The 72089-nt window shown below is 41.5% G+C and overlaps 1 pseudogene; it reads left to right on the forward strand.

Moving 5' to 3' along the window:
* The first annotated feature begins 11535 nt into the window (after positions 1-11535).
* Positions 11536-34616, forward strand: LOC128263710 (uncharacterized; annotated as a pseudogene).
* Positions 34617-72089: the final 37473 nt, after the last annotated feature.

Below are 72089 nucleotides of genomic sequence, written 5' to 3' on the forward strand. Positions count from 1 at the left end.
TTCAGGAACTGATATTGTCCACTTTAAGTTGCAAAGGACGTAAATTTTCGGCTTGAAAAATCCGTTCTTCAAGTCGATCGTGTGGAAAATCTTTGCATCTTGTAGACGGTCTAGTTGATCATCAATAAGAGGTAGGGGAAAATGGTCTTTAACGATTACCTTATTGATCCTTCGAAAATCAACGCAGAGTCGTGGAGAGCCGTCCTATTTTTTTACCATTACTACGGGGCTTGTGAACTCGGAGTCAGACTCTTCGATGATTCCATTTTGTAGCCATTCTTCTACTTGCTCTTCTACTAGGCGCGCCTCAGCAAACGGCAATCGTCTTGGTCTGGCAAAAATTGGCTTATCGTCCTTTAGAACTATGCGCATCTCGATTTTAGTTGATTTTGTGTGAAGCGGCTTGTAGTTGGTAACTATTTTGCGAACTTCGGCTTTCGCGAACGCACTGGCTTGCTCGTTAATATTAAGTTCACTATTGTTTTCAGCCATATCAATTTGCATTACGTTTACGAAATCGTTTTTTTGTTCGTCGTCACTGGGCATTTTACGCACTTGCAAACCGTCACGATTGAAAATAATCTCAGCATGTAAGCAAAGTTCCTCACCAACAATCAATTTGAAGACCATGCAACCGATTGGAACCACATAAAAATCTAAAAGGAACGATTCCTTGTCAATTTGAATGGTCTCTTTGAAATGTCCAATAGGATTTATTTTGCTTGCTTCGCGCTCACTCCCGAAACCAATTAGCGATACACTACAGTTTTGCGCTTCGGACGTCGAATTTCGTCATACAAGTCTTCGCGGACAAGACTGAACTTGCTACCGGTGTCGAAGAGAGCCACGCACTTTTTGTTAGCAATAGTAATTTCCTTGCTCGTAAAACTGCTCTTCGACTGCACTCTATGCGTGTTCACTTTACTGTTATCAGCTTTTGCATTTTGGTCACAATTGCGTGAAATATGTCCGTACTGGTTACACTTAAAGCATTTTGTACCTCGTTCTTTGTTTTTGCAATTATTCGAAACGTGTCCTTTTTCACCACAATTATAACAGGTAACCACTTTTTTAAAGTTCTTGTTCACTGTTGCTCCTTTCTTGCTGTGAAACATTTCCTCACTACGCTTGGGTTTCTCACGGTCGTACACTTTTTCTCTTTCGTTTTTTATGACGTAACTTTTTAACTTCTCTTTGAACTCACTCAAATTTCTGGCATCGTATAGAAGTGTTTTGTCAATTGGATGATCGTCTATGCCATCGATTACGTACTGTATTAAAACTGAATCACTGATTTCACCACGAATGACCATCTCCTTCATTCGGTATAGGTAAGCGAAACTACACTCTTCTTTATCGCGTTTACTTTTGCTTAGCTGTTCGTGTATTTGCTTGCTGCTTACTACAGTTTAAAACTCATTTAAGAGAGAAATTTAGGAGCTTTCCAAGTGCTTAGTCCTCTCTCATTACAAATGGTTTTGCAGTTCCTTTCAAAGATTTTTTCGCGAATATTAACTTTTGCACCTGATTCCAGCACATGATCTCGGCCTGTTCTTCAAACTCAGTTAACCACGATTCAATAGATATTGAGTTAGTACCGTCAAAAAAACGAATTGAGTCTTCTAAATCGCGGAAGCTAAAGGCGAAACGCGGCATTGCCAGGTCTTTGCAAAAAGTTTTCGGTTCTTGATTCGCACTATTCGCAGAAATTCGCGCATTTTGCATTCTGTTTTCTTCCTCAGTCATGTCGATTCTTGTACTTCTTCCGCTCTCAAACACATCGACATCTTCGTTTTCGTCGTCTGATGAGTCGATTTGGTTGTGTGCGAGAAGCCTATTTTGCAACAGATTGCGAAATATGTGAAGTCCTACGTCATCAAAGTTGTACGTTATGTTTAAAACATTGCAGATCGATGCTAGGTCCCGTTCGCTTAGATGTTGCTGTATATAGCTAACTTTCGCCTGATAATTTTCCGAGGTCCCATCAAAATCGAATCCGGAAAAGTCTCGAAGTCTTTGGCGGTTGTTTCGATCTCCCGCTCTGTTAGCTCCATCAGAATTTCTAAGGCAGTTGTAGGACAGGTCCTCATTGCCCCTGTCATGCATACGCAGGCAAGTCTTTGCAACTTGCCTAGCTGGTTTTGCATGCTGGTGAGCTCGTTTACCCCATGCAAGTGCTCCGTAAGTGAGGATTGGTCTCACAATCATTAAGTATAGCCATCGTATTATCTGAGGCCTGCTTCCCCAGGATTTCCCAGCAATTTTCCGACAGAAATAGAGTGCTCTGTAACACCTTTCCAATGTCTTTTGGAAATGGGAAGCGAAGTTCAGGGTGATTCCTAGATATCCAGGGTGATTCCTAGATATTTAACCTCTCTGCTAGTTTCTAAAGGAGTTCCTAACAGTGAGATTTGTCTCATTCTTTGTAGTTTGTACTTCCTTGTGAAGGGAACGATGACTGTCTTACCAGGATTAAAGTTGAGTCCAACCTCCCTGCACCAGTCTAGCGTTGTCTTTAGTCCGAGTTGGACAATGTCGCAGAGTGTCGCTTCAAATTTGCCCCTGGCGATTATCACGATTTCATCGGCGTATCCCTGACATTGGATTCCTTTTTCAGCAAGTTTGCAGACGCCATAGCAAAGGGGAGAGTACTCCTCCTTGCGGGCAGCCTCTGCTGGTTGCAATTGTCACGCTATCCGAGCCCAGTGTACATGTTGCTTGCCTGGATTCAAGTAGGTTGCCAATCCATTTGCTCGTTGTAACATCTTTGTTCCTTTTGTCGTTGTTGTGTTGTCGAAGGCTCCCTCTATGTCTTGAAGGGCACAGATAACTATTTCTTTGCTGTCAATTGCCCCTTCTAAAATGCGACATAGTTGATAAAGTTCAGTGTCTGTTGAACGGCCTGCTCTGTATGCATGCAGTGTGTTTTGCAGCGGACAGTTTCTGAGAGCTGTTCTTCTGATACTGTAGTCAGTTTTTCCAACGTTTTAAGACAAAACGAAGTTAAGCTGATAGGTCTGAAGGACTTTGGGCTGGTGATATCTTTGTTCCCGATCTTGGGGATGAAGACCACCCTAGCGCTGCATCATGCACTTGGGATGTATCCAAGGGCTAGGCTGCTCACCATTAGGCGGGTTAGGAGTAGTTCCTGCCCCTGCTGTAAGAAAGATAGAGAGATCATGTCTAATCCCGGTGATTAAAATGGTTGGAAAGTTCTAATAGCCCATTTGAGTTTCCCGGGCGTAACTATTAACTTGGCTGCTGCCCAGTCACTAGCTACTGTCCTAGGGGTTCTATGTTGATCACGCAATATATTTCCCGTAATGGGAGTACTTCCGGGGAAATGCGTGTCAAATAGCAATTCTAATTTCTCCCGATCCGTGGAGGTGAAGGTCTATTCCCTTTCCTCAGGGATAAACTACTATCCGTTGCACTTTTAGCTATTGCCTTGTGCAGTCTCGCACCCTCGTTGACGTTACTTATTGCCTCACAGAAGTTCCTATAGTTTTCCCGTTTGGCTTTCCTGATCTCTTTGTTGTAGAGCGTCAGGCTTTGCCTGTACAGTTCCCAGTTTCTATCAGTTTTTGGTTTGTTGAAGAGCTTCCGAGTGGCTACTCGTAGTCGTTCAAGACTAGCATTCCACCATGTTGCGTCTGTTTCCCGCTTCTGTCTGCCTGGAGGACAACTGTCTTCAAAGGCATTCTCTTTTTCGTGACCTAGGTTGTCTACCGCTCTATCTAATTCCAAGGGATGTCTAGGGTATCCTGACGGTTCGTTGGAAAGAGTTGACCTGAATTTGTCCCAGTTTGTTTTCCTGGGGTTTCTTTTAGGGTTACATCTTTTTGTATTGAAGGCTACCTCAAACAAAATTGTCCTGTGGTCGGACATGGATTCTTCTGGTGACACACGCCAGTTCCTAATGTGGGGTTTAAATGAATTGGTTGCCAGAGTTATGTCTAGCATCTCTTCCCGTACCCTAGTAACAAATGTCCGACCGGACCGCTCCACGCTGACGTGAGCATCTCGTCCATGACCGATTCCTGGAGCCCGGATGTTCCTCTGAGGTCAGGCTGGTCGCCGGGAAACCCTCCGGGATTATTGCCACCCTGATAAGCGTGGCTTTCTTGGCAGCCTCCGCGTATGTCGGACGGGGTCCGATGACCGGTGGTGCCGAGCTGGAGGGTCGTCCTCCGGCGGTTGTCGGCTGCTGGTTTTGGCGGGGCTGGGAAGGTATCTTCCTAGCCTGCACCTTTGCCCTTTCTGCCGCTGCTGCTGCTGATGTGCTAGGCCCCTCTTGCCAAGGGACCCGTGAGGACGTCTCACTAGCCCCTGTGCCGTGCCTAGACCTCTTCGGGGTATCTGATGGTGGTGTGCGGCTGGTGTTCAGCCGTTTGCCAGCCGGTGCTGCCCCCAATGCCGGCTGCTCCCTCGGCTCCTTTGCCTTCTTCAAGGCCTCCTCCGGTGTCATGCCCTGCATAAGGTACCACTTTATTTTCGACCCTGGCAGGTCACGCCTGTTGGGGTCGTCCAGTCCTCCGGGCTGTCCTAGGGCTGGAAGAGCGTCCTGCTTCTTCAGCTGTGAGATAGATTTAGGCCTATCAGACGCGAGAGGTGGGAGTGCTGGCAGGGTAGCTCCTGCTGGCACACCACGCTCTCTGGCTGGGAATGCCTGCGGCGCAGGTCTTCTCGCCTGAGCTGCTGGTGGAGTCCTAGGCGGGTGCGCTGCCGCCTGGGGTATGTCGCCGTCGAGGGATCTGTCCTCAAAGTGTCTTGCTACACCGGTTGCAGGGATATCCTGCGGGATTTTTATATTTTTATATTTCTTGTTTTCTTCATCATGGGGTCCCACGAGTTGCGGAGAAATATACAGTCCGCCCGGGCAGAGATCCGCCGTACCCGGGTAAGGCGTAGTTAGGACAGACGGTCGCCACTTGCCTGAACCCTCCGTTTGCGACTGGGCTATTTGTTAACTCGGGCCCCCAGCCAGGCTGACTATCGGCACGGGTCGAATGACATCTTAGTCCGGCACCGAGGTGAGATGTGGGGGGATAGGGTGGAGGTAGGTAATTGTGAGGGAGGGGGTGTGTAAGGCTACGGTGTTAAGACGGCCAAACAAGCGTCTTGTCGGCATACCTCCATCGGTATACCCGCTGTTTGTCTGGGGTTGCTTATTTGCTTGCGCTTATTCACAAATTACCTTCCCAGATGGCCGTTCGCTATCCGCAACCTGCGACCCGCCTCAGCTAAGCCTCCATTCGAACCATCCCTTTAGTTCTTGAGGACTTATGTTAACTTCCGCAAAAAACTCACGGCAACTTTTCGCCAAGCATTTGGCTGACGGACTCAGATCCGCAAGAACAGAAATTATTTCTTTTAAATCACCTTGCGATAACTTAAAGTGCAAATTAAATTTTTACCTTATTCTTTGATGTTTTCAGAACATAATTACATAACAGATTTGGTAAATAAAAACATATTTGACTTAAAAAAAATTTTTTTTTTGTTGGCACCTCAGAATCGCTTTGATTCTAACCTACTGAAGTTTTGCAAATCCGCCGCCCCTGTTCTAGTTTCCGATAAAACAAAGCAAGAGTTGTCATGGTAGGAAAAAAAAAATTTGTTTCTTCTTAGCAAGCGCTTTTCTGTTTGTTTTTATATGGCTAGAAGTGTAAATTATCTTAGAATAGTTTAAAAGCTTTTTGTTCTTATTAACCCTTAATGTATTGTTCTTACTGTGCAATGCGTGTTGTGTTGGCACCTTTTTCATCGTCTTTGGCAACTTTGGTCCCGAACACTACTTGTACAAACACTGGTGCCAAACAGCTGACTCACGCACAAAATGTAACATACAAAAAATACCCGGTTGCCAGAAAACGAAGGACTGCCGCAAGCTGGGTAACATGGGCAATCCAGGGATGCCCTAAGTGGGACCAATTTTTTCAATAGAAAAATAAATAGATCTTTGTCAATCCGGTCAGATTGCAAAAATCTGCAAAATAATAGTTACTTACTGGCGATCTGGCAAGTGAAAAAAAGTGAAAAATTATTAATGGCTACATATTCGGGAAATATACTGTCCTCTTTAAGTGTGTCTTCTATGTACCCAGCTTTATATATGCGGATGTACGCGAAATATTTACAATATAAGTCTTGCATTTTTATAACTTTTTTTGGGAATAAGGATGGCAACTGCCCTATTTGTTTTCAAAGTGTCCTTGAGTTATCGTCTCTTCGTGAAAATTCTCTTCCCACCATATCGCCCTGATTTTATTCCTACAAAAACGATTCACTAGACGCTCAGCTTGTGGCAGTGAAAGTATAATTTTTGATAGCTTAACAACGGATCGTTTGCGAGCATTTTATGATATCTTTGGTGAGCCATTGTTAAAATCATTAACAAGTCGATAATAATATTGCAAGCGACACACTATTAAAGTTATGGCCGGACTTGGCCAGGGGAGGATAATCTCCTTGCTCTTACCTTATAATTTGGCAAACCGATCCTATCATGTTGAAGTCGCCGGGTTTGTTTCTAACTTCTATGAAGCAACCTCTGGTCTTCCTCAAGGCAGTTCTCTTGGTCCTTTGCTTTTTATTATTTTCATTAATGATATTTGTTTCTGCATTCAATCTGCCAAGTATCTTCTTTATGAAGATGACCTTAAAATTTACATGACAGTGAATTCCTTAAATGACAGTTATTTGCTACGATCGGACTTGAACAAAATCAGTTTATGGTGTATTCAGAACAATTTGCCTCTCAAACTAAATAAATGTTATATTGTTCGCTTAGTACATGTATCTTAAATATTCTTTCTACATATGTTATTAATAACTGAGATTATGGATCTTGGGGTCCTCTTCGACAGTACATTTTTGTTTATTAACCATATAAAACATATTCTGCCAAAGGCATATGCAATGTTCGGATTTGTCAAAAGAAACGCTATACATTTTAAGGATCCATACTCACGACTGACAGTGTTCTCAGCATTTGTGCGTTCAAGAGTGGAATATGCTTCCTTTATTTGTTCATATCAATAGAATTGAGAGGCTGCAGAAAAAATACCTAAAATTTGCACTTCAGCATTTAAACTTTTCGGAACCTTTGCCAGCTTAATCTAGCCAATGTTGCCTATTGCATACCTGCAGTCTAGTAGATCGGCCTTCGATAGCCAAGCCAATGATATGGTGTATAATAACTCAGGCACGTATGAGCTATAATCAATAGAGTAAGAAAGCAGCCTTGTAGATACTTGCTTATGCAGATAGTGATCTGAGAACAGTTTGAGCAACTGAAGAGATGACCCCAAGAGCTCCGAAACGTCAGATATCCGAAGAACATCGTCAACGCCCGGCAACAATGAGAATGATACGAGAATGCGCCTTAAGAGGTCGATGTCATCAAATCCAGCATGCGAAGAAAAGTTTCAGGTCGGGAGAGCGGCGAAAACTGAAGAAAGACCAACTACAAAGAGAACACGCATCATATCCAGCGAAACTGTTGTTGCATCGGAGCAAAGCGCAACGAAGAGCGCGTTCAGCATGATTGTCAAAGCCGAACCAGATATTTGTCGCGAAGTGCACAAAACGGACAACAAATGCGTATCCAAATGTTGTTGTTGGTACGTTTGAAGAGCGCGATCTGAGCATCGAGAAGTTTGGTAATCATCGCACAAAGCGGGCGGAGAAAAATGCAGATGTTCTTGTTGGTCCAGCTGGAGAACATCGGAACGAGAGGAAAACGTCTCTCTGAGAAATGCACTGCAAGCCGAAGTCATAGCAGACAGCTGTTGTTGTTGCAAGGGAAGAGTAGGCAGATGAAGATTTGACTGTAAAAATTGTCCCGTAACAAAATCAGCGCCAATTACTGGGGGTTTTTTGAAGCTGCCTTAGGTGTTGATGTACGCTGAGGTCCTCCAATAAGTGGGTTATCCACAACAGTTACTTCAACTGGTCTGTCCCTATGAATAAAACGGCCTACCTTGACCAATTTAGGCCAAAATTCGCCACTTAAAACAGTGGAAAAATGCTGCCCAGAAACCCCCAACTTAAAGTTTATGAATTTAAGCGACAAAATGTCCACATCCTTTTTTTACCAGGCTGTTGCAAGATATGGTATTAACTTGGATATGCAGCTTATCGGACACATATTTGCACAACGCCTCCGGCATCGTAGTAACATGAAATTTTCCAATGTGAAGATAATTTCTGCTTGGCAGAGCTTGAAATGCATCACAGCTAGGGGACAGTCCAACTTGGCGTTTCTTTTTGGTTTTATGAATTTTCTTTTTCATCCTACGCACCGGAACAGAGCTCACATCAGGAAACTCTAAGTTAGAAATTTCGGAACTAGTTGTATGGAATGGGAAACGCTGCAATTGGAGCTGCAGTGGTAATGGCCGTCTGGTTCCGCGGCATAGTATCGACATGATTAGACAAGTTCGGCAGGGCATTAAGAAATCTGGTATTTAAATCCATATATTGTCTTTCCAGTTCAATAACTCTATTGTTGATTTCGTCAACTTTGGAGTGAGAGTCATTATGGACAACACAGCCATCACACTGCCAGAGTAGGTTTGGCAGGTTCGTTAGCAATTTAATTGCATCCGGCTGCAATTCGACACAAGCAATGTGAAAAGCGCGGCGGCAAAGAGAAGAACACCGAATCGCATCGAAACAGAGAGACTGCGCGGCGGTTACTTCAAAATTGCATTCGGAACAGATTGACATAGCTAAGAAGAAAGTACGTCCGATCGCAATGAGACCTGACTGAAGACTGATTATTTTACCAATATATGTCACGTATGGCACCCAAATATTGTACCACCCTTATGGTCTCCAAGTTCTGAGCCAGCAAAGTACTACGCTATGGGCCGTGCTTTTATGCTATTGGTGGCCAGCGATCGTATGACTTTAGCAGTTTTGAGTTTGGTCAGCAAAGATGCCACGAGCATCCGGCCATACGTGTTACTTTTTTTTAACTTAATTTTGGTTCACGTTTGTATTCCAATAAATAAAGAGCCAAAGCTCTTCAACTGAAACTCCGGCGATCGCCGTTATCGACTTATTCATTTTATACCCCGACTGAGTCTCAAGGCCAGCGGGTGAAAGAGGGCAGTTACCCTCTCAACCAAATCAACGTATTTCTACAGTTGATGTCAGAGGCCTACCGACTCCATCTCTAACAATTGCGGCTAGGACCATTAGCGGCAACCACGATCTACCGACCCCACGTCACGGAAGAATAGCCAGCCGACCCACAAATCACATAATATATTTGTATTTGTATTTATTATAAAATTTCATCCTAACGCTACAAGTTTGGAACTTATAAATTAATGAGCTAGTCACTAAGAGTTTGCAAATATTGATTTGTTACATTAAACTTAAAACTAATTTTCATAAAAACTAACTTAAGTCGACTTCTATTTTTACTTTAATTTACGTAATAGCGTTTTTAAGGTGTGTGAATAATTTTATCTTGAATTGCGTGGCACTGCTTATATCTTTAAGATGGTTTGGGAGCTGATTCCATGATCGTATATCATTAATTAAAAATTGTCTTTCGGATGTCAATGATCTAGGTCTTATGCAAGTAAGATTATTTGCTCTTCTAGAGGATGTAAATTGAAGTTTTTCAAAAAGATACGAAGGTTCTTTTTGCAAAATAATTTTTTGCAGAAAAATTAAGTTTCGCATCTTTATCCATTCATTTAGTTTGAAAAAACTTCTACTCCATAAAATAGCGCTGGGACAATGCAGGTTTTAGCTATTAGTAAACGTATATGGGTGGGCAGGCAATTTTTAGTTACGGCTAATGCCCTTATTATGCCTTATGTTTTCCCTACAGACTTTGTAATATGATCATTCCAGGTAAGAGTTCTGTTTCATGTAAAACCTAAGTTTACAGCTGTATTAACGTACTCAAGTGGCGTGCTATTCATACTCAGTGGCTGCAAATTGTTAAAAATTATCTTTCTTTTACTTATGACAAGACATTTTGATTTTGATGGGTTGATCCCAAGTCCATTGTTGCCGACCCACTCATTTACACGTTCAAGTTCTCTGTTACAAACATCTATACATTCATTTATTCTGTTTAAAGGACGACTTACATACATTTGGACATCATCAGCATACAAGTGTACATTACATTCAGATAACGCATTGGGAAGGTCATTAACATATAAGGTAAACAATAAGGGACCAAGCACAGACCCTTGGGGTACACCACGATTAACATTTTCATATAATGACGAAACGCTAGACAGTACAACAGATTGAAGACGATTTCGTAGGTACGAAAATACAACTTTGACAGAAGTTTTAGAAAACATAAACATATTACGTAGTTTTGCACAAAGGACATTATGGTTTACTGTATCGAAGGCCTTACTATAGTCCAGTAAAACTAAGAGTGTAACATTGTTTTCGTCTATTTGTTCCCTTATGTCGTCTGCAATTTTTAAAATAGCTGAGGTACAGCTTCTGTTTTTCCTAAAACCAGACTGATTATTAGTAAGCATTGCATTGTCGGACATAAATTTATTAATTTGATCAGCCATGAGATTCTCAAATACCTTTGATAGGTATGGTAAAATGGAGATGGGTCTGTACTCATTATTTGATTTACGAATCGGAATAATTTTTGCCGCTTTCCAACAGTCCGGATAAGTAGATTTTGTCAGTACAGTATTAAAGGTATAGGTTATGTATGGCAGGATTTTTGGCAGCAGAATTTTTAAGAATTTAGGGTTTAGGGTGAAGGTCTATTCCCTTTCCTCAGGGATAAGCTACTATCCGTTGCACTTTTAGCTATTGCCTTGTGCAGTCTCGCACCCTCGTTGACGTTACTTATTGCCTCACAGAAGTTCCTATAGTTTTCCCGTTTGGCTTTCCTGATCTCTTTGTTGTAGAGCGCCAGGCTTTGCCTGTACAGTTCCCAGTTTCTATCAGTTTTTGGTTTGTTGAAGAGCTTCCGAGTGGCTACTCGTAGTCGTTCAAGACTAGCATTCCACCATGTTGCGTCTGTTTCCCGCTTCTGTCTGCCTAGAGGACAACTGTCTTCAAAGGCATTCACTTTTTCGTGACCTAGGTTGTCTACCGCTCTATCTAATTCCAAGGGATGTCTAGGGTATCCTGACGGTTCGTTGGAAAGAGTTGACCTGAATTTGTCCCAGTTTGTTTTCCTGGGGTTTCTTTTAGGGTTACATCTTTTTGTATTGAAGGCTACCTCAAACAAAATTGTCCTGTGGTCGGACATGGATTCTTCTGGTGACACACGCCAGTTCCTAATGTGGGGTTTAAATGAATTGGTTGCCAGAGTTATGTCTAGCATCTCTTCCCGTACCCTAGTAACAAATGTCCGACCGGACCGCTCCACGCTGACGTGAGCATCTCGTCCATGACCGATTCCTGGAGCCCGGATGTTCCTCTGAGGTCAGGCTGGTCGCCGGGAAACCCTCCGGGAGTATTGCCACCCTGATAAGCGTGGCTTTCTTGGCAGCCTCCGCGTATGTCGGACGGGGTCCGATGACCGGTGGTGCCGAGCTGGAGGGTCGTCCTCCGGCGGTTGTCGGCTGCTGGTTTTGGCGGGGCTGGGAAGGTATCTTCCTAGCCTGCACCTTTGCCCTTTCTGCCGCTGCTGCTGCTGATGTGCTAGGCCCCTCTTGCCAAGGGACCCGTGAGGACGTCTCACTAGCCCCTGTGCCGTGCCTAGACCTCTTCGGGGTATCTGATGGTGGTGTCCGGCTGGTGTTCAGCCGTTTGTCAGCCGGTGCTGCCCCCAATGCCGGCTGCTCCCTCGGCTCCTTTGCCTTCTTCAAGGCCTCCTCCGGTGTCATGCCCTGCATAAGGTACCACTTTATTTTCGACCCTGGCAGGTCACGCCTGTTGGGGTCGTCCAGTCCTCCGGGCTGTCCTAGGGCTGGAAGAGCGTCCTGCTTCTTCAGCTGTCTGATAGATTTAGGCCTATCAGACGCGAGAGGTGGGAGTGCTGGCAGGGTAGCTCCTGCTGGCACACCACGCTCTCTGGCTGGGAATGCCTGCGGCGCAGGTCTTCTCGCCAGAGCTGCTGGTGGAGTCCTAGGCGGGTGCGCTGCCGCCTGGGGTATGTCGCCGTCGAGGGATCTGTCCTCAAAGTGTCTTGGTACACCGGTTGCAAGGATATCCTGCGGGATTTTTATATTTTTATATTTCTTGTTTTCTTCATCATGGGGTCCCACGAGTTGCGGAGAAATATACAGTCCGCCCGGGCAGAGATCCGCCGTACCCGGGTAAGGCGTAGTTAGGACAGACGGTCGCCACTTGCCTGAACCCTCCGTTTGCGACTGGGCTATTTGTTAACTCGGGCCCCCAGCCAGGCTGACTATCGGCACGGGTCGAATGACATCTTAGTCCGGCACCGAGGTGAGATGTGGGGGGATAGGGTGGAGGTAGGTAATTGTGAGGGAGGGGGTGTGTAAGGCTACGGTGTTAAGACGGCCAAACAAGCGTCTTGTCGGCATACCTCCATCGGTATACCCGCTGTTTGTCTGGGGTTGCTTATTTGCTTGCGCTTATTCACAACTTACCTTCCCAGATGAACGTTCGCTATCCGCAACCTGCGACCCGCCTCAGCTAAGCCTCCCTTCGAACCATCCCTTTAGTTCTTGAGGACTTCTGTTAACTTCCGCAAAAAACTCACGGCAACTTTTCGCCAAGCATTTGGCTGACGGATTCAGATCCGCAAGAACAGAAATTATTTCTTTTAAATCACCTTGCGATAACTTAAAGTGCAAATTAAATTTTTACCTTATTCTTTGATGTTTTCAGAACATAATTACATAACAGATTTGGTAAATAATAACATATTTGACTTTAAAAAATTTTTTTTTTGTTGGCACCTCAGAATCGCTTCGATTCTCACCTACTGAAGTTTTGCAAATCCGCCGCCCCTGTTCTAGTTTCCGAACGAATTTGATAAAACAAAGGAAAAAAAAATTTGTTTCTTCATAGCAAGCGCTTTTCTGTTTGTTTTTATATGGCTAGAAGTGTAAATTATCTTAGAATAGTTTAAAAGCTTTTTGTTCTTATTAACCCTTAATGTAATGTTCTTACTGTGCAATGCGTGTTGTGTTGGCACCTTTTTCATCGTCTTTGGCAACTTTGGTCCCGAACACTACTTGTACAAACACTGGTGCCAAACAGCTGATTCACGCACAAAATGAATCAAAAAATACCCGGTTGCCAGAAAACGAAGGACTGCCGCAAGCTGGGTAACATGGGCAATCCAGGGATGCCCTAAGTGGGACCAATTTTTTCAATAGAAAAATAAATAGATCTTTGTCAATCCGGTCAGATTGCAAAAATCTGCAAAATAATAGTTACTTACTGGCGATCTGGCAAGTGAAAAAAAGTGAAAAATTATTAATGGCTACATATTCAGGAAATATACTGTCCTCTTTAAGTGTGTCTTCTATGTACCCAGCTTTATATATGCGGATGTACGCGAAATATTTACAATATAAGTCTTGCATTTTTATAACTTATTTTTTGGGAATAAGGATGGCAACTGCCCTATTTGTTTTCAAAGTGTCCTTGAGTTATCGTCTCTTCGTGAAAATTCTCTTCCCACCATATCGCCCTGATTTTATTCCTACAAAAACGATTCACTAGACGCTCAGTTTGTGGCAGTGAAAGTATAATTTTTGATAGCTTAACAACGGATCGTTTGCGAGCATTTTATGATATCTTTGGTGAGCCATTGTTAAAATCATTAACAAGTCGATAATAATATTGCAAGCGACACACTATTAAAGTTATGGCCGGACTTGGCCAGGGGAGGATAATCTCCTTGCTCTTACCTTATAATTTGGCAAACCGATCCTATCATGTTGAAGTCGCCGGGTTTGTTTCTAACTTCTATGAAGCAACCTCTGGTCTTCCTCAAGGCAGTTCTCTTGGTCCTTTGCTTTTTATTATTTTCATTAATGATATTTGTTTCTGCATTCAATCTGCCAAGTATCTTCTTTATGAAGATGACCTTAAAATTTACATGACAGTGAATTCCTTAAATGACAGTTATTTGCTACGATCGGACTTGAACAAAATCAGTTTATGGTGTATTCAGAACAATTTGCCTCTCAAACTAAATAAATGTTATATTGTTCGCTTAGTACATGTATCTTAAATATTCTTTCTACATATGTTATTAATAACTGAGATTATGGATCTTGGGGTCCTCTTCGACAGTACATTTTTGTTTATTAACCATATAAAACATATTCTGCCAAAGGCATATGCAATGTTCGGATTTGTCAAAAGAAACGCTATACATTTTAAGGATCCATACTCAAATGTTCTCAGCATTTGTGCGTTCAAGAGTGGAATATGCTTCCTTTATTTGGAACCCTTCAGGTGTTGTTCATATCAATAGAATTGAGAGGCTGCAGAAAAAATACCTAAAATTTGCACTTCAGCATTTAAACTTTTCGGAACCTTTGCCAGCTTAATCTAGCCAATGTTGCCTATTGCATACCTGCAGTCTAGTAGATCGGCCTTCGATAGCCAAGCCAATGATATGGTGTATAATAACTCAGGCACGTATGAGCTATAATCAATAGAGTAAGAAAGCAGCCTTGTAGATACTTGCTTATGCAGATAGTGATCTGAGAACAGTTTGAGCAACTGAAGAGATGACCCCAAGAGCTCCGAAATGTCAGATATCCATCGGAGCAAAGCGCAACGAAGAGCGCGTTCAGCATGATTGTCAAAGCCGAACCAGATATTTGTCGCGAAGTGCACAAAACGGACAACAAATGCGTATCCAAATGTTGTTGTTGGTACGTTTGAAGAGCGCGATCTGAGCATCGAGAAGTTTGGTAATCATCGCACAAAGCGGTATTAACTTGGATATGCAGCTTATCGGACACATATTTGCACAACGCCTCCGGCATCGTGGTAACATGAAATTTTCCAATGTGAAGATAATTTCTGCTTGGCAGAGTTTGAAATGCATCACAGCTAGGGGACAGTCCAACTTGGCGTTTCTTTTTGGTTTTATGAATTTTCTTTTTCATCCTACGCACCGGAACAGAGCTCACATCAGGAAACTCTAAGTTAGAAATTTCGGAACTAGTTGAATGGAATGGGAAACGCTGCAATTGGAGCTGCAGTGGTAATGGCCGTCTGGTTCCGCGGCATAGTATCGACATGATTAGACAATTTCGGCAGGGCATTAAGAAATCTGGTATTTAAATCCATATATTGTCTTTCCAGTTCAATAACTCTATTGTTGATTTCGTCAACTTTGGAGTGAGAGTCATTATGGACAAAACAGCCATCACACTGCCAGAGTAGGTTTGGCAGGTTCGTTAGCAATTTAATTGCATCCGGCTGCAATTCGACACAAGCAATGTGAAAAGCGCGGCGGCAAAGAGAAGAACACCGAATCGCATCGAAACAGAGAGACTGCGCGGCGGTTACTTCAAAATTGCATTCGGAACAGATTGACATAGCTAAGAAGAAAGCACGTATGGCACCCAAATATTGTACCACCCTTATGGTCTCCAAGTTCTGAGCCAGCAAAGTACTACGCTATGGGCCGTGCCTTTATGCTATTGGTGGCCAGCGATCGTATGACTTTAGCAGTTTTGTGTTTGGTCAGCAAAGATGCCACGAGCATCCGGCCATATGTGTTACTTTTTTTTAACTTAATTTTGGTTCACGTTTGTATTCCAATAAATAAAGAGCCAAAGCTCTTCAACTGAAACTCCGGCGATCGCCGTTATCGACTTATTCATTTTATACCCCGACTGAGTCTTAAGGCCAGCGGGTGAAAGAGGGCAGTTACCCTCTCAACCAAATCAACGTATTTCTACAGTTGATGTCAGAGGCCCACCGACTCCATCTCTAACAATTGCGGCTAGGACCATTAGCGGCAACCACGATCTACCGACCCCACGTCACGGAAGAATAGCCAGCCGACCCACAAATCACATAATATATTTGTATTTGTATTTATTATAAAATTTCATCCTAACGCTACAAGTTTGGAACTTATAAATTAATGAGCTAGTCACTAAGAGTTTGCAAATATTGATTTGTTACATTAAACTTAAAACTAATTTTCATAAAAACTAACTTAAGTCGACTTCTATTTTTACTTTAATTTACGTAATAGCGTTTTTAAGGTGTGTGAATAATTTTATCTTGAATTGCGTGGCACTGCTTATATCTTTAAGATGGTTTGGGAGCTGATTCCATGATCGTATATCATTAATTAAAAATTGTCTTTCGGATGTCAATGATCTAGGTCTTATGCAAGTAAGATTATTTGCTCTTCTAGAGGATGTAAATTGAAGTTTTTCAAAAAGATACGAAGGTTCTTTTTGCAAAATAATTTTTTGCAGAAAAATTAAGTTTCGCATCTTTATCCATTCATTTAGTTTGAAAAAACTTCTACTCCATAAAATAGCGCTGGGAAAATGCAGGTTTTAGCTATTAGTAAACGTATATGGGTGGGCAGGCAATTTTTAGTTACGGCTAATGCCCTTATTATGCCTTATGTTTTCCCTACAGACTTTGTAATATGATCATTCCAGGTAAGAGTTCTGTTTCATGTAAAACCTAAGTTTACAGCTGTATTAACGTACTCAAGTGGCGTGCTATTCATACTCAGTGGCTGCAAATTGTTAAAAATTATCTTTCTTTTACTTATGACAAGACATTTTGATTTTGATGGGTTGATCCCAAGCCCATTGTTGCCGACCCACTCATTTACACGTTCAAGTTCTCTGTTACAAACATCTATACATTCATTTATTCTGTTTAAAGGACGACTTACATACATTTGGACATCATCAGCATACAAGTGTACATTACATTCAGATAACGCATTGGGAAGGTCATTAACATATAAGGTAAACAATAAGGCACCAAGCACAGACCCTTGGGGTACACCACGATTAACATTTTCATATAAAGACGAAACGCTAGACAGTACAACAGATTGACGACGATTTCGTAGGTACGAAAACACAACTTTGACAGAAGTTTTAGAAAACATAAACATATTACGTAGTTTTGCACAAAGGACATTATGGTTTACTGTATCGAAGGCCTTACTATAGTCCAGTAAAACTAAGAGTGTAACATTGTTTTCGTCTATTTGTTCCCTTATGTCGTCTGCAATTTTTAAAATAGCTGAGGTAAAGCTTCTGTTTTTCCTAAAACCAGACTGATTATTAGTAAGCATTGCATTGTCGGACATAAATTTATTAATTTGATCAGCCATGAGATTCACAAATACCTTTGATAGGTATGGTAAAATGGAGATGGGTCTGTACTCATTATTTGATTAACGAATCGGAATAATTTTTGCCGCTTTCCAACAGTCCGGATAAGTAGATTTTGTCAGTACAGTATTAAAGGTATAGGTTATGTATGGCAGGATTTTTGGCAGCAGAATTTTTAAGAATTTAGGGTTTATGTTGTCAGACCCAGTGGCGTCACTCTTAATTTTTAGTATACTTTGAAGGACATCACACTGATTAACACACAAAAACCTAAATCTAATACCACAGACAGTTTCAGGTACAAATCGTGGGTTCAGATAGTTATATAAGTCGGAACGAGCCGGATCGGACGACTATAGCATATAGCTCCCATAGGAACAATCGGAAAAATAAATGAAAAAAAATTATAACTTTGCTGTTTTTAATTTTTGTTTAGTTCTTCGACATATAGTAATGGTAAAATATTTCCGATTTACGGTTTAAATTTCATCAAAATCGGACGACTATAGCATATAGCTCCCATAGGAACAATCGGAAAAATAAATGAAAAAAAATTATAACTTTGCTGTTTTTTAATTTTTGTTTAGTTCTTCGAGATATAGTAATGGTTAATATTTCAGAATTACGGTTTCAATTTCATCAAAATCGGACGACTATAGCATATAGCTCCCATAGGAACAATCGGAAAAATAAATGAAAAAAATTATAACTTTTCTGTTTTTTTAATTTTTTGTTTAGTTCTTCGACATATAGCAATGTTTAATTATTTCAGAATTATGGTATAAATTTTATCAAAATCGGACGTCTATAGCATATAGCTCCCATAGAAATAATAAAATCAGTGATTTCAGGTACTGTGCAGCTTAAGAACTTTTTATTAAGTTCATTTACATTCATGTCTTGTACAAGTCTTGGTTGAACTTTGCATATTCCCAGGTTTTTAATTATTTTCCATGTCTGAGCAGTGGAAGATGCGTTGTTGAATTTATGGGAATAGAAATATGTCTTTGAGGTGTCAGTAAGTTTGGTCACTTTTTTCTCAATGACTTGAACACTGCGTAAGCTTGAGGTGTCCTGTACCTTCTCCACTTATTGTACGCCCCGTCACGCTGCAATATTGCGTCTTTGATGTTTCTTTGGAACAATGGTTTTTCAGAAACACGAATAACTTTGCTATGAACAGGTACAAGACAGTTATATAAATAACAAATATTTTTTGTAAAAGGTTAACTTGTTCGTCAACTTCGGAAAGGGAATATATGTCAGTCCAATTGCACAAATTAAAGGTTGAGTCCAAATGGTCATAGTTGATATTTCTAAAGTCCCTAAAAACTATTGGATGGTCAAGGTATTGTAGGTCAAGTGCGTAAGTCAATTATATGAGGTCGTGTTTTTTTAAAACGATGGGACAATAAGTTGGTCATATGTATATACTTTGTCTGTATTAGACACAAAAAATAAGTCTAAAAGCGAGTTGCGACTTTTGGTAAAATGGGTAGGGGACACAAAGTTAACCAACTTCATCCCCAGCGATTTCATGTCCTCTGCAAGGTGGGATTCCCTTAAAATATCGATATTAAAATCGCCTGTTATAATGACGTCTGAATAATTAATTGACACGTCAGGAATGATGTTTAAAAATTGTTCATAGTCAATCCGGCAGTTAGGACGGTATATACACCCAATTAGTAGCTTATCTTTGGCATCTTATTTCTATAAATAAGTATTCAATTGCACTACATATAAACGTGGAACATAACTTTTTACTAACATATATTGCAACCCCACCCCCATGACTATCACGATCAGAGCGATGCAAATTATAGCCATCACATTTAACTAAAACATCACATAAATTAGGAACAAACCAAGTTTCAGAAACACATATAACATCTACGCTCGAATTGATAAAGAGGTATCTAAATTCTTCAATTTTTCGTGTGAGGCTTTGCGCATTTATATGACACACATTAAGACCAGCTCTCTTCTTTCCGAGAATCCTTAACATCGCATGACTATTCGATCGATTTGGATTTATGTTATTGTTGTTGCTGTCACCCATTTTAAATTATTTAATTGAAATATTAGCTGCGCTCGCAGTCTATAAATATTTATGACATAAAGACACACCACACCAAGAAACAAAATAAAATTAAAATTAATGCGACTGGTACTAATCCTATATAAATATAATAAAATTACTAATAATTTCACAACAATGGAATATAAATATAAGCGCCTCTTAGGTGCGAAATGAATTATCATTTAATGTCCCAGAACTAGCAGCTTTCAGCGCAGCTCCCTCTCTCTCCTTTACGAAGATATCTCCACGGCGAGAGAAAACAGCTGTTAGGCGCTTCAGACTCTTGAGATGCATCGCCAGCTTGAAAATTTCATATTTTGTTTTGGTCAGCTGTTCGTTTATATATATAAACGCTGGCGAGTCTAGGCCGATGAGCTTTAAGCTCAGTTGCGTTTTGTTTTCTTTTCGGTATGCCCCAATCGCACGCAGCAGTGTCGCCTTATCATGCACGTGTTCCATTTTAATAACTATAATTGGATCCACTACTGTTTTCGCGGTCGCATTCGAAAAATCGTACGTACTTTAGGCGGCGGGGTCAGTTTGAGAGAGATGCACAGTGCGTGAAAAAGTGCTTTCACATTTTCCCCCTGGACTTGTGGGACCCCATGCCAACGCAAGTCACAGGCGACTTCAGACGCCGCCTGTGCGTTGCAGGAGGCCACCCACTTTGCCTCCAACTCGTCAACGCGCTGATCCTGGCAGTTTTTTGACAGTTTCGCCTCCAGCTCCTGGACCCGCTACCTCAGCATCCCCATCTCTCTCACCTCGCTCTCCAATTGAGTGACTCTCAGTGAAAGTTTGTTCCAGTCAGCTGCTATTAACTTAAATTTTTCTTCCAGAGTGCCGGTTATACGTGCCTCGCCATCACGGATCTCCCCTGCAAGACTTTCCTTTAGCTCGGAAAATCGGAGGTCGATCGTGTGAAGCAGTTGAACATCAGAGTCACGGGCTCCCTTCAGATCGGAGTGAGTTTCCTTCCTAAGTCGCTTTGCTTGAGTTGAGTGTTTTGATGTGTTGAGTGTTTTGTCTCTGTGCTCTGTTTTGCTATGCACTGTTTCTTTATTGGTTTGTTGTTGCACTCAAAATTGTGGATTTATTAAGAAGCGATTTACTGCTTAAAGCCGATTTATTCCGGGCAACAAGAACTTTAATGTGTTATACTCTTATTTATGCAGCTGCCGTAAGCAGTTTTTAATTTTTTTAAGCCGAGTTTAATGTGTTTTTCGGTGTTTAAAGCGGAGCTACACAAAAGTGCGTCTATTTCTCTCTCACAGCTATCGATATTCGCCGATATCTGCTACTAAGCGTTGCTATATGCGGATCTTTTATAATTTGAAATTTTGGTATCAGCAGGTTTGACGGAGTTATAAGTAGTGTCTTAAGGGAATCTACCAGGTTTGATGGGGTGTGGTCGTTAGTTGGTATAGTGTTGCGCACATATCCAGGATGTGGGTGTTTGCATAAATAATCGGACACATCTGAATAGAAATTTACTGATTTCGGTAGGCATTAATCGGGGCTTCGAAATGGTGAATTAAATGGCTATGAATTGTTGCTATGAAATCTGTCTCGGAGGCTGTGTCAGAGCCCAAGTGATTTACATATGTTGTGACACGTGAAAGAGCATCGGGCACTATATACGCCTTCCCAGGTTTGTAAATTAGTTCACAATTCTTCGATATGGCACTTCCAGCGTTTAAATTTGGCGTTAAAATTTTCACTGTCCAGTGCAAATGTTAATGACTGGTGATCGGTGTAAATCGTAATAGAACCAGCACCATACAAATACGATCGAAGGTTGTCTAATGTCACTTTTCTATGACACCCTCTATTACTCTACCCAAAAATTCAACATGTGTTAAAGAAAATTAGTTTTTTTTTTTAAAGTTGACCTGGAGTTTGGCTTTTTCCAGGTTGTCAAATACAGTGGCTGTCATAGTCCTCACTGAAGACCATTATATCGTTGATATACACGTATCATATTTTGCCAATGTGTTCCCTTAATACATCATCGATCATTCTCTGAATTTCTGCTGGTGCGTTTTTTAAACCAAGCAGAAGACTAAGAAACTAATACATGCCGTTTAAAATTTAAAATGCAGTTTTCGGGGTATCTGATTCTAACATGTAAAGTTGGTGGAATCCCGATTTCAAGTCGAGGGTCGTAAAATATTTGGCTTTTCCTAGGCTTGCCAATATGGAGTTGATGTCCGGTATCGGACAAAAGTCTGCGATTGTGACGGCGTTTAAGCGCTTAATATCGATGACCATGCGGTATTGTTTCTCTCCGTTCGGTTTAGGTTTTTTTGGAACTGTCCAAACCGGTTAGTTATAGTGACTTTTTGATGGTTTGATGATTCCATCCCGCAAGAGTTCTTCATTTTGTCTATCAACTTCCTCCCTCATGTTGGTAGGGTAGGGATAGCTTTTTGTGTATACAAGGTCTGAGTTGCTTGTGCGAATCTCAGCCCTATCGCTCGAGTCCACGGCCTCTCCGAGCAAAAGTGGCTCAAAGATCCTAGAATATTCGTAAATAAGTGCACTTAACGCTTCCTTAGCAAGCTTAGATGTTTCTAGCATTGGATGTAAATTTAATGATTTTTTTTGCCAGGTAGCGTATTTTAATACTGGGTGTTATTGTCAACAGGTCGTTTTTCCTTTTGATCCGGGCTTTAAGGCTTTCAGCGTGTTGTCTCCTAAAATGCCGTTGAAAGACTTTAGTCCCGGAAGTACAAAAAAGGTGAGAACAGTGTTGTTCCCCATTGGTTTAGAAAATTATTACCCCCAGCGGATTGGACAAAACATGGCGTGGATAATGTTTTTGAGCCGGCGGAATTTGTGGGGCTAATCAAATTATTCTTAGCGCCAGTGTCTATTAGAAAATGTCATTTAGCCCCATTTTTGGTCCCATACTCTGTGTATGGTACGCTAGAGAGGCATCGGTTGACCTTCTCCGCTGATGGGTCTTACTTTTTCCAAATGAGAATCTGAATCTACCCCCTAAAATGAGTCGTCCTCCAGTTTTTCTACCTCTTTTCCATTATCATTATGTTTGTGGTAGGGGTCATCGCGTGATTCTTGGTAATATTCGGTCGGGGCTAAAGCCCTTATAAATGCATTCAGTGCCTTGTGTCTTTGACCAGCAAGGAAAGCATTTGTAATTTCCGTACGTGATGAGCGCCAAATCTGCGTTACCCTAATTTTCTGTCTAATTAAGATAAAGACGGAAATATATAAAGGCTTCGTAGTCATTCACAATGGACTGTGCCTTATTTATCCAAGAAACGTAACTCTTTTACGCAATCTGATACGGCCGACGATTAGCTTAGCTCGCACCCAGTGCGTGGGTGCGGTAATGGTAATTGCCACTGTGTTACTTTTTCATATTCGGACTCAAGGGTACCTACTCTCTTTCCCACCTTTTTAACCTCATCCATCATTTCTACCAACTGGGTAGTCAGGACCGTTTTAAAACTTTCTTCACCTCTTCCATATTTATATTTTCGGACTTAGTTAATTTAGGCGAAAGTAAAATTTTTTCTTAAATTTAAATTAATTTAAATTTAATCGGGTTGTGTGTTTTGATGTACTACAAAAGTTTGTGTTGGGCCCTTTTATCGTTTTATGGCGTTCTTATCGCAGCACTTTGGGTCCGCGAATACGACACACCGCAAAGTGCGTGGACATATCGCTGCGGCAGGTTCACTGACTTTTTTTTATTTATTACAACTTTTTACGCCCGTGGGGAATGCCAGATCTGAAAGGCAGCATCCCCACCGGGGCGGGTATTTGTATTTCGCACATTTCTTATTTCGTACACAACGCCACATTTTATTTAATTTTCTTTTTCAATTCCTTCATGGAAAATAATTTTTCGTTTTTTAGATTCACCTTTTTAGTAATTTTATGTATTTGCTATTTTTAGCATTTACTTCTCTTTTTTTTCTTGTTGGGGTATCCCAAAATTTCCGGGTCCCACTTTCGCGAGCTTGAATCAATTGATTATGGTTCAAGAATACAAGAATGCGTCCGATTCGGGTGATGGTGCCAAGTGAATTGCCTATTAAATAGAAGTCGGAGTGGCCTTGTCATCAGCGTATTGCAGCGTTAATACCAAAGCCGACGGCAGAGGTTTTGGTTTCTCCGCCCAAAGTGTTGCTGCGCTCCAGATGCACGCGCTGCACTTCTGCCTGGGCCCTGCGAGGAGTAGAGGTAGCGGCGGCTATAGCTGCGGCAGATAACGGGCGGGCAGCTCTTTTCCGCTGATACGTTGCTGCCGTTGCAATTCTGCCGCTGTCGTTCCCTCGCTGCCGCTGTTGTTCTGACGTCGCTGACGTTCCGACTCTGTCGCTGCATCCCTGCTTCGCTGTTGCTGTCGCTGGCGCTGTCGGTCCTCTGGCTCAGCGGCCACTTCAGTGCAAGTTGTCGTGGTGCGGCCACTTGAATTTAAGGTTGTCGCTGTGTGGCCGTCGGTGCGTTGTTAAGAGGTTAAAGGGAAGAAACGCCGTCGAGTGTTGTGGAAGACGAGACGGGGGTGAAGGGAAGAGAGCGCTTGGCCGGTGTTAACTTTAATATTAAATATAATTAAAAAGTAATATTTTTTGACGACTTGATTTTGTTTGTTCATTTGACGGCCTCGGAGGACACCTTCTCTATGCATCTCATAAAACTCTCTGTAATTATAAATAAATTTAAAGGAAAACAACATATTTACGGACCAAGTAGACCCAACCCGTTTTGAACATAAGACGTTTGGATTTGTAGACGTTTTAGCAGGTTGCGCTAAAGCCGTATAAGGATTAAAATATTTAAAACAAAGTGGCTTTTATTAGCTAATAATTTAAAGTCAGCTTGATCATAAATTAAATTAAAAAACATATCATTAAAAAAAGCACAAAAAGGTTAAATAAACTCTTATTTCTTCTACGCTGGGATTTGAACTCAGCATTCTTTAGCTTCCCAATGTGTATTGTTTAAAGACATTTACACTGTGGGCTATCAAGAGCGTTGCTTAAAATCTCGCATAATTATCGCAAACGAGCTTAAAAGTGAGTAAAAGCACATAAAGGTGAAATATTATGGATTGCTATTAGTTCACTAAACGCTCTTTTGTAAGTCTGTTTGAGAACATTAAGCGAGCCTTCCGTCTACGCTCGTTGATTTATATCATTTTACGATATATATTTACTATCGTATTTCTGTCCACTGGGTGTTACAAATTGTACAAATTAAAAAATGAATTTTAAAAGAACACTTACAACAAAAAAAAGGTTTTGCAATTATAAACACAGAATATGGCGGTTTCAACTTAAAAAGTTTCGCGAAAAACGCGACTGAACTGCGACGAGTAGTCAGGTTAAATTTCCTAAAACGTATAAATTTTAAACCCTATTTCTCCGAAGCTATTAATTTTACCAAAAACGACCAAAAAGTAAGCGAAATTCGGAATTTATTTGTGGGCCATGAAAGAACATAGAAAAAATCGGTTTTAGGACTTTCACACAGACTGTCGCCGCGATCGGACGTGTTGTCGGACCGTGCTTAGTTTGTGCAAGCTTTCAAAAAGTGATAATTGGAAAAGTGCAAATCGAAAATAATCAAATTCCGCAAAGACCCTCGGGCACAAATAGGTAGATTGGTTTCTAACCAACCTACTACAACGCGAAAAGACGCTTCTTGCGATGTAATCGCAAACACACATATTAATTAATTAATTAATTAATATACGCAGACTATAATTAAAGTGAAGACAATGAGTCAAAACGATATCCGCATGCAACGTCAGCGCGAGCAAGACGAGAGACGGCTCTCATCGATCAGAAATAATGCATATTTCTCGTTTACTGCAACCGAAAATTATGCAAACCCAGACAATACGCGGTCAATCACCCCCAGTTCGACTGACCTCTTGAACGTAACGAGCGAGAGAGCGCGCTCTTGTTCTCCCGCGCTACCATCGATGTCTCTAAAGCCAAAAAGTGCCGAGTGTACTCCAATGCATGTATGCAATGCATGTATGACCTACGCTTATCAGCAATAAGTAGCACAGCAGTGTCTTTAACCACTGCAACGGTAACAACAACAACAACAACAACAGCAGCAACGGTATCGACCAACCGTTTATTATCATCACCAGCAACTTCGCCATCGATAAACAAACCCGTAGCCAACACAAAAACGGCGTTCGCTGCGCTGCCCGAAAAATACACAATAAGCAACGAAAATAAAAGGCCGGCTGTGCAGACTGGTATGGATCGCTACATCCAAATCAAAAGAAAGCTGAGCCCCCTAAATTCTAAGCGAAAAATAACCCGTGCCAATTACAATTCAGCTGAGACTGAAACGCCCATTAATACAAACAGATTTAAAATTTTGGAAGACGCTACTGACGAAGAGGTAGACGAAGCTACCGAAGCTGAGAAGGAGAAACCGAAGCCCCCCCCAATATACATCCGGGAGAAAAGCTGCAATGCACTTGTTAACAAAATAATTGAGCTTATTGGAAAAGATAACTTCCATATAATTCCCCTTGTGAAGGGCAGCATACACGAAACAAAAGTTCAAACGAAGAACGAAGACAATTACCGAGTGTTGTCTAAATATCTTAATGACAAGAAAAAGAACTTCTACACGTACCAACTTAAAAGCAGCAAGGGTCTGCAAGTTGTACTTAAAGGAATTGAATCCGATGTAACACCTGAAGAAGTAAAAAATGCACTACAAGACAAAGGTTTTAACACTAAGACAGTCTTCAATATCTTGAACAGGGATAGGAAACCGCAACCACTCTTCAAGATAGAGCTCGAACCGGAAACTAAGCCCCTTAATAGAAACGAAGTGCACCCCATATACAAACTTCAGTTCCTTCTCCACCGTAGAATCACAGTAGAGCAACCACATAAGCGCAATGTGCCGGTGCAATGTACGAACTGCCAAGAATATGGCCATACAAAGTCATACTGCACACTACGCCCAGTGTGTGTAGTTTGTGGAGACCTTCATGACTCAGCACTCTGCCCAGCGAGCAAAAACGACTCCAATGTAAAAAAGTGCGGCAACTGTGGCGGCAATCATACAGCCAACTACAGAGGTTGCCCAATATACAAGGAGCTAAAAAGTCGCATCCATCAACGAGGAACCACTGCCCGCTCCTACAACGCACAGCTCACAGCATCAAAATCAAACCCTGAAGTCTTCCTTTCGACTGCACCCAGCTCCTCACTAGGACCCGTAACCATCAACAAAAATGTGACATTTGCAAGCGCTCTAAAATTAGGACTGGCTCCTCCTGTATCTAAAACTTCATTTCCACAAGCAGCATGTCTAGAACACAACATGACTCAACAACGTCAACCAACGGAGCAGACACAAAGCAACTTTGAAGCAATGATAGTTAGCCTGCAACAAAGCCTAATGGAGTTTATGTCGTTTATGCGCACAACTATGCAAGATTTAATGCGAAACCAAAATCTTCTGATTCAAATGCTGGTCTCACAACAACCAAAATAATGACGTCCCTACGAATTTCTACGTGGAATGCTAACGGCGTCTCACAGCACAAACTTGAGTTAACTCAATTTCTACTCAACAATCACATCGATGTAATGCTACTTTCAGAAACACACCTTACAAACAGATAATATTTTCAAATAAGGCTACTCATTCTATGGAACAAATCATCCGGACGGTAAAGCACATGGTGGGACTGGCATTCTAATCAGAAGTCGTATTAAGCACCACTATTATAACAAAACTGCTAAAAACTATCTACAGGCCACATCTATAAGCATACAACTGATTACCGGCAACCAACTAACTCTAGCCGCCGTATACTGCCCCCCTCGTTTCAATATAACCGAATATGAGTTTTTGCAGTTCTTCAACACATTAGGTGACCATTTTATAGCAGCAGGAGACTACAATGCCAAACACACACACTGGGGATCTCGCCTCGTGACTCCAAAAGGGAAGCAGCTTTACAATGCAATCATAAAATCCAACAACAAGCTTGACTATGTCTCTTCTGGTAGACCAACATACTGGCCGACAGACCCAAAGAAACTACCCGATCTTATTGACTTAGCGATAACCAAAAATATTCCCAAAAATCTTATAAGCGCCGAATGCCTTTCGGATCTTTCATCTGATCACTCGCCGGTCTCATTTCATCTTCTCCAACAACCAGGAACATTAGAACACCAGTTTAACCTGACCTCACAAAAAACCAACTGGTTCAAGTTTAGAAAATATATTAGCTCACATATTAAGCTATGTCCTCGCCTCAACGACGAAGCTGACATAGACAACTTTGTAACTACACTGGAGTCCGTACTCGTCACTGCGGCTCGAGTTTCCACACCCCAAACCTCAAATATTCAATGCAAGCAAAAGAAGACAAATCTATAAATCGAACAGCTTGTCCTAGAAAAGCGGCGCGTATGTCGGGAGTGGCAATTCTATAGATCGCCATATGCTAGGCAGAACTTGAAATACGCCTCACGGCAACTAACTAAAGCTCTAAAACAAGAAGAATCATATGCCCAGCGCCGTTATATAGAGCAACTGTCATCAACTTGCTCAAAACACTCACTATTGAGAGCCCACCCATTTCTTAGCTCACCGAAAGAAACCGTGATGCCTATTAGAAACCCGTCAGGCGGCTGGGCGCGCAGCGATAAAGATAGAGCCAGCACATTCGCCGACCACCTTATAAATGTCTTTCAACCAAATCCTGCCACCAATGCATTCACTCTGCCGACTTTTGCATATGACACCCAGCTTCACCATGAGCCAATCGAGTTTCGCCCATTGGAAATCGTTAGCATCATCAAAAACCATATGAACCCGAAACAATCTCCAGGCTGCGACCTCATTACCCCTAAAATGATCACGGAGCTTCCATATTGTGCCGTTCGCACCATTACACATATCTTCAATGCCATCGCTAAACATGGCCACCTTCCAAAACGATGGAAAAAGTCAATTATTATAATGATTTCGAAGCCAGGAAAAGACCCCACAATCCCCACATCGTACAGACCTATAAGCCTACTATCATGCTTATCTAAACTCTTTGAATAATGCATATTGACTCGGATAAACACATATCTACGAATCCAGAATGGAATTCCATCACACCAATTCGGATTTCGAGAAAAACACGGAACGATTGAGCAGGTAACCGAATAACATCAGAAATTCGAAACGCGTTCGAAAAACGTGAGTACTGCACCGCCATATTTCTGGACGTCTCTCAAGCGTTTGATAGAGTTTGGCTAGAAGGCCTAATGTACAAGATCAAGACAATGCTTCCCAGCAACACTCACAAACTTTTAGAGTCTTATCTACACGACAGAAAATTTGCTGTGAGATGTAACACTGCCATATCTGACGATTTTTCTATTTTGGCTGGGGGATAGCGTGCTCGGGCCAACATTATATGTCCTCTACACAGCAGACATCCCGACAAGCAGTCGACTGACAACATCTACTTTTGCTGATGATACAGCTATACTCAGCCGTTCAAAATGTCCAATACAAGCAACTGCGCAACTAGCTCTTCACTTGGCCGACGTTGAAAAATGGCTATCTGATTGGAGAATTAAAGTAAATGAACAAAAATGCAAGCACGTTACTTTCACCCTGAATAGGCAAAACTGCCCACCCCTCACATTAAATAACACCCTGCTTCCGCAATCAAACGAAGTAACGTATCTAGGAGTACATCTCGACAGAAGACTCACATGGCGCCGGCACATTGAAGCCAAAAGAACACACTTAAAGTTTAAAGCCAGTAGCCTACACTGGCTCATCAACGCTCGATCTTCCCTTAGCTTAGACTACAAAGTCCTGCTGTACAATTCAGTACTAAAGCCTATATGGACGTACGGCTCCCAGTTATGGGGGTATGCTAGCAATAGCAACATCGACATAATTCAGAGGGCTCAATCAAAAATCCTGAGAACGATCACCGGGGCACCGTGGTACGTTCGCAACGAAAACATACATCGTGACTTGAACATCCCACCAGTCAAAGCAGTTATCGCAGAACAAAAGGATAAGTACCTCACCAAGCTATCTTTGCACCCCAACCACCTTGCAAGAGGTCTAACAAGGTTGTGCAACCAATCCCGTCTTCGTCGCAATGACTTACCTACCCAGCGACCAACTTGAGGGACGCGCAACCAAAATTACAGTCCACTGTTAGTTAATGTTTAACTTTTAAGATTCGAAAACTTATTGTTAGTCTCAAAGCTAAGAGAAGATTCAATAAATAAAGCAAAGTTAATAAAAAAAAAAAAAAAAAAAAGGATACAAACAGCTTTTATATACGTCTTCATTAAAAAATGTTTGCAAGACGAAAAAACAAGATGAACCGTTTTTATACTCTTGCAGAGGGTACTATAATTTTAGGCAGTAGATTGCATCGCAGTGAAGGAGACATTTCCGACCCTATAAAGTATATATATTCTTGATCAGCATCACTAGGAAAGTCTTTTAGTTTTGAAGCTATCTACCTGTTGCAGGTAGTAGATAAGTCGGAACGATCCGGATCGGACAGCTTAAGCATATAGCTCCCAGCAATCGGCGTAAAAAGGGGACAAAAATATAACTTTACTGTTTTTAAATTTTATTGTCGCGAGATACTTTAATGGTTTGTTAATTCAGAATTACGATTAAAATTTTATTTAAATCTGACTATTTTATCAAATAGCTCTCATGAGAACAACCAGAATATTATAGAAAAATAAATGAAAATAAAAATGTAACTTCTCTATTTTAAACTTTTTTTTAATTTTTTATGTATTAGTAATGATATAATAATTCAGAATTACGCTTTTAAATTTATTCAAATCGGAAATCGATATTAGCTGCTATAGCAACGATTGACTTAGGAAGACATATTTTTTTTTTGCAATATCTGCAAGAATATAAAAACTTCGAATTGCCTAAGCTTGCTTCCTTTCTTGTTAAATGAGATTTTTCGCAGTATCAAAAAATCTGGGTTTGAGATAAACGCGTTTAAAGGGTAAAGGCGTTCCATAGGGTCCAGGACGCCGCTTTGAAAAATGGCCTGTTAAATTTTTTTTTAAATAAATAAAGAATTTCTAATAATTTTGAATTAGAACCACCCCTTAATTTAAAATTTAAGAAGTCATTTTACATTTTTTATTAGAGCTGTGATATAAAGCGATCTTGAAGTGAATTGTTGAAATCAATTAATTGGCCTTCAGAGACTGTAAAGCGAGTTAAGCAATAGACAGCGGCAAGATTGCTGTTGCCCAGTTGTAGCTTTGTCGCTTTAGCTTGCAAAAATTCTTGCAAGCCTTACTAAGATGCCGGTTCCGACGTGGGCTTTGCCATCTAGATGATCGGATCCGTAGAACGTGTATTTCAAAGTTATAATAGCTTGTAAGGTACATTTCCTCTAGCAACATAACGTCGATGTGATTTTCGTTCAGGAACTGAACAGTTGTAGTTTTATTTTTGTTTTATTTTTACTTAAGTTTAAGAATTTCGCTTAAAAACACACTGGCAGAGCGATCGAAAACACGTCTGCACGTGTTTTTGTTTATAAAAGAGTTTTCGATTTTAATTTTTAACTACTTTGTTTAGCGAATTGAATCCCATTCCTCATTTAGTTTGTAAAAAAAAAACCCCACTTTAGTTAAACATCTCCTGTTTCGCCGCTCGAAGACAATAAAAAAAGTCCCGAGCTGTGCTGTCAAACTGTAAACAAAATTATCCCACAAAAACATAACATTCCATAAAAAAGTATAAGTTTTAAGTTAAGACTCTTAAGTCAAGTAAACAAAGGTTTAACACCAAAAAAATTAAACAAAAAAATTATTTTTTTTAAACAGCAAACAACAACAGAATTAATTTGCAGACTCTAGTAATTCCTACGCAGTACAAGTTTATTTCAAAACGGAGCCACGCCCACTCTAACACCCTCAAATTAAAGTCACTTTGAGACATTTTAGACCTTAGTTGTTAGTCATATCTATCGGTAGACACAAAATTCCAAATCGAGCTATTATTTAAGAATATTTTTTGCAGTTATGTTCTGTTATGACGACACTGCATATTAGAAAAACGGAGTTCCTGCGTAACAAGCAGCGGAGAGCAACGGAGAGCACACATACTAATAAATGCTCGCACTTAATTTGTTTGAGCAATTTGCTCGGGGAAGCTTGTCAATGTGGATTTATACTGTTAATGTGTGCTCTGCCGCTGATACGCATAAGATAGGGTCGCTGTAGCGGGGGTGGGCTGCTACTCGCCCCTTGCTTGTAGTATTGTCAATGCAGTTCGGCAAATAACGCCAGACATAACCCACATTTTTTGGAGGAATATTTATTTTGAAAGAAACTTTCCCTTCTTTTTTTATTTTTGATTGTTCCAATGGAAGATATATGATATAGTCGTCCTATTTTAAAAAAATTAAAACCGTAATCCCGAATATCTAACCAATACTATTTCTTGAAGAAAACGGAAGGACAAAGAATCATGGCTAGATCAACTCTCCTAGTGATGCTGATCAAGAACATATAATATATACGTTATAGGTTCTGCAAGGGTATAAAAATAAGGGTAAAATTATTAACTATTAAGATCATAGTTAGTTTTACAAAACAAATTACGTTTTTTTAGTTATAAAAAAATGAAAATATGGCTATTATTTCTTTTTATATATTGAAAAATAAATTAATACATTAAAAATAACCTGCATGCTTAAAAATATTTTGAAATTTTGAGTTTAGTAATTTTATTATTGAATATACTTTTTTAATTTGTGTATAAAATAGTTGCAAGGGTATAACTTTTATTGTTTTTTCCGATTTCTTTGCAATAAAAAACCATAGTTGTAGTTTTTTTTTTTTTAAGCCGCTTACTTTAAATTACAAATAAATTTTTTTTCACAGTAAGTTTACTCAACAAAAAGGATGATAGAGAATATGACCTTGTTCCGCCTGATGGCGGTTGGGGCTGGCTTGTACTGTTAGGTTCGTGCTTGACAAACATTCTTATCCCTGGTACCATCAAAAGTTTTGGAGTACTATTTTCGGAGTTTACCGAAGCTTTCAACTCTTCGCCCATAAAGGCCTCCTGGATACCGGCGCTGTGCTATTTTCTTTATAGTTCGTTGGGTAAGTTTATTCAGCATTAGTCAAGTGCTCAGTAGCCCATCTTTATAGTTATGTAAGGCATATTTCAGGTCCCGTTTCCAGCATATTATCTGTGAAGTACTCGTATTGCACAGTCACCCTTCTTGGTGGGGCCTCTGCTTCGTTGGGAATGATACTCTTCTTCTGGGCATCATCAATTGAGTTCTTGTATGTCAGGTAAATATGGCGCCATAGATATGTGCTCCAAATTGTTTCATGTTTTTTTTTTCAGCTATGGCGTGTTGGTAGGAATTGGTGCTGGGCTCTCTTTTCCACCCACAGTCTAAATCGTAACGTCGTACTTTGCAAAGCTTCGCGGCTTGGCTAACGGCCTGTGCATCTCTGGCAGCGAGTTGGGCATCATAATTCTACCGCCCCTTCTACGCTGTCTACTTGAGACCTACGGCTATCACGGCTCCTGTCTTATCATAGGCGGCATTACCCTGAACGTATTTGTAGCTGCTCTTTTCTATGAGCCTGTTGAGCAGCACATGGTACGAGTGCGACGTACACGGCAGGCCTTAGAGGACATTCCCGAAGAGGAAGACATTGGCATTGTGATGAAGTTCGAAAATGTAGACGTGTCTACAACAAATATCGAGCAAGCGGATAAGCAGTTGTTACCTTACAACTCCCCTCTATCGCCACTGTACCTACCCGATGATGAAAAGCTACAGTTTGTACGGAGTGCTTCCGCAGCGGTTGTCCAAAGCTACTCAAAACCTGGAGACGAGTTTCAGCCTCGATCTCGAAAGATTAGTACACCGGTGAGGTTACCCCAACGCAATCAGACATTTACACCTGGACAATTAAATTCGCAGTCTTCTTTGTACGCTGTACCCGAGGACCACTCAAGCTCGAACAAGCTTACTTTAAGGAATTTGTCAAAGTCGCGGCTATCTAAACGCTCGCCCTCAACCAGCAGTTTTTTATACGTCAGCACACCATATCACGGCAGCACATTGTCCTTCCAGCCGAAGGAATACTCCTCGCACTTTTCCCTTCGGTCAGTCACAAGTAGTGGAACTGGCGTTGCAGGCGGTTCGACCGGGCCAGATGGATCACAGACTGATGTCGAAACCAGGGACAAAGCGCTAACCTCAGCACGGTCAAAGTTTTTCGATTTAAGCCTCTTAAAAGACCCGATGTACTTGGTCATATTAATGTCGAATTCGACGAATGCCATCAGTTACACAAACTTTATTATTTTGCTGCCCAGTTTTGGAGAAGCCAGGGGCTTTAACAAATCATTATCTGCGTATCTGCTTTCAATTGTCTCTGCCACTGATCTAATTGGACGTATTGGAGGGTCAGCACTTTCGGACATGGGATACATAGCTAAGACCTGGTACTTCGTTGGCGGCTTGTCAATATCAGGTCTTTTCCTTGCGCTTCTACCCTTTGCATGGTCTTACAGTTCGGTATGCTTCTGGTGCGCAGTTTTTGGCCTCGCTTCTGGAATCTACGTGGGAATTACTGCCGTTATCACGGCAGACATGCTAGGCACAGAACGATAACCTCATCCTATGGCATAAGTCTGTTCGTTAATGACTTGCTTCAGTTGGTTGGGCCTCCACTATGTAACTACTGGTTCGAGGCGGTCAATGATTATAATCCTCTCTTCCACGCTCTTGGCTTAACGCTGTTGGCCGGAGCCAGTCTTTGGAGCTTTATGCCTTGGATTAATCGACGCAAAGCCAAAACGGAAAAGAAACTAGAAGCACAAATTGATGAAGGGGCTGTCCAAAGCCACTTATTGGCGAAAAACTATCGTATCACACGACGTACAATATCAATTAGATTTTAGGCTATAAAATGCGTACAAAACACAGTTAGATAAGTGTGCATACGGTAAACGGCCAAAACTATGGGAGCGCAATACAATTTTAGAAACTGTTAATTTGTTTCTTTCATCTGCTTTTTTTGTTACTGTTTAATCGTAACTATTACATTGTATAGTACAACAATTATTGTTTACCAGACCTAGAATAGCCTAAGTCGCATACAACATTAAAATGAATGAGAGATAATTAAAAGTAATAATTTTATAACTATTTTTTCTAAAAACATGCCAAAACAAAATGAACAAAAAAAATCTGCAAAAAATAAAATAAGTAAAACAAAAAAAATAACTAATTCGATATCGCTATCTTACCATACATAATTCTCTTAAGAAAAGTAAATTCACAAATGACATAAGTGTTTTTTGTTTCTGGCATTGGGAATTTCGATCTTAAGCGTCTATACCAGTTTAACCCACGAAAAAACGCAGATTTTTTGTATAGATAGTACTTAATTGAATGTTTTGAAATTTTTAGCACATAATTAGGTAAGTTTTTAACTTTATTTAAAGATTTTTGTTTTACAATAATATTAAGATGTAACGGTACTATGTGTTGGCCGAGGCTACAAAAAAAGAAATACTCGAACTAACAAAATGGCGTAGGTTTGAAAAAAGTCGTGTTTAGAGGTAAAAAAAAGACTTTTTAAACCATAACCCGATTGTGGGAGAATATTTATTTTGAAGTTTGTTAGCTGAGTAACGGGAATCTAGTAGTCGATCAGCTCGACTATAGCGTTCTCTCTTGTTTAAATAAAGTTTTCAAAAAATGCCTTATGTATTTGAATTTTGCCACACAAATGGGTTAACTGATTTTCACAAACAAAACCCAATAAAATCATAAAAATGTTTAAATAATGTATTTTTATAATATGGTAATATAATATATCTTGTTGATTTAGCACCCATCTCAGCAAACATTTAGAAAAAAATGCCACCTTTGCATTCCCTAATAAATTAATTTAAAAAATGTTATTGCATGTGTGCCGACCGCTGATCTAGTTTGTTGATTTAACACACAATAGTAATTTAAGAAGATTAAAATCGGATGAAGATCATTTTAGCAGGCCATGAACTGAGCTATTAAATCCAGAATATTTCCAACTACGCTCGCTCGATCCATATCTTGAAAATGTGTATATAGATAATCCTTATAAAAAAAACGGTGTTTAACGGTACCACTTCGCTGAGGTTGCTTGCGGTAGCTAGTTGTCCGTCCCAACATATATTTGCTGAAACATGTGGTTGCTGAAAGTGATTCCGACCCAGTCCGGAGTCAAAGAGCTAGGTCTTGGTTCCTTAATTTAAGTTCAAAATCTTTAATTTTCTTAAGCCAAAAAGAAAGGGGAAAGTCGTCAAATAAGGAGCTCTGGAAAAAACGCGTAAAATCACGGAAAATCCGGCATATCAATTTTTTAATTGCAATAAATAGCTCCATCAAGTTTTATTTTATTCCGTTTTTGTGCACTCAAGGCAGTGGATCTTAATTAAAACTAAGAAAACTTAATTTTCTTTAAATAAAAGCCAACAGTGGAGAAGTGAAAAGCAACTGAAAACTTCACACGCACGTACACAAATGTTAGGCCCGCGACCTCAGCAACCTCCACTCAACGTGTCACTCACCTGGAGAATAAGGTAAAAAAAGTCGACGAGTTACAACCGATAGTCAATGAATTGGCTGGCCAATTGGCAGCAAAAGGCCCTCCTAGTGGCTTGGTAGATGAGCTGAAGCAGCAAGTTGTCGACTTGGATGCCAGACTGGCGGTCAAATGCATGCCGAGGAGGCATGGAGTCCCACAGGTCGAAAATTTGAAAACTTTGTTCCACAAGCTTTGCTTCTCGCTACATCTTACTCCGCCCCCTGTGGTCGAATCCATTTTTATTGTACGGCCGAGACAATCAGGTCCAAAATTTGTAGACTTTGTAGAGCTTTCTGAACTGACCAACAAGTGGCGCACATCGGAACTTATTTCGGGAATAATTAGTTTCAATCAATTTTATTGCAGGTAGTATATAAGTCGGAACGAGCCGGATCGGACGACTATAGCATATAGCTCCCATAGGAACAATCGGAAAAATAAATGAAAAAAAATTATAACTTTGCTGTTTTTTAATTTTTGTTTAGTTCTTCGACATATAGTAATGGTAAAATATTTCCGATTTACGGTTTAAATTTCATCAAAATCGGACGACTATAGCATATAGCTCCCATAGGAACAATCGGAAAAATAAATGAAAAAAAATTATAACTTTGCTGTTTTTTAATTTTTTGTTTAGTTCTTCGAGATATAGTAATGGTTTAATATTTCAGAATTACGGTTTCAATTTCATCAAAATCGGACGACTATAGCATATAGCTCCCATAGGAACAATCGGAAAAATAAATGAAAAAAATTATAACTTTTCTGTTTTTTAATTTTTTGTTTAGTTCTTCGACATATAGCAATGTTTAATTATTTCAGAATTATGGTATAAATTTTATCAAAATCGGACGTCTATAGCATATAGTTAAACTTGCACTTATAATTGTATTTTTTAGATTTAAAATTAATGTTGGTCGCTTTGTTTGCTTAATGTTCATTGTAGTATTCTATGAATGTTTTATTTTATTCATACTGCGTGCGCAACTGACAATTTTGTTTAAATATTTGAAATGGAATATATGTTTGTAAAAAATTTAAGTGCAAGTTTATATGTAAGCAATCCGATAATACCCCAATACAATACTTATTTCTTGAAATTATTAATCAATACACACCAAAGAAATTCATATCGGAAGCATTTACCGCCCACGTTGCACTCATAACTTTAGTACTTCACTGTTTACTAACAAATATATCTTTAAGCTATGCAGACATTTTATTAGCTGGAGACCTCAATAGAAACGTTTTGCAGGCCCATCTTTAAAGCGAAATGGCATCATTAGGTATGAAGCTAATAAACTCTGTGTTTCCAATACATTTCAGCAAAACATGCAGCTCTTTATTAGATGTCTTCTTTGTTAATGACATTGAATAAGTAAATGTGTATGATCCACTCATCGTGCCACCATTTTCAAAACTTGACCTCATATATCTGACCTACAACTTTGACCTGCAATTCACTGGCGAATCAATAGTATTTAGAGACTTTAAGAACATTGATTATGATTTGCTTATGACCGAACTCGAAAATTGCAACTAGAATGAAAGTTTCATATCTCCAACGGTAGATCAGCAGCTCACACATCTTTAAAACAACATAAGTTACCTGTACGATAATTTTGTTCCAGTCCAAAGAAAAGTAATCAAACACTCAGTTAAACCATGGTATAATGCAATTAAGTTGGTATTTAAATCGCGAAATGACGCTAATCAAAAGTTGAAATGGTACAGGACTCCGCAACACTACGGTCAATTTAAGCTATTAAGACACACAGTCACTAAACTAATTGAATTCCCTTAGACAAACTTCTGATGTCGTAGATTTAAAAATTCAACATCAACTAGTCAAACATGGAGAGAAAATTAAGTCTTTAGGAATACGCAAACAAAAAGCAACACGGGTACAGGATATTAGCAAAGAGGAACTGAACATAAGACTCTCTCTATAGGCTCATCTCTACCCTTCCCTATCTGTCAAAGGCCTTTGAAAATATAATAGCCGCCCTAATTAATTCGTTTATACAAAAAAATGCATTACTAAACAATAGCCAATCCGGATTCCGGAAAAACCGTGATTGCACATCAGCAATCTTAAACGATATACGGGGTTATGCTGACAGATCCTATATGACCATCCAAGTACTTCTCGTCTATAGTAAAGCCTTTGACACTGTCAATCACGATGTTTTTTGTGCTAAGTTAAAAACTCAGTTATATTTTCAAAAACTGCCGTCAAACTTATGTCATCATATCTACTAAATCGTCTTCAAACTATTATGGTGTCAAATGTCTCGTCTACTTTTGAATTTTAAAAACTTGGCTCAAGGTTGTGTTCTAGGTCGTTTGTTGTTTACTCTTTATGTAAATGATCTCACTTCCGTGTTACCAAATTGTAATGTTCATATGTACGCAGATGATGTCCAGTCGTATTGTGAGTCGTCCCCTTAATAAAATAAATGATTGTGTAAATATATGTATGTATAAAACTTTCATGGCGTCCTCGACGTGATTTGCAGAAGCGTTCTCGATTTTTTTTTCCCATTTTATGAAAAATAAATATTTACTTTACCCAATCACAAATCTCGCGTTGCCACCCCCCTACAACCCACGTTCATGCAGGAGACTCCATAGGCTAGAGTCATTCTTGCAACTGCTGTTGTTAGCGTTCAAACAAAATGTCGCGAGATTGTATTGACTCGAGCGTTGCTTAACACAGGTTCACCAAAAAACTTTGTGACCGATGAGTTCGCTCGGAGACTCAAAATTACAAGAGAGGGCGTGTGCTTCACCTTACGAGGCACTGGTGGAACTAATGCCAAAGCTACAAAAGAAATGCACACGGATTTGTTGTTGTTCTTGTCCGATTTTTGGATCCTAAATAATATTTTTGGTTATCATCCGGATCAAGCGGTTAACGCCAGCGGGTGGAGAGTGCCTGAAAATATTCAGTTGGCAGATCCATTCTGCTTTAGGCTCTAATAAATGGTTATGTTTGTCGGTCTAGATACGTTCTTTTAACTTTTATATTTTGGCCAGACTAGCCAGGGTTCTGAGCTTCCCATCTTACAAAAGACAGTTTTCGGTTGGATAGTGTCAGGGAGAAACCTGCAAAATTTTTGGTCCATACTCCTGAGCAGCAATCAAAGATTGTCGCCCGGTAGATTTTTGGTTCGTTTGCCGTTCAAATCTGACCCAAATACTCTTGGCTCATCATACGCAGTTGGTTTTTGTCCCTAGAAAGCAAATTGAGGAAGATGTATCTTTAATTCAGGGAAGAATATGTTTTGGGAAACATGTCTTCCACCAATGTCAAAATTCCAAATATCCCGAACTATTTCGTTCCCCACCAATGCGATTGACTGCCACACGGTACTTCGTCTAAGTTGAAAGTAGTTTTCAATGCATCGTGCCGTGCAACGACGCAGGTATCGTTGAGCTGAATTCGACACTGCTTCGTCTTAGATTGCATAAGTTTGCCCTGCGGCAGACGTAAAATATATATCGTCAAGTAATGGTGGTCGAAGCTGACTGAAACTTTAGAACTTCTCCGTTTTGCCGATTAGGTGTTTAATGCGGCTAAGAGAAATGGCGCATGCCACTAAGGATATTCAGAAAGATTTTTATGTTGACGGTTTGTCGACTGGCGCCGGACGTGATTATGACCTGCAAGGCCATCGAGGCGAAGTTGCTCAGGTTTTGCAAGAGGCTGGATTTACACTGGCAAAGTGGTTTTCAAACTGCCAAGAGTTATCCGCATCTGACAGCGCTGTCAGCCACTTACGGCAGGCTCAGACTCTTGGCGTGATTTGGTTTCCAGTTAAAAATAACTTTCAATTTCGGTTGGATGACTCTTTCCTGAATCTGCGCGCGAAAAAACTAAATGTTTTGTCGGTGACCGCTTGCAGGACCTGTGACAGTGCGTGAATTCCAATGCGTGGGAGACTTTTAATGCAAAGCTTCTGAAGCTTTAGAAACTTAAGGTATCCCGATTCGTCCACACCGATCCGCAATTTTCGATTCAAAAAGCGTATGGAGCGTGCATCTACGTTCGTACTCAAACTGCTGAAGGTGTCTTTATTGACCGCTAAATGGAAAGTAGCTCCCCTCAAGACAAAAACTTTGCCTTGCCTTTAGCTGTGCGAGGCTCACTTTTAGCAGATCTTATAATCGTGACAGGCCGTTGCTAAATTATCCCGTTGAGAACGTTTTTCTATTTACAGACTCCGAGATCACTTTACACTAGATCAAAACCCATCCTTCGTCGTTGTCGGATTTTGAGACAAGAGATTGTCGGATTTTGAGACAAGAGATTCAGGAGTGGTCGGTGAACGCAATTGGAATACAGGTTTCCACGAAAGTTTACTCAGAAAACATAATGTCCCGTGGATGTGATATTGATTAGTTAACAACGTACATTTGGTTCGGTGGGCATCTGTTCTTGCGCGACACAGAAATTAATGTAAATCGACATTTTGAAATGCCGGCTGAAAGGAATTACGGAAAACGGCACTAGTTGTCGCACTCAGCTTAGAGCCAAATTATATCCTTTAGAAAATAGAGTCCTTTTCGTCGGACTTAAAGCTTCTGAGAGTTTTCGTGTGGAAAAAAAAGGGTCGAAGACCTTTGAAAAAAGTATTTCGCCAAGAGAATTGAGTTTCGCTTTTAAGACAATTTTTGAAGCAATCAAATTTTTTTTGTTTACAGTCACAGGTTACGTCGGTCGATGGCGAGATTTCTTGTCGCTCAAGCTCTGGCTTTGGCAGCGTTGGTCCAGGGAGTACATCTCCAGCCTGCAGCAGAGGACCAAGTTGCACTAGGAGGATCCAAACATCGGCGTGGGAGAAATGGTCGTTGTCGCTGACCACAACCTTCCACCCCAGCAGTGTAGGATCGGGCGAGTGGTAGCAGATAAATAGGTTCGAGTGGTGGACGCAGGAAGGAGTATACCGGCGAGCTGTCCATCGGCTGACCCCTTTGTCCGTGCTGTTTAAAGAACGTCGACACTTCAGAAGAGGCGGTGTTTGCGCACTTGGCGGTTTTATTTGAAAGGCGTTATAAGGCGAGAGCGGGAGCCAATTAGCTTTCATTCGCTCTTGCGAATTTGCCTTGTCTCGCCCCTTAGCTTAACATAGTTATGTTCGCCAAATAAATCCATCCCTACTGCAATCAAAAGTTTCACTTTTTGTTAGTGCAAGCTCCTAATAAACTTTCACCTTTTACTTACGTATTGTTCAGAAGAACACAAATATTCATAAGCTGCAAGATTTTATGAGCTCTGGGTATGTCATGTTAATCTATCTAGAGCCATAATTACCCAAACAAGACATGGGTGCAGTTCTTAGCACTTGCGTTGGCCATAGACAAGACTAGAATAAGAATCTTAAAAACAAAGTTTCGATAAATAAAATAGTTTTAATACAGAATTCAATGTAGAAGATTGTTTCATTTAGTTGGCATCCCTAATATTTTGATTATTTTATTTCACCTATATGTTGAGCAACCAATATGTCATTATCTGTGCGAGCAGTGTAACACCTCTAGACGAGGTAAAAATACGTGACGATCGCACATTCAACTTATAAAAGTTCTGATATCGATTTTCGTGACGAAAGTTAATTAAGCATTCGACTAAATATATAGAGGTGTTTTTGTTTGATTTTAGATGTTTTTTGTAACTATTGTTGTAGTACCCCGATGCCATAATCAAAGCACACAGTTTATAGCTAAACGCCACCTGAAATATTTCTCATAAAAAATTATGTACAGATTTTTGCTTAGAACATTTTGATATTGACAGGACTTCTGCAATGTTCAAACACCCTGTTTTATACCCTTGCAGAGGGTATTATAATTTCAGTCAGAAGTTTGCAACGCAGTGAAGGAGACGTTTCCGACCCTATAAAGTATATATATTCTTGATCAGCATCACTAGGAGAGTCGATCTAGCCATGTCCGTCTGTCCGTCTGTCCGTCTGTCCGTCCGTTTATATGCAAACTAGTCTCTCAGTTTTAAAGCTATCTGCATGAAACTTTCCCAAAAGTTGTCTTTCTATTGCAGGTAGTATATAAGTCGGAACGAGCCGGATCGGACGACTATAGCATATAGCTCCCATAGGAACAATCGGAAAAATAAATGAAAAAAAATTATAACTTTGCTGTTTTTTAATTTTTTGTTTAGTTCTTCGACATATAGTAATGGTAAAATATTTCCGATTTACGGTTTAAATTTCATCAAAATCGGACGACTATAGCATATAGCTCCCATAGGAACAATCGGAAAAATAAATGAAAAAAAATTATAACTTTGCTGTTTTTTAATTTTTTGTTTAGTTCTTCGAGATATAGTAATGGTTTAATATTTCAGAATTACGGTTTCAATTTCATCAAAATCGGACGACTATAGCATATAGCTCCCATAGGAACAATCGGAAAAATAAATGAAAAAAATTATAACTTTTCTGTTTTTTAATTTTTTGTTTAGTTCTTCGACATATAGCAATGTTTAATTATTTCAGAATTATGGTATAAATTTTATCAAAATCGGACGTCTATAGCATATAGCTCCCATAGAAATAATAAAAATATATAAAATAACTATCTAATAATTGAGCTGCAAATAATCATAGTTTCAATGTTTTTTTTTAGCACATACTCAAGTAAATCATAATTTAAATGTTTTCAAAAGTATTTAATTAATGCAATAGCTGCAAGGGTATATGAACTTCGGCTTGCCGAAGTTTGCTTTCCTTCTTGTTTTAATATTATGCCAAGCACCATAATTAATGTATGTAAATTCATTTATTGTATTTTTTCTTTCTTCAGGAATATAAAGTTGAGCAATCACGATATTTTTACATCTCTATTAGAAATATTATCGCAGTTGGAGCATTTAAAAATTTCTACATGTTTATGTTTAAAAGCTGGTTTTATTTGTTGCAAAGAAGGAAAGATTGTAACGAACTGATTTTCTTGATTTATCGCTACGAATATCGTGCGACTAGCTCAGAAGCCTACCCTCTCTGCCGCAGACTGAGGAATTCGACATTTCTGCTGCTCGACCGGCACTTGTTGTTCGTCGTCCTTGGTGTCAACGTTGTCCTTACATTGCCTCCGGATACGTTTACTGGCTCCGTTTCTTGTTGGCGTAGCGCTCGCGATTTGGTAAGCTGCCGTTCTGGGACTCTAGCGGTGCTCTCAACGCATACGTCTTTCGAGACACTAGCTGAACAAACACGCGACCTTCCGGGCTAGTCGCACCAGGACCTTGTACAATTCTTGCAGGACGATTAGGCATACGCCGGAGATCGCCAATGCAGTCATTGTAGGCAGGCACGGTTCCTTGTCGAAGGACTCTTTTTGTTAAACTGATGGTATACTCCACATTCTGGCATCCTTCCCTCGACGTGTCTTCTCCTCGTACTTGTCCTCATTAACTTGTATCCTTCTAATCGACTCGTTCTTCCAAATGGTTCTCACGACGCTCCTTCTTGAGTTCCACTGCGTTGATCCTCCTTCCAGATTTTGAATTTTGCGCCCCAGACATTTCCCAACAGATTTTTAAGTTCCCGCCCCAGACGTTTCCCCACATCCCGATCGGTCTCCAGCTGTTATCGGTTCCGTGACATAGTGTGGCGTTGCCCCCGGTGTTATCGATGCTCTCCAGTTTGACTCTCCGTTGTATGATCACAATGATATGGTAAGAGCAATTTCCTACTGATTTTTTGATTATCTATTGTCTCTTTCCTTCATAGCTTGCAGGTTTGACCTTTCCTGCCCTCGGGGCTGGGTTCAATGACCCTGCTAGGTAGAATTCGCAGATTCCGTTTGCCTCGTTGTCTGGGTCACTGTGCATCCTTGTGTCCTGCGTTCTATAAAGAATCTGGTATATGCCCGACGTTATAGCCCGCTCTTTTGGTGCATGCGTTTTTGTTCTGCGTTCTATAAAGACTCTGGCATTTGCCCGACGCTATAGTCCGCACCGCTTGTTGTTGCATGTTTGTGTTGTCCTTGCTTGTCTGTACAACAGTGTTTGTTGTTTAAGCTCTCTGACGTGGACGGTTCGTTCCTTTTGTGTTCCCTTGTGGCGGACTTTACAAATGACTGGTGAAACGAAGTCTACCACCGTCAAAGGTCCGTCATATCTCGGCGCTAGCTTTGCCGCGAAACCCTCGGCTACCTTCGACAGATGGTGCTCTCTCGCCCAGACCGTGTCACCAATCGCTGGATTCCATTGCTTTCTTCATAAATTGTAATGCCTGGCTTGGTCCTGAGCATCCTTTTCCATGTTCCTGCGCACAATTTCGAAGATTTCCTTCATCTTGTTGACCTTATCTTCAGGCGTTTCCGTCTGCTTTCCTGTGCCGATGGTTTCACTGTCGTACAGGGCGCTGGGCAGCCGAGGCTGTCGAGCCTGCGTAAGGAAACACGGGGAGTACCCTGTTGATTCCGATGTACTTGAGCTTACCGCTGGTATAACCTTTGGTTCTGTCCTGCAAACTGAGCTATTATGGTTTTAACGGTTCGGTTTGCTCTTTCTGTCGGGTTTTCCTGCGGTGTATATGGCGCTGTGAATTGTTGCTTGATGCCCATTTCGCTGAAAAAATCTTTTGAATTCTGGGCTTTTATACTGCACTCCATTGTTCGTTATTAACACCTTTGGGACTTCGAACCTAGCGATGATTCTTTCTCTGAATGCTTTTGCCGTTCTTAATGGTCCAATTCTGTCCACTTTGAAAATCTAGCTATCAGCACTATCAGCATCTGGTTACCATGCTTCGATCTTGTTAATGGTCCGACAAAGTCTGCGCATACTGTTGCCCATGGTTTTTCGGGTATCTGTGTCAGCATCTTCCCAGCTGGTTACGTGTGCTCTGCATTCCTGGCCAGTAATAACGAGCCGACAAGCTTGCGATCGTTTTCCGACTTCCCACATTTCCAGCGGCTGCTGCGTCGTGATTCTCCTTTAGGACGGTTTCCCTCAGCCCCCGAGGGTCACAGAGCTTCCATGCTGCCACATCTTAGCTGCCTGATCTGTGTGGGATATGCCTATATAACGCTTCTCCCTCCATAAGGTAGTCCGGGAACTTCTATGCATACCTTCTCTAGCAACTCGTCGACTTTCGCATAGATTTCCCCTTAAACCTTCGGATATTTCGTGTAGTATCTCAGTTTGATTGGCTTGTCGTCTTTCATGGTGATTCGGTGCTCGGCTATGTTGGATGTTCCACTCATTGTTTGAAACTCTGCGAGCTCATGCTCTAGGAATTCTTCAACATCGCATTCCTCTGATTTGTACCACTGCCACAGACAATTTTTCCTTGAGCCATCTTTTGTGCCTTCTCCTTCCTGGGATCACCACTGCATGTCCAGCACACCTTATTTCGGCGCCGACTCCTGTGAGGAAATTCTATCCTAGCACCAGCGTCTGTGACCTGTGGGCTCTCGGTGCTGCGTTGGGTGTTCTCTGATTAGTAGTAGTTGGCCTCAATAATGTGTTCTGGTAATTATAGTTGTTTGGAGTCCATTGGCGTGGGCGTCCGTCGATTGGCGCTTGGTGTCCTCCGTCTTCTTCGCAACTTCTACACGAAACTTGTTGTGGTTCTGTTGATTTGTTTCGCGAGAATTTGTTTTCTTGTATAAACGCTTCTTGCTCTTTCTCGAGTTCTTTATATTCATCAGCCAGCACCATTAGAGATTCAAGATCGTCTATCTTATAAGTTCTCAGGGAAATCCTCAGATCAGGCGTGAAGTTTTCCTTTATCTGCTCGAGTGTTTCTTTTGTGGAGTAGCCGAGTGGCCTCATCATGGTCTGCATGTCGACCAAATAGTCCTTGAATGACTCTCTGAAATCCTGTTTCCTTTTTTTGACCTGATCTGCGAGCTTTGAGAAGATTCCCCTCGGCGGGAAATAAGTTTGGAAACTTTTGTTGAACTCTCACCATGTCCTCCAGTGTTTATTGTTTGAAAGACTACTCCCTGACTTGCTTTGCACAGTCTTGGGCGCTAGGTCCTTGCTGTTCTTCTTTCTTGACTTGTGCCCCTGGATCTTCCTGCTCTCCACGCCCAGGCTAGCTATGAGCTGTTCGGCGTCTGGAACATGCAGTTTGCCGCTTGAGCCTGGTTTTTCGTAGATCTCCTCCTGGGTCGTTTTGTGTTTTTGTGACATATTCTGAAAGGGCTTTCCGCATGTCCTTCGACCTGCCCTCCAGGATGATGCCAAGCTTGTCTGCCACATTTGAAAAATCCTCTTTCTTGAAGAGAGATCCATCCTTTCCCCTTTTTTGTTTGATGCTGGATTTCACTGTCATGACAATCACGTTTTGGGCGCCAGATGTAACGAACTGATTTTCTTGAATTATCTACTCGATACGAATGTCGTGCGGCTAGCTCAGAAGATGTAAGTGTTCGTCCCACCAAATTTATGGAAACGTGACCACCCTATTGATCAGTGAAAACGCTCAGAAAGATTGGGAGTATACAAGGATCTTTTATTCGCCGACTTGACCCTTAGCCCAGGTTTTGTATTGACAGTGTAGAAATATGCTCCGCCGTCGGCTCATTCCCACGTTGAACGGCTCGCTGGGTTGTGATTGCTGCGAAGTGATGTCTCTGTCGCCTGCTATGCGTGCGATGCCTTCTGATGCCTTTGGCTCAGCGGGATAACAGGGCTTAGGGATGCGTCACCGTTCCCAGACTAGGGTGAACAGGCAATTTGCTCTCAAGGCGTACGCCTTTCGCAGCCGCAGCCTCTTGTCCCTTGACAGCTTCCTGCGCTCGGCCTGCTTATATAGGCCTCTGTTTACCGCTAGTTATCGGCGTCTTCTGGCCTCCTGGTCCAAAGTCCACGGTTTTACCGTTCGACCTATTGCCCTCTGTGCACGGCACCAATATCGGGGTCCGAAGTCCGATGCCGTCCCGTTACTTCCTTCTGAACACGGCCCTTCGCTGATCCCTTTAATTGCCGTCTCTCTCTGACTCTCCTGTCCTTGTCAGAGCACCAATCTCTCTCGCCGCACTACCGTTACACCGGGCGAATTCACCGCGTAACTGGGAACTGTTAGGCCACTGCTCGCATTCGTTTATTCTGCTTGCTTTTTAACTTGTGGGAAGTTATTCAACTCCTCACAAGATGTCGACGGAAATCTTTACTATCTTGTTGTTCAATATTATCAAACATTTTTGACCGTAAATCAAAAATATCTATATTTATTCCACTCAATAAAGGGTAAATGTAATTTAAAAATGCTGCCATTAAAATATTATTATTTTGATCGCTTAGCACTGTTTTCTTAATAAACGTAAAATTTATTAGGCACTGAAAAGCAGAGTTCGCAAAGCAATCAATATTTCGGTTTTCCATACCACGAAAAGTTTGTAATTGATTATTACCAGCCTTGACCTTGGCAACCTTTTCATTTGATACGGATGGCTCTATGACAGCCGTTGTCTGAAGTTGTAGGTATAAATTTGTATCAGAAACATTTTTATTGCTTTTTTTATTAACAAACAAATGTTGGAGATCTTTTCTATATATATACTTGTTAATCATTTGTCTTGATACCATTTTGGTTAAGGTTAAGTATATGTGAGCCAGAAAGTTTTTTTAAGCGAGATAAGGCAACATATGTTTGACCATTTGCAAATATACTATCACCAATACCGAAAACTCCGGAAGTTATTGTTAGCCCTTGTTTTTTTGAATGGTTATGACATACGCCAAACATAATGGAAATTGTGTTCGAATTAAAAAACATTTTATTAAGCTGAAATTTTGATTCAATGGTTTTAATTTCATGTTCATTTTCTTCAAACTGGACAGACAACTTTTCGATTGTTTTAAAATATATACTTTATGAATATGGCTTGTAATTGGCTTCGTACATTTATTTTTCTTATAAAATATAGCTGTATGTTTTTATATTATTTATTTTATTATAATTACAATTGCCAACAGCCATACCTAACGGTATGATCAATATCAAACATATTGTAAGAACATTTATTAATATGAAATTGTAATAAAAGAAAAGTCAAGGAATTTTGGCCGTTGCAAAGGTGTTAGATCCATAAGTTAGCTGCAAAATTAAATAAATCGATAAATAAAGATGCAGTCCACTTTTCGAATTTGCAAAGCTAACAAAATAAATATGTATATCATATATGTAATTAATGTTCATACACCTTATCTTGACGTCCCTTGGCAGAATGTTCAGAAGAACACAAATATTCATAAAGTATATTATATGAGCTCTCTTTAAGCCATAATTTACGGACTGTTACTCAAAACAAGACAAGGGTGCAGTTTATAGCACTAGTAATCTGTAAGTGCAGGTCACTTGAGCTATCAAATATCATCACTTAAGATGTGCCCCTCACACTGCACCAAGGGCTCCTGTGCGGGGGACAAAAGATAAGTCTTTCGCTTAGGCAAACAGATGCAGTCTCTGCGTAGGCCATAGTTAAGACTAGAGTAAGAATCTTGGAAACAATGTTTAAAACAATAAAACAGTTTTAATTCAGAACTCAATGTATAAGGTTGTTTCATTTAGTTGGCATACCCTATTGCAGTCACAAGACTATCGAATCATGTACTTAGTCCACTCTTAGGAAAAGCCCCTGAATCTTTACGGCTTTTTTAATGCATTTTTATTGGTTTTCCCCGTTCGAGATGTGGAAATGTCGGGATATTCATAGTACTCGATCATTTTTCTTAATTTGTATTTTAAAAACCAGTTTAAAAGGTAAATGCTAGTGTTGTTATTAGGTATCTTAAGGGTGACCTTTTTATGAACTCGGAGTTACAGAAACTGTTGTATCTGACAATGGGTATGAAATGACTGCTTCCGAACGCGTCAATCGCTCGGTTATTTCCGGTATTAGAGCTTATCTGCGAATATGGTGCGCATTGCAATCTTCTTTCCATTTTAGTATAGGAACTAGATATGGCTTTTGGCCACTATATGGTAACTTCCGGTTCCACGTACTCCTTGTTAAGAAATTTTAAACATGTTAGATGTCAGGATTCATGATCCGAATGAATAGCGATGTAACATACTGTCGAGGGAAGTATCTTTCATTCGCCAAAGACATTCGCCATTGACGCCACTCCAGGCGGTATTAGTCTATGGTATGTATTTTAAAAAACGACTTGTTTTAAAATTAGGCCAAGTTTAAGCGCGCGTTGCCAATTAAAAAAAAACGGTTTCGATCATTGGAACAGCTGAGCCAGAGTTTCTTTGGAAAGCTATTTTTTGGCACCTGTCAGGCAACAGCTGTTCCACCGGCTGGCCTAGCTGACCAATTCCCGGTTCCGGCCACGTTCTTCTCTCTCAAACCGTCGAATCAATTAGACGTGCCAGTTCTCCAAAATTCAAAGAGCACTAAAATACTCTAGTAAATGTGTTCGTTTCATCCAGAATTATCATATATTGTGCTGGCACTTTCAAAGTAAGTGCATTGCAAAAAGTTTGTACTAAACTGACAGTTCCCTGTAGGTAGAACAATTTGACCCTTCTAGCGCTGCCGCCAATTGTGCGACCCGCATCGCTGCCACTGCAGCATCCAGATCTACTCATCGGCATTATTTTTGAACACGGGAGCTGAAGAAATCATCAGCAGACCTCTTTCGAGCGGGGCCCAAATCTTACGTATGTGTAATCAACAAGAAATTCTCCGGTACAAGTGCAGTGTCTAATAGTGCGTTCCATTAGGTTGTGCCCCACGAGTTTTTACATCGAGGTGTGTGTTCTCAGAAGCACCCCTTCAGCAGGTTCAATCTGCCGGGTAACTAAAATATGGGCTATCGTGGGATATCGTGTTAGTTGGCATACTGCCCCAGCCTCGATTGTGCGATCGGGCGTATCCTATCTTTTTTTTTTTTTGTTGGTGCTGCCTTTGCCAACCACATCTTCCAGATTAAAAATTGCCAAATTAATTAATTAAAATCACAGTGTACAAACAAACACCAACATGCAAACCTACAACTAAGTAATTCGACAAGCTTAACCAATTCGAATTTATCATGGAGAATCCACTTGTATCCACTCCAATCGTATTTTGCGCAGCACGTCAATTAAATGGGCTTCCAGAAAATGTAAATTAATTAATGAAAGTTCGTTTGTTTAAAAAAAATGGGAAAGAATTAAGTTTATTTTAAATGTATTTTTTTTTTAATTTCAATTCTTTCTTTCATTGGGTTTGTAGTTGGGTTTATTATTTTTTTTTTTTTTTGAATATGGCTTGTAATTGGCTTCGTACATTTATTTTTCTTATAAAATATAGCTGTATGTTTTTATATTATTTATTTTATTATAATTACAATTGCCAACAGCCATACCTAACGGTATGATCAATATCAAACATATTGTAAGAACATTTATTAATATGAAATTGTAATAAAAGAAAAGTCAAGGAATTTTGGCCGTTGCAAAGGTGTTAGATCCATAAGTTAGCTGCAAAATTAAATAAATCGATAAATAAAGATGCAGTCCACTTTTCGAATTTGCAAAGCTAACAAAATAAATATGTATATCATATATGTAATTAATGTTCATACACCTTATCTTGACGTCCCTTGGCAGAATGTTCAAAAGAACACAAATATTCATAAAGTATATTATATGAGCTCTCTTTTAGCCATAATTTACGGACTGTTACTCAAAACAAGACAAGGGTGCAGTTTATAGCACTAGTAATCTGTAAGTGCAGGTCACTTGAGCTATCAAATATCATCACTTAAGATGTGCCCCTCACACTGCACCAAGGGCTCCTGTGCGGGGGACAAAAGATAAGTCTTTCGCTTAGGCAAACAGATGCAGTCTCTGCGTAGGCCATAGTTAAGACTAGAGTAAGAATCTTGGAAACAATGTTTAAAACAATAAAACAGTTTTAATTCAGAACTCAATGTATAAGGTTGTTTCATTTAGTTGGCATACCCTATTGCAGTCACAAGACTATCGAATCATGTACTTAGTCCACTCTTAGGAAAAGCCCCTGAATCTTTACGGCTTTTTTAATGCATTTTTATTGGTTTTCCCCGTTCGAGATGTGGAAATGTCGGGATATTCATAGTACTCGATCATTTTTCTTAATTTGTATTTTAAAAACCAGTTTAAAAGGTAAATGCTAGTGTTGTTATTAGGTATCTTAAGGGTGACCTTTTTATGAACTCGGAGTTACAGAAACTGTTGTATCTGACAATGGGTATGAAATGACTGCTTCCGAACGCGTCAATCGCTCGGTTATTTCCGGTATTAGAGCTTTTCTGCGTCCTGATCAAAAGGATTGGGATGAGTATCTTAACCGAATATGGTGCGCATTGCAATCTTCTTTCCATTTTAGTATAGGAACTAGATATGGCTTTTGGCCACTATATGGTAACTTCCGGTTCCACGTACTCCTTGTTAAGAAATTTTAAACATGTTAGATGTCAGGATTCATGATCCGAATGAATAGCGATGTAACATACTGTCGAGGGAAGTATCTTTCATTCGCCAAAGACATTCGCCATTGACGCCATTCTAGTCGGTATTAGTCTATGGTATGTATTTTAAAAAACGACTTGTTTTAAAATAAGGCCAAGTTTAAGCGCGCGTTGCCAATTAAAAAAAAACGGTTTCGATCATTGGAACAGCTGAGCCAGAGTTTCTTTGGAAAGCTATTTTTTGGCACCTGTCAGGCAACAGCTGTTCCACCGGCTAGCCTAGCCGACCAATTCCCGGTTCCGGCCACGTTCTTCTCTGTCAAACCGTCGAATCAATTAGACGTGCCAGTTCTCCAAAATTCAAAGAGCACTAAAATACTCTAGTAAATGTGTGCGTTTCATCCAGAATTATCATATATTGTGCTGGCATTTTCAAAGTAAGTGCATTGCAAAAAGTTTGTACTAAACTGACAGTTCCCTGTAGGTCGAACAATTTGACCCTTCTAGCGCTGCCGCCAATTGTGCGACCCGCATCGCTGCCACTGCAGCATCCAGATCTACTCATCGGCATTATTTTTGAACACGGGAGCTGAAGAAATCATCAGCAGACCTCTTTCGAGCGGGGCCCAAATCTTACGTATGTGTAATCAACAAGAAATTCTCCGGTACAAGTGCAGTGTCTAATAGTGCGTTCCATTAGGTTGTGCCCCACGAGTTTTTACATCGAGGTGTGTGTTCTCAGAAGCACCCCTTCAGCAGGTTCAATCTGCCGGGTAACTAAAATATGGGCTATCGTGGGATATCGTGTTAGTTGGCAGACTGCCCCAGCCTCGATTGTGCGATCGGGCGTATCCTATCTTTTTTTTTTTTGTTGGTGCTGCCTTTGCCAACCACATCTTCCAGATTAAAAATTGCCAAATAAATTAATTAAAATCACAGTGTACAAACAAACACCAACATGCAAACCTACAACTAACTAATTCGACAAGCTTAACCAATTCGAATTTATCATGGAGAATCCACTTGTATCCACTCCAATCGTATTTTGCGCAGCACGTCAATTAAATGGGCTTCCAGAAAATGTAAATTAATTAATGAAAGTTCGTTTGTTTAAAAAAAAATGGGAAAGAATTAAGTTTATTTTAAATGTATTTTTTTTTAATTTCAATTCTTTCTTTCATTGGCTTTGTAGTTGGGTTTATTTTTTTTTTTTTTTTTTTTTTTTTACTTACAATAACTTTTTTTAAGGTTTTAGCTTCGAATACACTAATTTTTGAAAGCACTTTTTAAATATATCTGGCCTCGAAAACGCCACAAAAAATATAACCGCAAAAAATACATCCGCCCACCGTTTAACAAAAAAAGTTGTATTATTTTTTGATTTAAAAAAACTGAAAATATTCTATAATGTTTCTTTTGATTTTTTTTTTTAAACATAGTCAATTTTTTACTTTGTAATGCTTAAGGTGCTGGCCTTAGCTCTGAGTCTCTTACCACAATCTCTACATTGAGTTCAGAATTAAAACTGTTTTATTTTTTTCGAAACTTTGTATTTAAGATTCTTATTCTAGTCTTGTTTATGGCCTACGCAGAGACCGCATCTGTTTGCCTGTGAGACACATCTTAGGCGATAATATTAGGTATGTGGCCTGCACTTACAGATTACAAGTGCTAAGAACTGTACCGAGTAACAGTAAATTATGGCTCTGGATAGATTCACATGACATACCCAGAGCTCATAAAATCTTATACACTCTATTCATTCTGTCTTTGTCGCGTGGTACACCCAGCTAGAAATTATTCTTCCGGTGTTGTTGTCTTTGCAACCACTAGCTACCTCGGCAAATTAATACCGTTAAAAGGCGTCCAAGCTGATTTAGGACGCCTTTTAACGGTATTAATTTGCCAAGGTAGCTCGGGGTAGCCATTAGTCCTTCCCACAAACTTTATTTGTCTTAGATTTGGCCAAAAATTAGAATGCTGAAAGAGGTTCCATCCCAAGTTCTTAGTCTTCATTTCTCTTAACAGAAATTAATAGGGTGGTCCGACGGGAGTCGTAGGGGCGTGTGGGAGGACGAAAGGGGGTGCGGACGGACCAAGTGCTCCCCGCGCTGCGTTTGTCTGGGTGGTAGCGGACAGGTACCTTATGAGCGGATAACTGGCTCCCATTCAGAGAGAGTTGTTAAACCTCAGAGAGACTCCAAGTTCAGAGAGAGTTGTAGAACCCCAGAAATTCTCCAAGCTCAGGGAGAGTTTCGGGTCGGTAGATCGATGCTTTCGGACTTTTACTACGCCCTGGGTGCTGGATAAGTTAAACCACACTGGTTGGGCCAGTAAATTTTAAAGGCTATAAAAAATATGTTGATATATTTTAAATATTTTTTATATTGAAAAGCCCCAACAATGCGTTTTTTTTATAGAATGGTCGTATATCGAGGGCGGCACCCCTCTAAAAATAGTGCAACGAAGACATGTCGCACCTTTTCGGCTGGTTTTTCGATCCTCGAACGCACCGCGCAGAAGTTCGAATGTAACGTTGGCATGTAGCGCCGCCCTGCTGGTACCGCACTGCGATGTCTTCATTTTCCGTTCTACCGTAACGTGGCTCCTGATTCGATTTCGAAGTAAAACGGGGCAATGATACCGCACAAAACAGTCACTCGTTGTGTATGCATTGACCTGCTGGTTTTAGGAGCCCCAAATGCGGCTCCTAGCAATGTACAACTCTCATTATAAGATTTGCGCACTTAGTTGGTTGCCAGCGAACGTGGATGGTCTTTATATGTGGGTGTTGAGCAGTGGACTAACATAATTCAATTCTCTTGATGTTAATGCGTGGCCTACCAATTGGCCAACGGTGATTCGCTGGGGAGCAACTGGTAGATCGTAGACGTTTACTTATAACTAGGTGGACGTTTGGAGAGTGATGCGTAAAGGTGGATCTGAAGACACAGCGACAGTCTCTGAAAATTGCGATCGAAAGTTGTATAACAGCTCATTGATTGTATGAGTTTGATGCTGAATTGAATTAACTTAACGGCTAACAAAAGAGGTGGAAAGAGAAATTGCAATTATATATATTATTGGTATTTTACCATAGCAAAAATGCATTGGGAACACAAGCCGATATATGAAATCGTGGTGTCAGCTAACCGTATTGTTCCGGCGAACTGCTGATGGTTCGGCTGACCTACTGTCTTTTTGGAAGACTTACTTGGCTGTAATTCATTTGATCTGATATAGATTTGTAAAATTCTTGTCCTTGAGCTGGTCTTAAGAGGTCGGTACTTTTTGTTAGTAAGGAGAGTGGGACCTCATAAATTTACAAAATAGAAATCGAATGTCTCCTTAAGGGGGCATTCTACTCTCGCAATTTCAAAAATATATGTTTTGTTTTAATTATTTTAATCTGTATGTGAAAAGAAAGAATAATGGCACGTCTTCATTTGTGGAGTTATAATTTCAAACTATTTTTATGTCAAATTTTCTTAGCAAGTAACATTTGTGTGATTCGTATTCTATTCTTATCTATGGTCTACGCAGAGACCGCATCTGTTTGTCCTGAGCGGTATAGCTCTGTTTTGACCTCCGCACAAGTCCTTTGTGCAGTGTGGGAAACATTTTAAGTAATAATATTTCGAGGCTTAAGTGGCCTGCACTTATAGATTACAAGTGCTAGCAACTATTCCCTGGCATGGTTTAGGCAACAGTTCGTAAATTATGGCTCTGGAACGATTGGCAAAGTGACATGTACAGAGCTCATAAAATCCTATAATCGGTATTTTTATCTTTTTATAATATCCCACGGAGTGGCTTGTTTATCCCTAACTTGGGAAAACATTTTTAAGTGCAATAAGGGAGATCAGTGCTACCCTGATATCACTTATAGTCAAAGACATTCTATGACCACTTGCAGGAGGTCATTTTACATGTTATGTGTATATAAATTTTGTTTGACTCAAGTGGCTGCTCTGTTCAGCTCATATACTTATATATATAATTAAATTTTCGAACCATAAGTTTAACATAAAAAAAAAACTTTATTTAATTTATTTTAAACTGGTTACAGCGGACTCTGAAGCAAAAAAAAAGCAATTAGACAACCCCTTATATACACAGACAATCACAACTCCAGAGATATCACGCAGCACCTTAAAAAATCATTAAAGCACAGACACACAGAATTAATAAACAAAACCTCGACATGGTACCAATACATATCCAAATTATCACCACCTAACTTCCCCCAGAACTTCCCCGAACTTAATAGGAGACAACAAATTGTAATCACCCGCTTGCGACTTGGCCACACAAACGCACACTATCTTGACCGTTCAATACCGAATACATGCCCACTGTGCAACAATGCTCCTCTAGACGTTCACCGTATCCTTTCCCTATGCCCCTCTCTCTCGGCACAACGATCCTCATCATATCCCAATCTAAACCCCAACCAGGCTTTAGCCAATCCCACCAAAGCTAATTCCGAAATGATCCTCACGTTCCTAAAAAAATCAAATATAATCTACAAAATACTACAAAACTATTCATAAGGTATATTAGTTCACCAGAAAATGTATGTATTTATAAAACTACAAGTAGAATAAAAATATGAAATAAATAAATAAAAAAAATGTTAGTATAAAATACTAAACCACCCTCAGAGCTGAAGGCCTCTTGCAGCTATAGCTCTAACCACTATTTTTGTTAGCTCCTAGTTTTAACTATAAGTTAGCATTGTATAAATAGATAAATAAATAAAAAAATTTTGTATTTGGAAGAACACTGACTGTCTTAAGACAAGTCTCAAACTGAACTCCCTTCTTAACTTAAACTTCTTTGACGATCATACCTCGGTTTTGAGCTTTAGAGCTTTCTATGAGTGGAGTTGGCTTTAATTGAGTGAGTTTTCTAATTGCCCTTTGGATTGTTGATTGATAATGCACCAGCCACTCAATCCGATTGTTTAGTCTAGAATCTTGGAGATTCGCTCGCATGGTAATTTTCCATTGAGGGTCCGAAAGTGTGGGAACGAACTGATAACGTAATTTGATTCGTTCTGGATGTTTAGTCTACATTTGCAATTAGATATCGGCTTTTTCGATCTGGATGTTTAGTCTAAGGCTTGGGTACATTTGCAATTAGATATCGGCTGATTGGGGTAGTAAGGGTGTATGTGTGTGGTGGCGTGTGGACATGTGCATAAGGGCTATGTTTTTTTTTTTTTTTTAGTTGGTTTTATTGTCAGAATATGGTATTTACAAAGATTAGGGGAGAGGTAATAGAGATAAAGTATGGTGATTAGATATAGCTGTGAGTTGGTTTATTCCTTATACTACCTCGTGGCTTTGCTTCGCAGGATCAGGATTTGCTCTGTGGCGTTGTTCAGCTTGAAGTCCCTCGTCGCACTCGATCGCGCTGCCTCTCTAGGGTCCGTACAGCTTTCATTGCTACCGCAGCGAAGTTACTCAATTGGCCCCAGAACACCTCGTCCGAGATCATACGGTCTCCCAGCGCTGTCGGGCCTCTGGTCTCGCCCATGAATTCGTCCCTTTCGCGGTCAAACCGTGGACAGGTGAAGATGATGTGCTCCGCCGTTTCCTCAACACCGCATTGCGGGCAGCTAGGGTCATCGTCGTGGCCAAACTGGTTAGGTAACTCCTAAAGCAACCATGCCCGCTGAGTATCTTGGTCAGCCAGAAGTTTACCTCTCCTTTTGGTCTTTGCATCCACTTTTTGATGTCTGGTATATCTCGATGGGTCCAGCGTCCCTTGGTTGATTGCTGCCAACGAGTTTGCCACGCATCTAGGCTTTTTCCTCTTGCCTTCGCCTTAATTTCCCGCCTCTGCGAGGGAGTGCACTGCCTTCCCAGATTGGCGATCTCCTCGTGGATCTCCTTAGCCTCGACTGCCAACAAATCGATTGGGATCATTTCCGAGATGACTAGAGCTGCGTCATCGGATACTGTGCGGAATCCGGAGCAGACTCTCAGAGCACAGAGTCTATAGGTAGATTCGAGATCCGGTTACCGAGTAACCGATTTAAGGAGTAGTCTGCGCCCTTGGTTTGGACCCCTTGTGTTCAGCATTATTCTTGATAGTGCTCTAGCGACGTTTGCGGCCTTTTTGTTTGCTTCCGCGAGGTGTTCCCTGAAGGACAGTCTTGTGTCTATCATGACTCCCAGGTACCGTATAGCTCTGGTTGATGTTATCGTGCAGCCACTGACTTGAATTTTCGCTGTCTCTACTTCCTTACGGCTGGATATGAGCACTGCCTCAGTTTTGTGGTGCGCTATATTGAGCCCTACCGCTAAGAGCCACTCCTCGATGATTGCCACTGCGTCTTGCAGTGTTTTGGCCACAATAACGATGGCTATATCGTCCGCAAAGCCTATCACCTTCGATCTTCCTGGTAACGCCAGCCCTAAGACGCCGTCATACATGGCGTTCCAGAGCAGCGGTCCCGGTACAGACCCTTGGGGAACTCCACAGGTGATCTTGTGTTCCATAACCCCTCTATTGGTGTCATAGAGTAGGGTGCGATCGCTCAAGTAGGACTGTACAATGCCTACCAAGCTCTCCGGTACGCCAAGTTGGTGGAGTGCTTCCAGGGTATTGTCCCAGCGTGCCGAATTGAAGGCGTTTTTGATGTCAAGGATCACAACTTGGCAGTACTCCCCGCCATCTCGTTCCTTCTATCGCCTTCGATGCAGTGCCCTTAAGTGCAGAGATCGCGTCAATGGTTGATTTCGCCTTTCTTAAGCCGAACTGCATGGGTGACAGATCCCCGGATGCTGAGATTGCCGCTTGCAGTCTGTGACTGATGCATCGTTCCAGTGCCTTGCCTGCGTGGTCAATCAGGCATATTGGCCTGTATGTAGACGGGTCCTCCGGTACTTTGTTCGGCTTAGGTAAATGGTTGATTTATTTTTTAATGATTCGTTATTTAATTGTCTTGTTATTTTAATTGTCTTTAAACAATTCGTTATAATTCAAGATATTGGTACAATTAAAATCTAAAATTATTATCATTAAAATAAATTATTATCATTAAAAAATGTGGATTTTTATATTTGTTCCATTTACCTTTTCAAAAATATTAAAAGTATTTTATTATTTATTACTTGTTTAAAGACAATTAAAATAACACTGCGAATCATTAAAAAATAAATTAACCAAAGATCACTAAACATAAAATTTAAAACAAGTGTCCTAAAAGCCCGCTCCCCTTAAAAGCAATCGTCGGTAGGGTATGCAGGCACCAACCGCTCGCAAGACATCGACAAGAACTGATTAAGTTTGAAGTTTTCCCAACCACTGAAGAGCAGTCGGTGTTTCAAGTGACACGACTGCGATATGCCCTGTTCCCATCTCAGTGGACTGATTTCTATAAATTCGAATACATACATATATGTAAAACATTTTACCGCTACCACTGATTTGAATTTGTAAACAAAAATAAAATGTATGCTGAAATATTAAATAAATATATTAAAACATATAATATTCACATTTTTTTCATAACCCTATAGTAAATACGCCCATACTATTAGGGTACCAAGTTTGAAAAGTGGCAAAAGACAAAATATTCTTGATGCGCCGAAATGAAATAAACGCACACATGCTCCCGTGTATGAGAATGCATGATCACGCATACATACAAAGACGAATTCAAGCGCAGGGCAGCCTTCTTCAAAAAGCGCCTCTCTGCAACTGAACGGCTGAACTCGTGCAATGAGTGCGCGAGCATAAAAATGAGAATAAGAATGAGAGAGTAAAAAACCCGAACGCACACGAAGTGCATGGACCTGCTGCTGTGAGAACGGTGGACCTTCCGCGGTCCGTTTTTTTGTGTCCAAATGCGTCGTATGAAATGACCAGTCTATATGTTGTATGGTTAGTGGTTCCAGGAAGCACTTCTTCTTGGATTGCTTAATGAGCCTTTTTAGAGTCTTGCGGCTCTCGGCGTACTCCAGCCTCCTAAGCTCGATATTTGGGCGACCCCTCGCCCTCTGCTGCCGCCTTCTGGCCCTCAGGCAGTCGCTGCGCGCTTCCGCGATTTCCCCAGTCCACCAGAAGACGGGTTCTAGGTTCCGATGGTGGCTCCTTGTCTCCCTCATGCTGGCTTTCCATGCCGTCACCATGGCTCCCAAAAGCTTCGCCGAGCTGCTCTCCGCGTGTTCACCAGTGTCGGGATCTCTCCATCCTCTGAGAAACGCGTCCTCCTGGAACGTCTTTGGGTTAAAGCGTCTGTTTGTTGGGACCGTTGTAGCTGGCCGACCGCATGCTATGTCGCAGATTATGGCCTTGTGGTCGCTTGGAGTGTAGGTTTCACTGAGGCGCCAGCGGGCTTGCGAGAAAAGTGAGCTGCTAATGAATGTAAGGTCCACAACGGAGCCGGCTCCTGGTCTGCTAAATGTGTGCTCCGATCCGAAATTTAGAAGAGCTACGTCAAGTGACGCAATGGCTTCAAGCAGTGTTCTCCCTCTGCTGTTCGTGCAGACTGACCCCCACTCCACGGCCCACCTTAAAATCGCCAGCAATGATAACGTTTCGCCTTCCCCTTGCGTCGTCCACCAGTTCATCCAGAACTGCCGCGAAGAGAGAGGCGTGGTGTCAGGTAGCAGCTGTAGATTACAACCTCGTTCACCGTAGCTCGAATGAAAAACGAACCGGCTCTCAAGTGCTGTGGCCGGGATGACCCAATCGTCAAGATCGCCGCAGACTTCGTAGTATCCAGTACGTAGTCCGGCCCGGGAGTCTTTTTGTACGGCTCGCTGATTATCGCCACATCGGCTTGGATTTCCTGCACAGTCTGCTTTAGTGGTTGATGTTGACTTGCAGGATCTTCACTTTTCTGACGGTTTTTTGCTCATAGGGCATCTCCCGCTACCTGCTATGTCGTTAACCGCTGTCTTCCTAAGGCCAACGCATAGAAAGCAGTTTGCTTCTTGCGAGCAGTTTGCTACCTTATGCCCCGGTTTGCCGCACTTTAGACAACAGGCGCTGCGATCTACTCCGCTCTTGCACCGGGCCGCTATATGCCCGAACTCCAGACACTTATAACAGCGCCGTTCGGCCGATCTTTCCCGAACCCGGCAGTTGGACCAGCCTACCTTTACTTTCCCCTCTGCGAGAAGTTTGGCTGCTATTTGTGGCACCAGTCCGAGAACGGCCACTTTTGTGCCCGCATAGGCTGAGCGAAGCGCTTTGACCTGTGAAGCATCCACTTGGTGGCCTGTTGCCGTAGATACGGCTGCAGGTCGTCTAGGTCGCGTATTTCCAAGTGGATTTCCTCCACAATTGCTCGTACGCGAGCATGGTCGCCGAGGACTCGGCCAATATCTTTCTTGATGGCTTGCGTGTCGCTCCTTGCGGACCCGTCCAGTTCCAGAAGCATCTCTCCCTTGGCCGTGCGTTTTATTCCGCGACCATTCTTGCGGACTCCCTCCAGCTCGTTGTCGTCTCTCCTCTTTACCATATTTAGGATTTCGCTGTATGAGTGGCCTTCTGCCCCAGCTGTAATAAGGGCGTCAGGGCGGATTCTCCTAATAGGCTTATCCGCATTGCGCTGGGTCGTCTGCCCGGACATTCTCGGTCGCGCCCTATTTTCCAGCACGGATGGCTTTGTTGCCTCTGGCCCTGGTAGGTTTGCCCACCTAGCCACTTGGCTGTATAACGCCAAACCCGGCGTTTTTTGCGTGGCCGCTCGCCCTTTTGCAGCCTCTACCTCCTCCAATCTTAAGCTAAGCTCTAGCTGGATCTCCTTAATGCTCATTAGGGTTCCTTCATGCTCTGATTTATGTGGCAAACTGTCGGCTTCTTTTCTATGCACGTTGAAATCAGTCCGTCTATCAGATTTCCCAGATCGAGCACTAGCTCGATAGGGGGCTTCTGGCACTTTGATTTTTTTGCCTGCTTCTCGGGGCTTGAAGGGCTCATTGCATCCCTGCCCCTTTTTGGCGTCTCGCTTTCGCCAGCCCGCTCAAATCGGAACATGTCCCCCGCCAAAACCGGCGGCGCTGATGGTGGGAGCGTTCGACCAACCTTGGGTCGCTTGTCGAACGCCTGGAGGCAGCCGATTTCCGCCGTGGCGTCCATCGGAAAGCTTCGTTGTTTCGCCTCTTCCCGCTAACCCTGCCTTCAACTCCTCAATTGGTAATACGAATCGGTATAGCTTCCCCGGTGGCCGAGAAATTTCCTTCCGGCGCCCGATGGGGGTTTCACCGCCCCTGATCGGTCCCCAGAGCCCCTTTTTGCCAGAGGCCGCTGCGCGGTGGGGTTGGGAGGCAATGCGGTCCTTGCCTACCGACGTATTTCCTAACTAATTCGCCTTGGCGGGAGGGGTTTTTTTTTTTTTGTTTCTTTTAATTTTTTAAAATCAGCAGATGCGCTGACAAGAGCTCGGAGCTGCGAGACTAATCGAAGGCGCTGCAGGTGCTTCCAAATGGGAGCACTGACCCAATGGCAGTTTCTCAGCACTATCAGCTGATTTGCTTCGATCGTTTGCTGGTTTGGGAAAGCAGGAAAGGAAAAACAATCGACGGTGGAAAAACAACAACAAAAAGCTTTGTTGTGGAATGCGCGGGATTTCCCCCCTGGCCCTGCCTCCTCCGTCCAGCAGAGGGGTGCTTGGGGTGCGATAAAATAAAGCGCTTTTCCACAAGGAGTGTTTGCGGCTGTGGCTTAGTGGATCTCACCCTGTGCTGGTTGCGTAAGTTGTCAGATCGCGAAGAATTCACAGCTTTCCTTTTTTGCAGCTGGAATTTTGGAGCTGGACAAGATTTCCGGTACCTTATAGCTCTGGTTGATGTTATCGTGCAGCCACTGACTTGAATTTTCGCTGTCTCTACTTCCTTACGGCTGGATATGAGCACTGCCTCAGTTTTGTGGTGCGCTATATTGAGCCCTACCGCTAAGAGCCACTCCTCGATGATTGCCACTGCATCGTTTCCAAGACGCCCTGCGTCTTGCAGTGTTTTGGCCACAATAACGATGGCTATATCGTCCGCAAAGCCTATCACCTTCGATCTTCCTGGTAACGCCAGCCTTAAGACGCCGTCATACATGGCGTTCCAGAGCAGCGGTCCCAGTACAGATCCTTGGGGAACTCCACAGGTGATCTTGTCTTCCATCACCCCTCTATTTGTGTCATAGAGTAGGGTGCGATCGCTAAAGTAGGACTGTACAATGCCTACCAAGCTCTCCGGTACGCCAAGTTGGTGGAGTGCTTCCAGGGTATTGTCCCAGCGTGCCGAATTGAAGGCGTTTTTGATGTCCAGGATTACAACTAGGCAGTACTCCTTGCTGCCTCCCCGCCATCTCGTTCCTTCTATCGCCTTCGATGCAGTGCCCTTAAGTGCAGAGATCGCGTCAATGGTTGATTTCGCCTTTCTTAAGCCGAACTGCATGGGTGACAGATCCTCGGATGCTGAGATTGCCGCTTGCAGTCTGTGACTGATGCATCGTTCCAGTGCCTTGCCTGCGTGGTCAATCAGGCATATTGGCCTGTATGAAGACGGGTCCTCCGGTACTTTGTTCGGCTTAGGTAGCAGAACCAGCTTTTGAATCTTCAACCGCTCCGGGAAGGTGTTTTCCGCAAGGCACTGGTTGAAGACGTTTGCGAAAGCTTCTGGGTGCTCGGTCAGGGCTAGCTTCACAGCAGTATCTGGGATGCCGTCCGGACCCGGTGCTTTCCCTGAGGGCATATCCCTGGCAACTTTCTTGATTTCATCTGGATGGATTCTGATCGGTGATGTGTCTGCAGGTTCTGCGTACGCGCGCTGAGGAACTGAGGTTACTGTTGGAAATAGGTGCTCTACGATCGTCATTTTGTGGGAAGCTTCTCCGGCGCCGAGGGGCTTTACCTGGCCCATCTTTTTGACTACAACTTTTGTAGGCTGAACCCCACGGGTCCTGCTCAGCTGAGTCGCAAAGTTCCAGGAAGCACTTCTTCTTGGATTTTTAGAGTCTTGCGGCTCTCGGCGTACTCCAGCCTCCTAAGCTCGATATTTGGGCAACCTCTCGCCCTCTGCTGCCGCCTTCTGGCCCTCAGGCAGTCGCTGCGCGCTTCCGCGATTTCCCCAGTCCACCAGAAGACGGGTTCTAGGTTCCGATGGTGGCTCCTTGTCTCCCTCATGCTGGCTTTGCATGCCGTCACCATGGCTCCAAAAAGCTTCGCCGAGCTGCTCTCCGCGTGTTCACCAGTTTCGGGATCTCTCCATCCTCTGAGAAACGCGTCCTCCTGGAACGTCTTTGGGTTAAAGCGTCTGTTTGTTGGGACCGTTGTAGCTAGCTGATTATGGCCTTGTGGTCGCTTGGAGTGTAGGTTTCACTGAGGCGCCAGCGGGCTTGCGAGAAAAGTGAGCTGCTAATGAATGTAAGGTCCACAACGGAGCCGGCTCCTGGTCTGCTAAATGTGTGCTCCGATCCGGAATTTAGTAGACCTACGTCAAGTGACGCAATGGCTTCAACCAGTGTTCTCCCTCTGCTGTTCGTGCAGACTGACCCCCACTCCACGGCCCACGCGTTAAAATCGCCAGCAATGATAACGTTTCGCCTTCCCCTTGCGTCGTCCACCAGTTCATCCAGAACTGCCGCGAAGAGAGAGGCGTGGTGGCAGGTAGCAGCTGTAGATTGCAACCTCGTTCACCGTAGCTCGAATGAAAAACGAACCGGCTCTCAAGTGCTGTGGCCGAGATGACCCAATCGTCAAGATCGCCGCAGACTTCGTAGTATCCAGTACGTAGTCCGGCCCGGGAGTCTTTTTGTACGGCTCGCTGATTATCGCCACATCGGCTTGGATTTCCTGCACAGTCTGCTTTAGTGGTTGATGTTGACTTGCAGGATCTTCACTTTTCTGACGGTTTTTTGCTCATAGGGCATCTCCTGCTACCTGCTGTGTGGTTAACCGCTGTCTTCCTAGCGCCAACGCATAGAAAGCAGTTTGCTTCTTGCGAGCAGTTTGCTACCTTATGCCCCGGTTTGCCGCACTTTAGACAACAGGCGCTGCGATCTACTCCGCTCTTGCACCGGGCCGCTATATTCCCGACCTCCAGACACTTATAACAGCGCCGTTCGGCCGATCTTTCCCGAACCCGGCAGTTGGACCAGCCTACCTTTACTTTCCCCTCTGCGAGAAGTTTGGCTGCTATTTGTGGCACCAGTCCGAGAACGGCCACTTTTGTGCCCGCATAGGCTGAGCGAAGCGCTTTGACCCGTGAAGCATCCACTTGGTGGCCTGTTGCCGTAGATACGGCTGCTGCTACCTCCTCTTTGGTAAACAGGTCGTCTAGGTCGCTTATTTCCAAGTGGATTTCCTCCACAATTGCTCGTACGCGAGCATGGTCGCCGAGGACTCGGCCAATATCTTTCTTGATGGCTTGCGTATCGCTCCTTGCGGACCCGTCCAGTTCCAGAAGCATCTCTCCCTTGGCCGTGCGTTTTATTCCGCGCACATTCTTGCGGACTCCCTCCAGCTCGTTGTCGTCTCTCCTCTTTACCATATTTAGGATTTCGCTGTATGAGTGGCCTTCTGCCCCAGCTGTAACAAGGGCGTCAGGGCGGATTCTCCTAATAGGCTTATCCGCATTGCGCTGGGTCGTCTGCCCGGACATTCTCGGTCGCGCCCTATTTTCCAGCACGGATGGCTTTGTTGCCTCTGGCCCTGGTAGGTTTGCCCTCCTAGCCACTTGGCTGTATAACGCCAAACCCGGCGTTTTTTGCGTGGCCGCTCGCCCTTTTGCAGCCTCTACCTCCTCCAATCTTAAGCTAAGCTCTAGCTGGATCTCCTTGATTCTCATTAGGGTATCCTTCATGCTCTGATTTATGTGGCAAACTGCCGGCTTCTTTTCTATGCACGTTGAAATCAGTCCGTCTATCAGATTTCCCAGATCGAGCACTAGCTCGATGGGGGGCTTCTGGCACTTTGATTTTTTTGCCTGCTTCTCGGGGCTTGAAGGGCTCATTGCATCCCTGCCCCTTTTTGGCGTCTCGCTTTTGCCAGCCCGCTCAAATCGGAACATGTCCACCGCCAAAACCGGCGGCGCTGATGGTGGGGGCGTTCGACCAACCTTGGGTCGCTTGTCGAACGCCTGGAGGCAGCCGATTTCAGCCGTGGCGTTCATCGGAAGGCCTCGTTGTTTCGCCTCTTCCCGCTAACCCTGCCTTCGACTCCTTAATTGGTAATACGAATCGGTATAGGTCCCCCGGTGGCCGAGAAATTTCCTTCCGGCGCCCGATGGGGGTTTCACCGCCCCTGATCGGTCCCAAGAGCCCCTTTTTGCCAGAGGACGCTGCGCAGTGCGGTTGGGTGGCAATGCGGTCCTTGCCTACCGACGTATTTCCTAACTAATTCGCCTTGGCGGGAGGGTTTTTTTTTTTTTGTTTCTTTTAATTTTTTAAAATCAGCAGATGCGCTGACAAGAGCTCGGAGCTGCGAGACTAATCGAAGGCGCTGCAGGTGCTTCCAAATGGCAGCACTGACCCAATGGCAGTTTCTCAGCACTATCAGCTGATTTGCTTCGATCGTTTGCTGGTTTGGAAAAGCAGGAAAGGAAAAACAACAACAAAAAGCTTTGTTGTGGAATGCGCGGGATTTTGTGGGATTATGGATATGTCACTCCCCCATTCTTTGAATTTTGCCTGTCCTCAGGTGGAAAGGGTTGGATATAACATTACAATTTCTTCTATGTTAATTGAGTTTGGTAGATCATTTACAATTTCTGTACTTTTTTGTGTTTCTTCCTTTGATTTTACATATTTTACAAAAAGTTTTCTTGGTATGTTCTTAAATTTATACAATAAGTACAATAAAATGCTTATAATAATGATTACAAAAGTTGTTAAAGTGATTATTTGGAATACTTTAAAATATTTTGTGTGTGGTTCTATTATTTCTTTAGTTTGAATATAAGATAATGGTTCTAAATTTGTTACATTATCATTTACGTAAACGCTCTGTGTGTAAACTAACATTGTGTTTGAAATAGTGAATTCTTCTAGTTGTACTGAACAATTAAGGATTTTAACAAGGTTACTTCCAACTATATTTCTTTATTAATACAATTTTGATTTAATAATGTTTTAGGGATATTCCAAGTCAATAAAATATTTGGTTCAACATAATTAATTTGGAAATTTTTATATGTTTTGGTATATTTGCGTTCAGTATTTTCTTGATTAATTATTCCATTTATACATTCGTCAAATACAATTTTTTCTGTTACTTCATTAAATACTTTATTGTCATATAAGAAATATTTGTCGAAGATATTTTCTATTAAAATATTATTATTTTCATCGGGATAAGGAATAATTTCAAAAACGGGAGCTTTAACTATCTCTGAAGGAATATGGGAAAGAATAAAAATTTCATTTGTGTCTGTTTTAAGCCAAGTGGAGGTTTTGATTTTCAACAATTTCTCAGGGTTCACGTTTTTCAAATAATCATGTTTTAATAATTTTGGATTGAATAAGCCTAATCTTGTCAGCTGCATTCCTATTTTAATATATCTACATATTCTGTAAGGTATTGTAAATTAAATATTAAAACGCTGACTAGTTGTTCCCTTTCTCCGCATGCCTTTAATTTATTGATTACCTCAATTCACGTTTTGGGCGCCAGATGTAACGAACTGATTTTCTTGAATTATCTACTCGATACTCATGTCGTGCGGCTAGCTCAGAAGATGTAAGTGTTCGTCCCACCAAATTTATGGAAACGTGACCACCCTATTGATCAGTGAAAACGCACAGAAGATTGGGAGTATACAAGGATCTTTTATTCGCCGACTTGACCCTTAGCCCAGGTTTTGTATTGACAGTGTAGAAATATGCTCCGCCGTCGGCTCATTCCCACGTTGAACGGCTCGCTGGGTTGTGATTGCTGCGAAGTGATGTCTCCGTCGCCTGCTATGCTTGCGATGCCTTCTGATGCCTTTGGCTCAGCGGGATAACAGGGCTTAAGGATGCGTCACCGTTCCCAGACTAGGGTGAACAGGCAGTTTGCTCTCAAGGCGTACGCCTTTCGCAGCCGCAGCCTCTTGTCCCTTGACAGCTTCCTGCGCTCGGCCTGCTTATATAGGCCTCTGTTTACCGCTAGTTATCGGCGTCTTCTGGCCTCCTGGTCCAAAGTCCACGGTTTTACCGTTCGACCTATTGCCCTCTGTGCACGGCACCAATATCGGGGTCCGAAGTCCGATGCCGTCCCGTTACTTCCTTCTGAACACGGCCCTTCGCTGAACCCTTTAATTGCCGTCTCTCTCTGACTCTCCCTGTCCTTGTCAGGGCACCAATCTCTCTCGCCGCACTACCGTTACTACGGGCGAATTCACCGCGTAACTGGGAACTGGTAGGCCACTGCTTGCATTCGTTTATTCTGCTTGCTTTTTAACTTGTGGGAAGTTATTCAACTTCTCACAAGATGTCGACGGAATTCTTTACTATCTTGTTGTTCAATATTATCAAACATTTTTGACCGTAAATCAAAAATATCTAATTTATTCCACTCAATAAAGGGTAAGTGTAATTTAAAAATGCTGCCATTAAAATATTATTATTTTGATCGATTAGCACTGTTTTCTTAATAAATGTAAAATTTATTAGTCACTGAAAAGCAGAGTTCGCATAGCAATCAATATTTCGGTTTTCCATACCACGAAAAGTTTGTAATTGATTATTACCAGCCTTGACCTTGGCAACCTTTTCATTTGATATGGATGGCTCAATGACAGCCGTTGTCTGACGTCGTAGGTATAAATTTGTATCAGAAACATTTTTATTGCTTTTTTTATTAACAACCAAATGTTGGAGATCTTTTCTATATATACTTCTTTATCGTTTGTACGCTAATATAGCGACATCATTTGTCTTGATACTCTTTGGGTTAAGGTTAAGTATATGTGAGCCAGAAAGTTCTTTTAAGCGAGATGAGGCGACATATGTTTGACCATTTGCAAATATACTATCATTAGCCCTTGTTAGCCCTTGTTTTTTTGAATGGTTATGACATACGCCAAACATAGTGGAAATTGTGTTCAAATTAAAAAATATTTTATTTAGCTGAAATTTTAATTCAATGGGTTCAATTTCATGTTCATTTTCTTCAAACTGGACAGACAACTTTTCGATTGTTTTAAAATATATACTTTATGAATATGGCTTGTAATTGCCTTCGTACATTTATTTTTCTTATAAAATATAGCTGTATATTTTTATATTATTTATTTTATTATAATTACAATTGCCAACAGCCATACCTAACGGTATGATCGATATCAAACATATTGTAAGAACATTAATTAATTAATATGAAATTGTAATAAAAGAAAAGTCAAGGAGTTTTGGCCGTTGCAAAGGTGTTAAATCCATAAGTTAATATCACAAAATAAATATGTATATCATATATGTAATTAATGTTCATATACCTTATCTTGCCGTCCCTTGGCAGAATGTTCAGAGGAACACAAACATTCATAAAGTATATTATATGAGCTCTCTTTAAGCCATAATTTACGGACTGTTACTCAAAACAAGACAAGGGTGCAGTTTATAGCACTAGTAATCTGTAAGTGCAGGTCACTTGAGCTATCAAATATCATCACTTAAGATGTGCCCCTCACACTGCACCAAGGGCTCATGTGCGGGGGACAAAAGATAAGTCTTTCACTTAGGCAAACAGATGCGGTCTCTGCGTAGGCCATAGATAAGACTAGAGTAAGAATCTTGGAAACAATGTTTAAAACTATAAAACAGTTTTAATTCAGAGCTCAATGTATAAGGTTGTTTCATTTAGTTGGCATACCCTATTGCAGTCACAAGACTATCGAATCATGTACTTAGTCCACTCTTAGGAAAAGCCCCTGAATCTTTACGGCTTTTTTAATGCATTTTTATTGGTTTTCCCCGTTCGAGATGTGGAAATGTCGGGATATTCATAGTACTTGATCATTTTTCTTAATTTGTATTTTAAAAACCAGTTTAAAAGGTAAATGCTAGTGTTGTTATTAGGTATCTTAAGGGTGACCTTTTTATGAACTCGGAGTTACAGAAACTGTTGTATCTGACAATGGGTATGAAATGACTGCTTCCGAATTGCGTCAATCGCTCGGATATTTCCGGTATTAGAGCTTATCTGCGTCCTGATCAAAAGGATTGGGATGAGTATCTTAACCGAATATGGTGCGCATTGCAATCTTTTTTGCATTTTAGTATAGGAACTACATATGTCTTTTGGCCACTATATGGTAACATCCGGTTCCACGTACTCCCTGTTAAGAAATTTTTAACATGTTAGATGTCAGGATTTCGAGGGAAGTATCTTTCATTCGCCAAAGACATTCGTCATTGACGCCACTCCAGGCGGTATTAGTCTATGGTATGTATTTTAAAAAACGACTTGTTTTAAAATTAGGCCAAGTTAAAGCGCGCGTTGCCAATTAAAAAAAAAAACGGTTTCGATCATTGGAACAGCTGAGCCAGAGTTTCTTTGGAAAGCTATTTTTTGGCACCTGTCAGGCAACAGCTGTTCCGCCGGCTAGCCTAGCTGACCAATTCCCGGTTCCGGCCACGTTCTTCTCTCTCAAACCGTCGAATCAATAAGACGTGCCAATTCTCCAAAATTCAAAGAGCACTAAAATACTCTAGTAAATGTGTGCGTTTCATCCAGAATTATCATATTTTGTGCTGGCACTATCGAAGTAAGTGCTTTGCACAAAGTTTGTGCTAAACTGACAGTTCCCTGTAGGTCGAACAATTTGACCCCTCTAGCGCAGCCGCCCATTGTGCGACCCGCATCGCTGCCACTGCAGCATCCAGATCTACTCATCGGCATTATTTTTGAACACGGGAGCTGAAGAAATAATCAGCAGACCTCTTTCGAGCGGGGCCCAAATCTTACGTATGTGTAATCAACAAGAAATTCTCCGGTACAAGTGCAGTGTCTAATAGTGCGTTCCATTAGGTTGTGCCCCACGAGTTTTTACATCGAGGTGTGTGTTCTCAGAAGCACCCCTTCAGCAGGTTCAATCTGCCGGGTAACTAAAATATGGGCTATCGTGGGATATCGTGTTAGTTGGCATACTGCCCCAGCCTCGATTGTGCGATCGGGCGTATCCTATCTTTTTTTTTTTTTGTTGGTGCTGCCTTTGCCAACCACATCTTCCAGATTAAAAATTGCCAAATTAATTAATTAAAATCACAGTGTACAAACAAACACCGACATACAAACCTACATCTAAGTAATACGACCAGCTTAAATAATTCGAATATATCATGGATAATCCACTTGTATCCACTCCAATCGTATTTTGCGTAGCACGTCAATTAAATGGGCTTCCAGAAAATGTCAATTAATTAATGAAAGTTAAATATCGCAACGATTCGTTTGTTTTAAAAAAATGAGAAAGAATTAAGTTTATTTTAAATGTATTTTTTTTTTTAATTTCAATTCTTTCTTTCATTGGGTTTGTAGTTGGGTTTATTTTTCGTTTTTTTTTTTTTAACTTTTGTTTAGAGCAGACCGCCAGCACCTAGTCAAATGCTCATAGGTGTGCGCTGCAAACGCATGGCTGTTATGCAGCTTTGTTCTTCGTTTTTCTTATCTCGCTACATTTGTCACGTTATCTATTCAGCTGAGCTACAGCGAAAACATGTACAAAAATTTGAAGTCAAGCTTTTGGCAAGACAGTTATTCAAAATCGCTGCAACTCCGAGCACAGCTAAAAAAATCAAGAAATAATTTGAATTGAACCTATCGTGCGTTTAATTTATATTTCTAAACTAAAGGGTGGCATTTTGGTTGTTTTCCCCATAAACATTTTGGTGACCCCGACGTGATATTCGTTTAATCGGAGTCTGCATGTCGGTTTTTAACATTGTTTAATATCGTTTAAGCAATAACTTATTTTCGCTGTCGTTTGCTGCATCTTAGTCACAAACACACGAACACTTTATGTGCGCGCTGCCGGCCGGCCGTTTGTTTTTTTTGAGCATTTTCGCGCTGTGAAAGAAACAAAACTGTGTTGTGCTGCAAACATTAACCATAAAAGGAAACGCAATTAACTGTTGTTAAACGCGTATATTGCATACATATATGTGTAAATAGCCGTGTATGTGTATGGTCACATACAATACTTTGACAAGTCAACGCGCTAGGCAAAAATTTCGGTAAAAAAAACAAAAACAAAGTCAAAGTTTCCGTTACGTTGTTGGCGACGCTCGGTGCATTTGCGCGGCAATAGGCATAGGGTGTTTCCTGCCCTCTCAATCCGGTCAGACAATTTAAAAAAAAAAAATGGTTAACCCAGGAGACGCGATTCAGCCTCAAAATGATGCTCCCAGTGACATCGAGTTTTACCGAGCGAAAGTGCTTTCCGTTTTGCGGCAGTTAAACGCAATGAAAGATTACTTAACTGCTGGAGCTACTGAGCATTTTAATGAATCTGATGTCCTCGCGCGGCTGGAATGGGTGATCTCTATGAACTTGGAATTCGATTCTGCACAGACTTCGCTGGAAAAACTGGACTTTTCGGAGATTAGTAATAATACGCGGTTTTAATTTTCCGCAAACTGCATTTGCCGGGTTCCACAGCTGCCAATTCTACATCCTTTGATATTATAAACAATGCGGATCTTTCTTTCAGATTTAGGAAACC

Source organism: Drosophila gunungcola, unplaced genomic scaffold (assembly GCF_025200985.1).
Source record: "Drosophila gunungcola strain Sukarami unplaced genomic scaffold, Dgunungcola_SK_2 000016F, whole genome shotgun sequence".
Classification (NCBI taxonomy): Eukaryota; Metazoa; Arthropoda; class Insecta; order Diptera; family Drosophilidae; genus Drosophila; species Drosophila gunungcola.